The sequence below is a fragment of the Raphanus sativus genome, chromosome 6 (assembly GCF_000801105.2).
Source record: "Raphanus sativus cultivar WK10039 chromosome 6, ASM80110v3, whole genome shotgun sequence".
Lineage (NCBI taxonomy): Eukaryota > Viridiplantae > Streptophyta > Magnoliopsida > Brassicales > Brassicaceae > Raphanus > Raphanus sativus.
The window spans coordinates 24,361,346-24,433,434 of record NC_079516.1 but is presented as its reverse complement, the minus strand read 5'-3'; the positions used below and the strand labels follow the sequence as shown (position 1 = coordinate 24,433,434).

Below are 72,089 nucleotides of genomic sequence, written 5' to 3'. Positions count from 1 at the left end.
AGTTTAATTAGGATTTTCTGCTTTTTCTCAGAATGGAGTCTGCTTATAGATTGTGGATTAGAGAGAAGAAAGATGACATCTTTAAGGAGCTTCAAGCAGCTTTGGGTACTGCTAAATGGCAGGTATTGTTTTGGGAACCTCTCTCTGCACAAAAGTCTTTCTTGAATAACGTTTAGTGTCTGTGTGTGTTCTTGCATTATTTTGGAGTCTCTGCACAATTTTGTTGTGAATAACTAGCGAATTAGACAAGAAAAACTTGATTGAATCAAACACTTAGATCCCTATTCATAAACCTCTACCCAATTTAAATTTAGAATAGGTTTTATAAACCAAATAGAATTTATCGGTCCAGCCAAACCGAATGTGGTCTTTTACTAGGCATAGCTTTCGGTTCAGTTTTGGTTTCATTTTTTTTTTGTTTTTAAGTTTTTTTTTTTTGTTTTAGCAAATAGGAAACTTCAGTTATATATGAAATTTGGTTCGTTTATTTGGTTTGGGTAACAATGTTAGAACCGGCTAATATCCGATAAAAGTTCGCTTCAAATTCGGTCCTGGTTTGGTTCCATTTTTTGATAATTTTGGATAATTCGGGTAAGAAATCAGTTTTCAGTTTTTTTTTTGGATTAAATATCGGATAATTCGGATAATTTTAAATATCTGGGATAAAAATATTATGGGGATAATATTAAATATTTTAGATAAAATTTATTTGGATAGTTTGTTTTTATTTTTTCTTGGGAATTCAATTTATAAATAGTATTTTAAAAAGATTTGCTAAATTTAAAACTAATTATAATTAATATTTTTATTTTCGATATGTAAACTGTATTTTAGATATTAGGGTACCCAGTTTGTTTCCCAAAAATATATGAACTGTTCGGTTATTTGTGAAATTGGTTCATTTTTTTGGTTCTGTTCCGGTTTGGTTTTGGTTCTTGGTTTATATGTCTTTGTCTTACTAGCACCCTCAGATTTAAGTCATTGTTAAAGTTAACAAATTTCTTGAATCATGCTCCCTGGTTTAGTGTGTGTGTAGTGTTGAATTTTGAAGAATGGTGTTGTTTGTTTGTTTTTTTTGCCTCATTTCTTCAAGATATTTGAGTAATTTTTTTTCTGGTTATTGCAAAATTTTATTATAAATCAGGAGTTCCATGATATGTTCTTTGAGTAGTCTCATGTTTATTGTGATGTTATCTTGGGGAGGTTTCAAGAAAGTGTTGTTTTGTTTTTCCCTTTAGTTCAAGATAATTGTGTTTTCTATATGTTAACTGCAAAATTTGAAACTATGATTTTCAGTTAGAGGAGTTTGAGAAAGCAGTAAGATTGAGCCATAGACAGTGTGGGGATGATTCTACATCCACCACACGGCACAAACAGTTTGTTGCCGCTATAGAAAACCAGATTCATCGCGTTGAAACCTCTGTCCAAGAAACTTACAGTGAGAATGGAAAAGAACCTCTCCGTTGGGTTAATCTCAGTGAAGAAGAGCGAGACGACTTGGCCATGTTTCTCTCTGGATCTTCTTTAGCCTCACATAGCTTTAGTAGTGAGAGCAGCGTCAAGTCGAGTATAGCTGAAGTTACAGGTAACGGTAATGGCTCTGAATGTGTCATAGACATTCAAGAAAGCATAAAACCAAGAAATGCAGAGAAAACAGCTGGGACAAGAAGGACATGGAGCTCACCAGATTTCAGTTCCTTGAGGATTATAGTTCCTGGTGATAATGAACAAGAAGAGGAGAAACTAGTGACACAAATCGAAGCCACTCCTAAAGTGAAAGGAACTAAGTCCATATTGTGGATGCAGAGACTTCCTGATCATACTCAGGTGAGTTCTCACAATCACCTTTGATCTAATACCTTTCTTTACTCATGATTAGGAAAGACTAACATACCTTTTATGCTCTTCTCAGCTTGGTTGCTTCCAAAATCCGATACGCTTATCATTTAATCATCCCATCAAGCTCACTGTTTCCTTAATGCTAATAGTGTTTCTTCTATGTGAGTCAATCTTCACTTGTTTTTTTCTTCCTTAAATGATTTTGATCTTGTGAGTGTTGAGTTTTTAATGAGCATTGGTGTTTTAAACGATGCAGTACCCTTCGTAGTGTATTCATCTTGAGAATTCAACCATTGTTCTCAAGAAGCTTATCATCATTCCCCAAGATCAAGTAGAGATTAAAGAGTGATTTACATTTAATTACTTTGTATTTGTTGCTTTGCTGTTCTTCAGGAAACATATAGAAAATCATAAACTTGTGACATTGATTAGAGTTTACACTTTGGTTTTGGCTCTCGCTTATGAAGAATGTAAATGTAAAATACGACGCTACATAGTTTTCAAGTATTTGTTGTCTCTGCTCTTTTCTTTTTCTTTCCTTTTCCAGTTACTAAGTGTTAACCAACAATAGTATAGGTAAGTAAGTTGATGTAGAATATGTCGCTTTTCTTTTATCAACTTAGAATATCTGGCTAAAAGACATCTGGATAGTTTTTTTTTTGTGGTTTCAGGCATTTTAGCAGTAGATGTATATGATTAGGAACTATTCAAGTATTTCTAAATTTTGCATCAATTTTAGTTTGATTTTTGGGTCAATCTGGATAATAAAACGCTGAAGTAGCTAATAATGTTTGATTTTCAAATAATATTTGGATAATACGGCTATACATAATAATCCAGGTAGTTTAAGTAAAATAAAATTAAGAACGAGAAAAAGTTTTATGATAGAAATTTTTTTAAATAACGGTAAAAATATTTTTAAAAATCTAAGAATGATAAGTTTGCTTAATTAGTTCAATTTTTTATCAAGTAAGTCAATAGTATTTAAAATTTTAAATACTCAAAAACTATATTTAATATTTTGTTTTCAACTCATCATCGATAAAATTATCACTCTTTTAGTATTTACTATGTATACTGAAAATACAAACTACAAAAATTTGATTTAAATCACAGTCACATTTTGGTTTATCCATCATACTGATAACTGTAACCTAGAAAAGTGAATTTGTTTTTAGATGTGATTCAACATACTGAAAATAGTATTTGTTGACTCTATTTTCTAATATTGATAAAAATATACATACAACAATAATTTTTTTCTGTTTATTTTTAAAGCGATAAATAGATATACTTCTAAGATTTTATTAACTATTGTCTATTTACAGTTATAAATAGAAGTTTAATTGTAATATATTAAAATAATGAAAACACAAAAAAAAACTATATGCAAAATCTATTTATCAGTTCGCTGTATTTTTTTAAATATGTGTCCCTAACTCACTAGAAATGTCACATGTGATTTCTCACTCTACATAAACTACATGTGTAATATCTCTTTCATCTGAGTTAATCAACATCATCTTTCACATTATTGATTTTGGGTTAGAGTATCTCGGAAAAGACTTTTTATTTTTAGAATTTTTAAAATTCTATATTTGAAGTTTTAAGTTGTTTTTCTCCAAAAGTAAAACTTCAAACTAACTTCAAAATTATTTGTAATTTACTCTATAATCCTTATATTTTTATATTTAATATAGATCTATAAAACTTTTATAAACAACTATAACATATATAAAGCACATTACAACAATATTAATTAATAAAATATTATACTACCATATAAATACATAATTAAATATTAAAATACAAAAAATACCGCATTATTGTTTAAAATTATTTCCTTAATGCTTCATCTTCTGTTTCAAAAAATTGTTTGGACAATATTTTAAAGATTTTAGAGATTCCCGAACAATTTTATCAGACCATTAATGTATAATAATTTTTGTCTTCATGTATCTTTTAAAAACATTGTTTTATTAAGTTTTTTTTTGTAATATTTTTGTTGTCTAATTCTAGTTTTAAAATAATATAAATTTTATTCAACTTTTTGTTTAGTTAATTTTATCAGTAAATCTTGAATTTATTAAAACATATCTGAAACAATTTTGAGATAAAAAAATTGAAAGATCAAAAAAACAAACAAAGAAAAACTTAAGAGTCATAAATATGATGTGTGATTAATTGTAAGGACCAAAATACAAAAAAAAAGATGAAACTTCAAATTTGAAGTTTTTTGAAGTTTCAATTCTCAAAACTCTAAATTTGAAATTTTAAAGTTTCTTTTGGAGAGCACAAAATTCTGTATTTGAAGTTAAAGAATTTATTTTTGGAGATGCTTTTAAGTTGGTAAATTCTATTAAAAAAAAAACATTGCAATCCTTTTAATATGATGGCAATGTCTTTTTGAAATTTTTTTCTTTCAAAAAACTGCATTTATATATAAAAACCACAATGAATCTTTATGAAATAGAAATAAGTTTTATTTTAAAACTAATTTTACGGGACTATCTTTGTATAATGGTTTACTAGTAGATGGTTTCGAACAGGGGCAGATGGACATTGTGGGGTATGGGGTCACATGCCCTCTACTGTTTTGAAAATTTTATCAAGTACTTTCAATTAATTTGGTTAAATTCTTCATAGTTTAGTGAAGAAATATGTAAAGTTAGGGTTGGGCACAAATACATGTCATCTGCGTTAAACTCATTATCTGCCCTGTATTTTCCCCGTACGCACAAGTACTTATCATAATGAAGGCAAGTAACAAGGCTGAACATTTAATTACTTGCAAGTCAAACCAAATAACAAGTCTTGAATTTATTTTAGCTATTTGGCTCATTTTGGCTCGTTACTAGACTTTCACAATATTATATAAACATTTACATTGTTATTTCAGCTAGTTTAATAATTATATATAACATATCAAACATATGGAATCAAATAATTATCTATTTGCTTTCATAAAAATTTACCCTATAATATCTCACATCGGTTGTAACATAAAAACAAAAAGATGTTTTACTATAAATAAAGACAATCACTTAATTTTAAATCATTGAAATGGAAATTTTAATTTAAAGGTTCAAATACAAAAAAAAATTACTTTAAATAAGCAATTAAAAGTACAACAAGTTACTTGCAAGTACTGTATCTCCTATACGAACGAGTACTTGATTAATCAAGTAATTGGTATTAGCAAGTACAAATACAAGACAAATTTTTTAATACTCGAATGGGGCAAGTCGGGTTACAAGTATAGAAAAAATCCCGGGTACTTGCCCCATGCCCAGCCCTAAGTAAAGTGTCTCCAGTTCAAAATTTATTTTGTTATTTTTAGCCGTATGCCCCCCAATTAAAAATGTTTCTAGATCTGCCCCTAGTTTTGAATCCTACCATGCAAAAATTTACTTCAAGAAAAAAGATTTTCTAAATGGGTTTAATTTTTTTGTTTACTTTAAATTCAATATTATGAAATTAAAATTTAGTTAATAGAATCATATTATGAAATTAACATTTAGTTAATAAAATCATATTATGAAATTAACATTTAGTTAATGTATGATTTATACCATTGAAAATCAGTGTGTTTTAGAGTTTTGTTAAATGTCATAAAGTCAAATAAATTTTAATTAAACTAATTCTTTTTTTAATTAAAATAATTCATAAATTAATTAAAATACATTTTTAATCACACACACACACACACACACACACACACACACACACACACACACACACACACACACACACACACACACACACACACACACACACACACACACACACACACATTTTACATTTTATAATATTATAAAATATTTTCAAAATTTTCTTACTTTATACAACGTTTTCTAAATAAGTAATTAGCTTTGAACCTAAAATTTTGAATTTAGTTATACATTAATATTTAATTATTATACTATTTAAAGTAATAAATAAAATATATATTCTAATATATAATTAATTAATTAAGTATAAATATAAGAACTTTAGACACTAAATATTTTATAAATAATCGTGAATGTGGATATATCCATCAAACATACATGATATTTTGATGAAAAATTAAAAAAAAGATAATCTCATTTTTATAACAAAAATATTAAAATAAAATTTTCAATATTCGAATGGGTTAAAAATACAAATTAATATTTTGTGAAAATAATTTTACTTTTAAGAGCATGATTAAAATCTAGTATCATATTAAGCTTGTTGTTTATAATCATCGAGAGTTAAGACAAGGAAACTTTAAACATTAAATTTTGATAAATAATTAAAAAATATACAATCATTAAAGTATCTATCTATATATATAAAGAAGAGTTGTTTCTCTCATGTTGACACGTCAGACGCCACGTCATAAATAGGAGCTCTCCCGCGCTGCCACGTCATAAACGCACTGTTTCACTTAAAGGGGTGTTTTCTCGAGATGGACTTCGCTTGGGCTTCTACACTCGGTACTCAACTGCTCTTCGACATGAGGCCCATCGACACCTTCCTCTGCGAAACCTAATCAACAATTTTCTTCGTATTCTTCGTCTATTCTCGATCGTCGCAACGATTGTTAAGATTCCGTAACGGTGATTGTGTCTTAAATAGTCTTTAATCCCCATTCCACTACGAATCAACCTCTTGCGTCGTTCGTCTGCCAGATCATGTATAAATACGCTTTTCTAATCTCACATTGGGAAAATCTGTGGTCGTTCGTTCAACTGCAAAGAAGAATTCGATGTGGATGATTGTGAGGAGGATGATGTCTTCGCCGATGTTAAGCCCTTTGTTTTCACCGCAGGTACAACCAAGCCCGTAGCTTCTTCCCCTCCCACTGGTATTGATTCAAATCTCAAATCTTTTGAATTGGGGGTTTGTGTTTTTATGCGTAAAATGTTTAAAGTTCAAATTTTCTTTTTGTTTCGTCTCAGTAGGAAAGATGATTGATTTGTTATAGGTTCATCTCCGTATTTTTTTTTGTCCTTTGGATTGTTATTGCTAATAGACAAAAGTTAAGATCTGAATTGCTTTTGAAGGTTTCTGGGGAAAGAGACGAGAGATATAACCTTTCTAGCTTTCTTATGTTACATGATCACTGGACTTTGTTTGTTTCTAGACATGTTGAAAGTTTGTCAAATAGTAAAAGGGTTTGACTTTTCTGTTTTTATGTGTGATCGTTTTATAAGTTCTTGAAATGAGTTAGATCTTCTGGATATTGTTTTTCAGCGTCAGTTATTGTGAAAATATGTGGAAAGGGTTGATATTGTTGGTTTTGTTACCACGTTGTTGTTGGTGAAGAGATGATGCAGTTTTGTTTGTGTGTGTATCGACCGTGCTTTATGAGTTATCATCTGATTGATTGATATTGTGTGTAAATGACTTCATTAGGTCCAGTTTCTTCTGGCAAGAAAACCATATAGTCTGGTGGACAAGCTGAGAAGTCCGCTAAGAGAAAGAGGAATAATCAGTACAGGGGGATTAGGCAGCGTCCTTGGGGGAAACGGACCGCTGCAATCCGTGATCCGAGAAAAGGCTCCCGAGAATGGCTTGGAACATTCGACACCGCCGAGGACGCAGCTAGAGCTTACGATGCAGCTGAACGCAAGATCCGTGGCAATAAAGCTAAAGTGAACTTATCAGAGGAGATGGTCCCTAGCGTCTCCCAGGAACGCCCTGCTGGTAAGACCAGTAGTCTGAAGAAGCCAGTGGCTAAACAAAACCAAAGTCCAGCTTTGGTTCAGCAGCCAACACATGTGAGTCAGTACTGCAACAACTCCTTTAGTGATGTGAGTTTTATGGAAGCGAAACTTCAGATGTACAATAATCAGTTCTTTGATGTTGGAGGTAACAGTGGATACCAGTATTTCAGTTCTGACCAGGGCAGTAACTCATTGTACTGCTATGAGTTTGGGTGGAGTGACCACGGCCGAAAGACACCTGAGATCTCTTCAAGCATTCATTATGTTTCATGTCTACACGCTATGATTCATAAATTTTAATAAATATTTTTGAGTTTTTTTTTATGAGTAATCTTCTCAGAAGAGGCACAAAAAATGATTCGACCTTATGATTTAAGAGCTTTTTTTCTTTAAAATGCAAGAGCTTTTGCACATATACGATCTCGGCAGAATCTAATATGAGTACAAAAGACAAATCAAGCTGAGCTTTACGAGATAGTTAGGGCTAAGCAGATGAAGAAGATTTTGGAGTTTTATACGGTAATAATAATGATGATGAAGACGTTAGAAAGAAGTCCACGTAAAGATTTGAGGAATGAACATTAAAAAACTAGAAAAATTGTGGGCACATATTAGTTCAGGTTTCTTAATTTACAACACAAAAAAAACTAAAAAAAAATATAAAACAGAGAAGAATTACGCAGACATAAAAATAAAAAGTAATTGAAAATATTGTTAACACGAAATGTAAGGTCACTGTATCCAATAAAAATATAAAATATTATGTACACAAATAAAAATTGAAACCATAATTTTAATATTGATATAAAAAAAAATTTGCATAGTCTAACAATATAAAATAGTCTGACAATAAACAAAGAAATCATAAGTGAAACAAAATATTTTTTACTAAATAAGCTAAAATATATATATCGACATAAGCAAAAATATAATACTTCATTACTAATCAAAAAACTATTTTTTCACAACAAAGAAACTATTCTACTCACAAGAACTATTTCAAAAAGCTTATTCAACAGTACAAAACTAATGTTAACTTTTAACAACAAACGAGTTCAACGAAAAAAGGATGACAATTTAAATTTCTTCAATAAAAAAATCTTAAATTTCATTTACTTATAGACGTATAACAAAACTCAAACAATATATCAAACTCACATGCATGCCTCCCTCTAACCAATGTAAGACCATGAAACATATGAACAAGCAATGATTTTTTTTTAAACACAGAACAAGCAATGTTTATTATATGTATACTTTAGCTTCAAAATTATTTTTATAATTCACATCCCGCCCGTAGGGCGAGCCGACCTAGTATATACAATAACAAAATATATAAACACGAAGGAACTAATCAGACATGCCCATAATGAATGTAATGCCTAGTTCGAAGTGGACTCAAAGGCAAGTGATGATGTAGATCTACCATGCTAGACTGGGGATAAAAAAGCCTTAATCTTAGAAAGTATCTGTCTGGTTGATGGTTTTTGAATTGTGGATTCGCATTATGGTGGACTTGGATGGGTACAGCCGGATGGAACTGTAAAGGAACAATTCTTATGTGATGAATAATGAAAGAAGAATGTCTCCTTTACATTCTGAATTAGAGACTCTTATTTGGTAATGGAAAAAATGAGTCAATATACATCTTGTTAGAATTTTGGAATAAACTGTATGGATATAATTTCGATGATCAAGGACCCAAGAGCATGATCGAATCTTTTTAAGGAAGTATTAGAGGTAGCAGCTATCCAATGACGTTTACAAGACTTCAAAATGATCCATGTACCAAAGATTCAGAACAGAACATGAGATGCCTTTGCCAATACCGTCAAGCTTTTCTAGGAATCTAATTTTTGTTGGTTGTTCTATTATAATCTAGATTGGCAGAACACCTTTAATTTGAATGATAAGATAGCCTTTTGATACAAAAAATAATAATTATTAAAAAAAATGTATATATAAACACTAGTGATTAACAACAACCTTGCAAGTGTGCAGGAGTCGTTCCTAATAGGCTAATGCGATATAATAACATTGAATTCGTCCATGAATAAGGTTTAAACATCAATGAACCATGGAATCTCATTCTTCTCTATGAAAACATGCATTAATATTTATTTATAGTGATGTGTTCAAAAAATATATATTTATTTATAGTGAATTTGATGCATGTCAGGTAATCTACAATTACAGTTGGTCATTTACAAAATAGGCTTACATTTCCGAATAAATGTTAGTTTATACTTTTTGTTTTTATATTAGATACCATTTCATGATTTTATTAAATTAAATGATAATACATATTTGTTGAAGCCTATTTGGTCAACTGGTTTGACTAAGGGTTCATTAATACTCCTACACCCGGATGTTTAGGGTTCAAACCCCAGAAAATACAAAATTATATCTATTATGGAGAAATAAGTTACAAGAGATCTTCAGCTTGGTGCATACCGTACCATCGAACATGGATATCATATGACGGTTCAGAGCGGTGTAGTCAGGCGTGAATTCTTATAAAGGTGATAGAATTGTCGACTGTAGAATAGTCTGTGTAATATTCTCATCGTTGTAATAACATAATTATTCAAGACATTAAAAAATGATAGTACATATTTTGTTGAAATTTTCAAAAATATTTTTTTTTAAACGCTCTTAAGTAGTAGAAAATTATGTGGCGTACCAACGAAAATATAATATATATTTTAAACAAATGATTTTAAACATGTATGTAATTTTCAGTGACATTTAAAATGCAAAGGAAGTAACTATAATTTTATTTCTATAAACTGAAATTAGAGGACTAATAGAAGATTTTCCCAGAAATATAAAACTACCTAAGATGATTTTAGTTGTGGAAACCCCTTACTCCACTGGTTTAGCTAAGAATTCATTAATGCTTCTACATCAAGAGGTCTGAGGTTCAAACTCCAGAAAACGCAAATTATGCAGATTACGGAAAAAGAGTTAAAAGAGGTTATCAGCATGATGCAGCGTATCATCGAACATGTCTCATAGGACGTCTCGGAGTGACGCAGTGAGACGTGTATTATCATATGGTAGTAGAATTGTAGATTGTAGAATCTTCTATGTAATATATTAATTAACATAAACGATCAATAATCTTATCTTTTAATGAATGGTCATCATCTATCCTTCTAGAGTTTTAAGGGTAGGCGATGATTTTTAATATAAATATATATGTTATTTTTAATTTAGTGAAAAGTGGTACATACAAAAGAAAAACATTTGAGATATAGTTTGACGTCGTGTGGAGTATTCCATAGGTACGGGCAATTTGTTTTTATAGTTATAACAAATCAGTTTAATATCAGTCAGACGTATATTCTCATATGGTGGTAGAATTATCGGCTGTAGAATCGTCTATGTAATATTTATCAGCGTTGTAATAGCATAATTAATCAGACGTTAAAAAAATGATTTTAGCTATCAAACCGGTAATACATAAAGTCATATTAGAAGACCAGTGTAAGTCTTTCAAACAAATCTAAAACTACCTAAAATGATTTAGGTAGTCAAAATGAAAATAATTAATTGACATAAACGATCGATAATCTTATCTTTTAATGAATGGTCATCATCGATCCTTCTAGAGTTTTAAGGGTCGGCGATGATTTTTAATATAAATATTGATCTTATTTTTTTAATTTAGTTTAAAGTGGTACATACAAAAGAAAAACGTTTGAGATCTAGTTTGACGTCGTGTGGAGTATTCCGTAGGTATGTGCAATTTGTTTATATAGTTATAACAAATCAATTTAATATCACGTAGGTTACGCTATTATATTCGATTATATCAATGGTTAGATTTTATTCTGTTCTAATCTCATAAGTAAATGCAATATGCAATTTTCTTGTAAAAGTTCTAATCGATCATCTTGATATCGTGTAGATTTACACTATTCCTTTCAATCATATTAGTGTTTATATTTTATTTCGTTCTAATATCGATGGTACATGAAATTTGTTTTCAAATTTTTAATAGAATAATTTCATGTCATGTGGATTTAGGCAATTCCATTTGGATCGGTAAACATAACAACATTTTGAAGCGTGATTTGTATAAACTTTTACAAATAAATGTTTAGTTTTATGCCGTATTTTGAAAAAGAATAATGTCTTAATATCGTATACATGATGGCCTTAACCTTATTAAATTTTATGTTGAGTGTTCTACAATTTTGATTTGGCTTAAGTGTTTTACCATTAGTGTGTTTGTAAAAAAATTGAAATGCTTAAGTGTTCTATCCATTAATGGAAGTCTCATGAAAATCTATGTGATTCTAAGAGTAAGAAAAGGCACTGCGGTTTCTTTTAATAATTGGTTAAATTATTAATTTTAATATATATCGATACATATATACTATTATTTGTGAAGTTAGTTTTCGCATTCGAACACTCAAGTTAAAAGTTAGATGGGTTAAAGTCAATGATGATTTTAAAAATCGTATTTATTTATGTTTTCTCACTTCGTTAATTTTTTTGAATAAATTCCTTGATAAAAATAAATAGTTATTTTTTCATGTTATAAATGTTTTATATAAATAAGAAGTTAATTAGCTCAAACTAATATCAAGCTCATAAAAGATGATACAAAAAGGATAACAGGAATATCAAAGAAGACGAACGTTTCGATTTTGTAGTATTGCTCTTCTTCATTCTTGGTTTCTTTTTCACGAACGATCTCTCTCACTATAATCTATCTTCTCTGTTTTTAATGTTATTTTCTTTCTTTCTTTCATTGCAGGTTTTGCGAATTCTTGTTTGATCATGCCCTCAGTTGCCTCTGTCTTGGACAAATGTCCTTACGGTAACTATTCTTTAGGTTTCATAGTTTTTAAGATGATTGAGAATCGTTGGAGCTTCTACTTTAGTTTTATAGCTCAAATGGGATTAGAAGTTTGAGACGTTTTGATTGTTTTGCATCCTAATTCTTTTTCTTTTGCAAGTTTTAATGATTGTGAACGTAATTCTGTTGGTGGTTCTTTCACTGTTATTGGAACTTAGTAGTGACCGTGGACCCTTTTTGTATTCTTGGAACGTAGTAATGAATTTGTCGTTGCATACTGTGTTTAGTTTTCGGAATTATTCTAGTAGCTTCTATGTTTGTTTCCTAGAGCAGTTTTTGACCCTTTTATGTGTGTTTTATCCTGAAGAATCAGTGTTGTAATACATTGTTCTTCTAGGAGCAGGTGACTCCAAGAAGAACACAAGAAAATGTAAATTTACGTCCATTTTTTATGCATGAATGTATTAGCTGCAGGTGAATCATTGAAACGCAAGAATATTGATGAAAAGAGACAGCTTGTTCATGAACTGTCCAATGATTCTGATTCCGCCTTTGACGTCTTGATGAAGTGGGGTCGTGCGGAGCTTCTACAAGTCTTGTGCGCAGAGTTAGGAGAGAGAAAAAACAAGACTAGGTTGAAGAAAGATCAGATCATCAACAAGCTCTTGAAAGTTGTATCAGAGAAGAAAGATTCATCAACAACAACTGAGAGGAACTCAAAAAGACAGAGGAAGAACGTTAGCTCAGTTAAAACCACTAAAGGTAACATACAAACAACACATGTTTCTTTTTCATAAGTAGTCAGGATCGGATCTGAAATTTTGAGAGACATTTATTTCGTAAGAACTAAAATATATATATTTTTTAAACAAATTTTTGGAGATTAAGACCACTGTTTTGTTGGGCTGTGCCTAGACCCGGTCTTGTAACTAGCATTGTTCTGTTTAATCAATGCTAATTTGAAAATAGAAAATGATTCAGGTAAAGATACTTTATACTGTACGAACCTGGCTTGTCAAGATAAGGTGAGCCGGGAGGACATCTTCTGCAGAAGATGTTCCTGTTGTATCTGCGGTGATTACGATAGCAACAAGGATCCAAGTATATGGTTAGCCTGCGACTATGATCCTCCTTTTACTTGTGGTTTCTCATGCCATCTTGAGTGTGCATTAAAGAGTGAGAAGTCTGGTATCAAGGAAGATGAGCCAAGTCATGCTGTTGATGGATGCTACTACTGTGTCTCTTGTGGCAGAACAAACAGCTTGCTTGAGTAAGAATCTTACTGACTTCAGTTTATACACATTTTAGATGGATATTTATTCTCTCTTTCTTTCTTTGTCAGATGTTGGGAGAAGCAACTGACGATTGCTACGGAAACCACACGCGTAGATGTACTTTGTTCCCGTCTTGTCTTGGCTCAAAAGCTACTTAAGGGTACGGAGAAGTACACAAAGCTGTCTGAACCAGTTGGGAAGGCTGTCAAGTGTTTAGAAACTGAACTGGGTGGTCCTCTTAATGATCTTCCATCAATGAAGCGTAGAGGAAACGTAACCAGACTTGCCTCAGCGCCAAACGTGAAGGATCTTTGCTCTTCCGCTTTGACACTCTTTGATGCATTGACCAAGATCAGATTCGAGGATGTTGATGCGACTTCACTCACTCTGATTCTTGGTTCAGAAAAAGGAACGTCCTCAAAGGGATACATCATTCATTACCGTGTATGGCATCGTAAGGCCTCAGAGAAAGATTACACAGAGAAACTGACTTGTGCATTGGTGTCTCCAAAGACAAGGTATGTTGTCTCTGGACTAACTCCCGCTACAGAGTATTGCTTCAAAGTCGTTTCCTTTAGAGGCCTCAAAGAAACGAGCGTAGTAGAAACCAAAGTCTCTACAAAAACATCTCAAGAAGAGGAAACAACTTCAAGCGAAAAAGAAAAACAGTTGGCCTTAAAAGAAACTGTTATTGAGAAGGCTGTCGGTGTCAGCAACGGTGAGAGTTCATCGGACCGAGGTCTTGAGTTTGAGGACTGCGTCGGGGTTTTAAGACAGCTTGAGTTGGGAGGTAATGTCGATACGGAGTTCAGACTGAAGTTTCTGACTTGGTATGGCTTACACGCCAATTCTGATAAGAAAAACCTTGTGAAGGGCTTCGTTAACCAGTTGGTCAAAGATCCAAAAGCTTTGGCTGACCAGCTCATTCGTACATTCTCTGATCTCATATAGAGAAAGCCTTCTGCGGTTGGTGGTTGAAATGCCTTTTTGTTTTTGTTTGTGTTTTTGCTTTACTTTATGTTTGTGTTTTTGCATTTATTGGTGGAACATATTTCATGGAACAATAGAGTTTGATGGTTGATTTGAAAAAAAAAAAATAGAGACTTCAATGGAACCCTATAGAGAGTCTCCCTTATCCTGTGTAACAAACAAGACGTGGGATTTGAGTAATCAAGTCAGAATATATAAAAACAGAAAATAATTTCTAAGAGCATTGTCATAATCTGATAGTTTTTTTTTGTTAAATGTAATAATCCAATCCCTTATATACTAAAGTGCAAGTCGCCTCTTCAATAAAAAGATGACAAGTGGAAATTCTTTTATTTTAAAACTGCAAAATACAAAAAACAAATGCAATTGGTTTGATCATAAATTAACGTAAATAAATTCTACAGTTCATGTCATTAAAGAAAACAGTTTATGTCTTTGTAATACAAAAGAAGAACCAAACTTAATGTTTCAGTCTTAACCGTTACGTACATCCATGATCTCCACTACATCAACATTAAATAAATGACTTCTACAAAAATCTTACTTACAAAATTACTGTAACTTATTTAGTTCTTCCACGAGTACATAGATGTTTTCAACTCTCCTGTTCTTTTGATTAATCGACAACATCCAGATATTCTTTTCTCTTTTCTTCTCTATAAAGACCCATCATTTAGTCGATGGAGGATATAAAGCTTTTGAAGTTAAGGAAACAATCCAAATTGTGTACAAATGATTTTGTAAGAGATTAAACGAAACTTACAAACGGCTTACAGAAATTCGCCGGTATACATTGGTAGGTGGCGCATACAAGACGAGTTCATGGAATCATGCATATTATAGTTGTTTAGCAAATGAGTTAGCGCTAAAGTTTTATGTCTCAGAATTTTATTATTTTGTGTCGTGCAGTTTTGAATTCATTTTAGCTTTGTTTTGCAGAAGAACCAATGTTACCACATCTTCACGCAACCATGACTTTCTTTCTCGAACCAAAGCTGTTCCACTAAAATCGAAGGACAATAAACATTTTAAGTAAAAATGAGATTAAAGTTGCCACAGTTGAAGAAGAATGGAAGAGAATGGAGACTCTCAACCCACATAGCGCTCATGTTCTGATAAATAGGTAAGATGCAAAACCTTTTAACCACTGAAAAGGGCATTAGACAAAACTTTTGCCAATAAACTATTCTTCTCTCTTTAAACATTGTTAAACCTTACAAACTTTTATGCTTGAACGAGCTTCTGCTATGTTTTCTATCTTTCCTAAAAAAACTGTATGACAACTTGGTCATAGTTTGTATGTTTATCTTAATTAATAGAAAACCCTTTTGTCAAAAGAAACAAATATTTTATGCTTGAAAATTCTTACATATCGAAATTTAAATGACTATTTTGAACAGTATTTTATATAATAAACATCGATAAATATCATGTGCTTAACATATACATTGTACAACCTTTAGCATACTATCTCAAAATTTGGTCTTACAAGTAAAATATATAAAATTATGCAATATTCTTTTTACTATACTTCACTAATAATTATATTAAAATTTCACTTTATCATTAATTATTTTTCATAATTATTTAAACTTTTATTTATGTAAAATAAATATATTTTCTGGTCAAGAAACTTTTAAATTAAATTAAAAGAAGAGGTTTTCATTATTTATGAAAAATCAAAATAACATTTTCAATTTTATTAAAAACAGTGAAAGAATATCCGTATATGAAAAATCAAAATTACATTTTCAATTTTGTTAAAATCAATGAAAGATATCCGTGCGTAGCACGGGTGAAACATACTAGTCTATTCTATTAATTCTACAGTTTGACCTATTGATAAATGTTGTGTCCACTCTATAACTCCTTTTTAATACATTTTATTTAGTTACTTATAACCGTCTGTGATTATTAATCAAAACAATAATTGCCCTTTCTACCTCGAATAATAACTGCCCTTACACTTTATTTTTCGGCCGCTTGATTCTATTAAATCAGGTCCATTAATACAATTTCACTATCCAATAATAATTATGAAACCAAACTCAACAACCAAACTATCCAATAATAATTATGAAACCACACTATCAATATAAAGGCCCAAACTATGTTTCGATTGTGTTTTACCTGTTGTGTCCATATAAATATAATTGTTTATATGAATACAACCTAAAATTGTTTCCATATAAATATAACTACTTAACCTTATTGTAACTGCTTTTATTGCTGATCATAGCTTGAATTTTATAAAAGGTACGGGTTATGAGTATTTTATGCAGAGTGAGTGTGAGTTGGTGGATTTTGGGTCGCGGTTACCCGTCGACCAGTAAATTATTAAAAAAATAAAATTTAAAAAGTAAATATTTTTTAGAAAATACAGAAATTTAAAAATAATAATTTAAATTTTAAATCATGTATAATTTTTAATATAAATATATTTTTATAATCATTAAATTAGATAATAATTTTAAAAATATATATAACCCACAGATAACCACTAAGCGGAGCGGGTGTGGATACAAAATTATTTGTTTGCGGGTTGTGTGGGTCATACTTTTTAACCAAAACAAAATTGAAAATCCACGGGTTGGCGGGTCAGTGGGGCGAGTTCGACCTGCAATCTAGCCTTAACCGTGCGTATACCGGATCAATTTGTAATAAAATATATTTTGAATGAAATTTATACACCTATATGATTATAAAAAATACAAACATAATAAAAAAAAACTATCAAAAATTAAATTTAAAACAAAAAATACCCGTCCTTTTAAGGGCGGGTCAAAATCTAGTAGTTCTTAAAACAAAAGTAAATGACTGTATCGGTAACTTATATGTCACCTGAATTTGTAACTGTACAATTTTTTATAACTATACAATTTATATTCAAAATGAAGGTTTTAAAATAAAACAAAATATTTGTTTTATTTTACTTCACAGTAATATTTGGGGTTAATTTGCTGAAAATATTAGTTTTTAGTAAGAGAATAGAAAGAGAGAGTAGGAATAGAAAGGATGAAATGGGGTGATATTGTTAGTTGGTGAAATATAGTTTCCTTAATATTTGATACATATGATATTATTCCTAAAATATGGATACACTATATAAATATCATATATTTTAATAAAACTATAATAATCTAAATGAATAAAAGTAATTATACGTGTATGAAGAATATTCTAATTTTATTACTTAATATTGGGAATTAAAAAAAAGAGATAATGGTATATGGATTCATTATAGTATTGTGTTGACGAATATTATTGAGAAGTAGCAGAATGTGGAGCACCCTTATCCAACTTCATAAGATCATATTATTCATGAAAATGTCGTATTTTTTTTTTCTTTCGAAAATGACATTTTTACTTTTTCAACCTCATCATCTTCAAATATTTAGAAGATTGTCATTTCCATCAATACACCAACAACCATAAACAACCAATTAGAAGCTCTTAATGCACCTCAAATCGATTTACACTCATTTTTTCTTAATTTTTATGAATTAAAAACAACATCTCTTTCACTTTCTCTCCATATTCATCAAAAAATCAAAAAAACTCAAGATTTTGATTCTAAAATTTTTATGGTTTAATAGGCGTTGAAGCTTACGATTCTTGGTAGGTCACTTTTGTTTGAGATTTTGGATGCTTGGAGAAAACTTATATTTTCTAAACAAGTTATCTCACTAGCTGAAACTATGAAATCATTTTTTTCAGATCTGTTCGTCCAGACGATTTCCGAGTAAGTCTTCAGGCTATAGACGACTTGCATGGAAGTCTTCTGGTCAATGCAGAGGTTAGTTTTTGTAATTGACTTTTAAATGTGGTTTTATAGACTACTTACATAGAAGTCGTCCATCTTTGTTTGTTAAAAATAAATCTCAGACGACTTCCATGTAAGTTGTCAAGGATAAACATGTTAGTTTTGCATTTGAATGGATTGTATCAGAAATTTGACTTTTCTTGGACGACTTATACATAATTCGCCCAGTAGAAAATTAAAAAAAAATTCAATATTTTGTTATGCCTAGACGATTTCCATGTCAGTCGTCTCAGATTAGTTTTGCAATTGAAAAATAAAACTTAAAAATATATTTTTTTCTAGACGACTTACAAGAAAGTCGTCCGTGATTTTATTCAAGAGATTCTGGTGACGGATGACATCCGTGTAAGTCGTCTGGAAAAAAGTTTTCAATTGTAAAACTAACCTGAGATAACTTACATGGAAGTTATCTAGGTATAAAAATATTGATTTTTAATTTTTTACTGGACAACTTATGTGTAAGTTGTCCTGGAAAAGTCAAATTTCTGACACAATCCGGTTAAATGCAAAACTACCATGTTTACCATAGACGATTTACATGGAAGTCGTCTCGAGTTTTTATTTAACAAAAAAATATGGACGACTTCCAGGTAAGTCGTCTAGGTTAAAAATAAAATGCAAAACTAACCTAAATGGACAACTTCCTAGATGTCTACCAGACGACCATTGTGGAAGTCGTATGCGTTAATGTTTTAATAAACTTTCATTTTTTCTAAAACTATAGAGACTTTTTAATATTAGGGCTACTGAATAAAATTTATAATTTAATTGGTGATATTTATGAGGTTACCAACATTCATGTATATTAATGTTTTCAGAAGATTTCCATGGAAGTTTTCAACGTTAGTTTTTGTAAATTTGATAAGTAATTTTAAGATATGTTTATTTAATTTTTAAAAGTGTTAAGTAACTTCAAGAATATCAAGTAACATGGTTTAATGAGTCTTCTTAGATCATAAGATGTACTTTTTAACTTTCAGTAAATTTAAAATTTCAATTTTCACTTAAAATTTTGAGTTTTCCGCTTAAATTTTAATTTTCCGCTTATATTTCAATTTCCCGCTTTCAATTTAAGTATTCCGAGAAGACTTCTAATGAAAGTGTTCTATCTTTGAACTTATGTAATGTTTTATCTTTTGTGAATTTGACTAAGTTTAATTTTTTTTTAGAATTTTTTCCCTTAGTAGTAATAAATTTGATTAGTTTTTTGTGTTATTGTGTTTTGCTATTGAAGTTGTATCAAAAACTTCAATTATGTCAAGTAATTTTGGCAAAAAATATTAAGGAAAATGAACATATTTACCAATTTTTTCATTAATATCTCTTCAAATTCACAAAAAATCACAATTAATGGAGTACACTTGCAAATCACAAGACATACCACAAACAAAGCTATTATAGATCATTTCTCCACAAAGACAAGCTTGGACTCCACTTACCATGGAAGAAAACTCTGCTAGAAGATTTTCAGAAGACTTCCAAGAAGTCGTCTACTGCATTTAATGTTAGAAATCTTCCAAGAAATTTTCTAAGTCTGTCTCAGATCTGAAAAACCTGCATATCCAAAAACATTCAAATGGTTTTAAAATATCGAAAATAAGGCAAGAGCTTAAACAACCAAAAGACTTTTTAAAATGTAAGAGTTTTAAGGAACAAAAGGTAACAACTAATCGCCAGACGACTTCTCTGCAAGTCTTATAGTGCATTAAATGTTAAAAGACTTCTGGGAAGTCTTCCAAATGATTTACATGGAAGTTTTCTAGAAGACTTATAGAGAAGTCTTCCAAGTCTGTCTCAGATCTGGAAAAACATGTATATCCAAAAGCATTAGAATGACTTTAAAACATAGAAAACTTCAAAAATAAGGTAATAACTTAAAACAACCAAAAGAGTTTTCAAAAGGTAAGAGATTTAAGCAAAAAGGTTAATATGATTTATAGATCCACCTTTACAGAAGTGGAAGATGATAACCATGTAATGATAAACCTGCAAAAACAAAATAAATCAGTGAGAAGACATGAAATAACAATTTGATATATAATCTGGTGTTTTTAAGTTGAAAGAGATTAGAGAGAGGTTGAAGAGTTTTAGAATGAGGAACATTATATTTTTGTTGCAGCCATTTGAAAGAAAGAGAGATAATGTGTAAATTTTATTTTTATAGGAAGACAAAAATTCCAATAAGGTTAAATATTTTCGAGTTAGAAGACTTTTAAGTAAGTCTTCTAGACGACTTACTTGAAAGTCTTCTTGAAATTTACTGTTTGCCCAGAAAAAAATTGATATTTTTAGCGAGAAACTAAAATATATTTAGCAGGAGTTAGAAGACTTTCAAAGAAGTCTTCTAACCGATAATACTAATCGCCAGACGACTTCCATATAAGTCGTCTAGACCCAAAACATAACCCCTAAACTAATTTAACTAACTAAACACTTCATAAAATCTAATTAAACTTAAAATTAATTACTATACACCAAAATAAACACATATAGGTAAAAAAATTATTTCAAAAAAACATTTAAATTTTCCAAAATATAACCCTAAGAATACATACAATACTACAACATATATTACCAAACCTTAAACCAAAAAATATCATGATTCACTACTTTCACTCATCTATGTTGAAAAAATTCAATTTTACTATATTTTAATTTATATCACTTAAAACTATTTATAATTACATTATTTTATTTTTTCACTTATCAAAATATTTTGTACAAAATTTATGAATTATTTTTAAGATCAACTATACCAGACGACTTCCTTCGATGCTGTCTAAACGATTTACACTATCTTAGAAGACTCAGAAGACTTCAGAGGTTATATTCGTAAAAATGAGTGTTGATTTTTTGTTTGGTCACAAATGGCTGGTTGTAATTTCACAAGGCTTTTATGTTAGTTTTGTATTTGATTAAAGTTTGGGTATAGTTTTACATTTAAATCAAGTTTTGCATTTAAATCAAGTTTTGAATCATATTTGGCAAATTTCCCATAATATTTGGGGTTAATTTGCTGAAAATATCAGTTTTGTAGTAAGAGAGTAGAAAGAGATAGGGAGAGAAAGCAAGAGATGGGGGTGATATTGTTAGATGGTGAAATATAGGGAGGTGTATTCAACCGAGAGTTTCAGGTGATTTATATTAAAATGATAAATCCACTGTTATTCAAACATGAATTTTAAAAATTCATTTAAATTCCACTGTTATTGAACTTGACATTTCGTAAAATACTCTGAAATCCACTGTTATTGAAAATATTTTAAGTTGTGGAGTTTTAAAGTTTTAAGGTGATTTTAGGGTGTTTGGGTGGAGTTTCTTAGTTAAAAATATAAAAACTCAAATCCCACTGTTTTATGTTATATTCTTGAATAGTTTAACAAAAATCACCTAAATTTCTGCAACTTATTAAAATCATTTAAAATTCCATTAAAAATCAAATCACATCAAATGTTAAATTGAATACATCCCCCATAGTTTCCTCAATATTTGATACATATGATGATATTATTCCTAAAATATGGATACACTATATAAATATTATATATTTTTAATAAAACTATAATAATCTAAACGAATAAAAGTAATTATATGTGTGTAAAGAAGATTCTAATTTTAGTACTTAACATTGGGAATTAAAAAAAGCGGTAGTGGTATATGGATTCACTATAGTATTGTGTTGACAAGTATTATTGAGAAGTAGCAGAATGTGGAGCAGCATCTACACTTTTCTAAATCATATTCGCTACAGAGAAGCATCTATGCATATATTATCTATAGGCACACACGCTCATACATCTCTATAACATGCTTGAATTTGTGCACATATAAATATGTCTTATTTGTAAGTGATTCGGAATTTTTTTTTCTCGATTTAAATTTGATCGGTTATGGTAGAGTTTGTCCCATGTGAATTGATATAAATTTTTTGTTGTTGGGTTTATGGCTAAACTCTCTTGGGCCTCGTCTATTGGGCCATCCACTATTAGAACTAGATTGGCTCAAGCTTCGTGGGCTGAAGGCGTGCGATCACGTGTTGCGCCGTCACCTTCTTAACCTGAAACGGGAAGAAGAAGTCGTTAAGCTTTCTGTTACAAACTGAAACAGAGCGATCATCGAGCTAGAGTAGATCAGAGACGAAGAAGCTTGGTTACCTCGTCGTGTGGAGTCAGAGTGCGCCAGAGAAGCTTCACGGATCTTTCCGTTCTTTTAATCTCTATCTTCTACCTTCTATCTCTATTGTAACCTGTAACGCATAAGAGATAGGAAGATTAGTAGATTGTAACCACATTGGAGGTTGATTCCCGGTGATCTGATAGTGGATTGGGAGCGAGCCTATCCCCTAGACGTAGTGGTAGATCTACGAACTAGGCAAACAAATCTCATTTTCTTTCTTTACTTAGAAATACACATCGAAAGGACGCAAGACGATATAATTGAGTTTTTTAGAAACGCAGCGTTTTGCTAAGAGTGCGATGAGGCGATTTTGAAAGCGACTGCGATCTGGTTACTCGTGATATGATGGATGCGGCCAATCCGCCGGGGTCTCTTGACTCGCCGGAGGGGGGATCGGTGAAATCGAATGTTGGGAAGGTGGTTTCTATGGTTGGTAAGCAAGAGGAATCTGCGATTGAGATGGGGGCGAAGAGCTGGATAACGGCGGCGCAGAATAAGAAGAGTTTGAAGAAGTTTGATGTTGCGATTTCAACGCAGGATGGAAAGCATAAGGTGGTGATTCCTGATGAGGTTCTTGCGGATCCGACACCGCTATGGGATGATTTTCTCGTCGGGAAATTTCTGGATCTGGCTCCTCATATGGCGAAGGTCCACATGGTGGTGAATAAAATTTGGAAATATGGTGAGCTTGATTCGAAGGTGGATGTCTATGAAGTGAATGCGACGATGATGCGTTTTAGGATCTCCAATCCTAAAGCTCGTGAAAAGATCCTGAAGCGTGGTATGTGGAATATTGCGGGTGTACCTATGGTGGTGACGAAATGGTCTCCGAAGACTGAGGAAGAGAAGCAAGAAGAGAATGAGATTCCAATGTGGGTGCATCTCCGAAAGGTCCCATTGCACATGTACTCCTGGGAGGGCATCAGTTTCATGTCTAGCACGGTGGGATTTCCAGATAGACTGCACCCGGAGACGATAGCGTGTACGAATCTGGAGATTGCAAAGGTGTTTGTAAACGTTGATATCTCAAAGCAGTTACCTAAGGAGATTGATTTCACTAAAGATGGGAAGGAGTTTACGGTGGAGTTCCATTACCCTTGGCTACCAGCGAAGTGTAATATGTGTGGGAAGTGGGGTCATACAGAAAGAGTGTGTGTGCAGAATGGGAAAGAGAAGAGAAAGAAGGTTGAAAATAATGAAAGGAGTGAAGGGAGTAGAGTTAAGGAAGTAAGCGCTTCAAATAATGTTCAAGAAGAGCAGGAGATTGTTGTAGAGGAGAAGGATCTTCAAGAAGGGCAGGAAAAGAAAACATAAGGCAGTTTAAAGGCTTCAAACCGGTCTCTGGTCTCTCCTACAAAGGTTGGGAGGTTACAAGTGACACAAGATCAGGATCCTGGAATTCAGATTTCAGCTTCTAAATTCTCAGTTCTTGTAAATGAGAAATAGGAGGTTGAAGAGGAGAAGTATTTGAGGAAGATTTTGAGAATAATGAAGAGGATGATTTGGATGTTAGTGTGAAAGGAAGTGAGCTAGAAGGTGATCACTTGGAAGATGTTATCTTAGCTCAGAATACAAAAGAGAAGGATAAGTCGGGTGTGAAGAAAGGGGCGAGAAGAGGTCAGAGGTCCAAAGCTCAGGATGCAAATCCTAAGAGCACAAGGCCTTCTCGTAAAAAAAACTGATATGGCGAGCTTCTTCTGGAATGTGAGAGGTTTTAACAAATATTTGAAATATTCAGTAGTTAAGCAGTGGATAGGTAACAAAGATATGAAGTTTGGTTGTTTGATAGAGACGAGGGTTAAAGAAAAAAGGCAGAGAGAATTGTGAAGGAGGAATTTAAGGATTGGTCGATGATGAGTAATTATGATAGTAGTCAGGGAGGAAGAATATGGGTTCTTTGGAGGGATTTTGTCTGTATGACACCAGTTTATAAGTCTGACCAATTGATCACTTGTTCAGTTGGTGTTAAGAAGCAGGAAGAGTTTTTGTGCACATTTGTCTATGCACGAAATCATGTGGAGGAGAGAAAAGAATTGTGGGAGGACCTTTGTCATCATCACGATTCTGCTATGTTTAAACATAAGAAGTGGGTTATCATGGGTGACTTTAATGAGATACTTGATGGAGAGGAGAATTCGAGATTCTCAAGTTTGGAGAGGCTACCCAGTGGCATGAGGGACTTTCAGAGGGTGATTCTACACTGTCGTCTCTCTGATTTGGGTTATCAAGGACCGTTATTTACATGGAGTAATAAGCATGAAGAGGGTATTATCTGCAAAAAGCTTGATAGGGTTTTGATGAATGAAGCTGCATTACAGAGATTTTCTTCAGCTTACTCTGTGTTTGAGCCAGGTGGGTGTTCGGATCACATGCGGTGTAAGACTCAGTTCTGGCCTCCCCAAGAGAAGATTAGGCGTCCTTTTAAATATGTAAGTGCTCTTGCAAGGTTACCAAGTTTTATGCCAATGGTGGAGGAGTATTGGAACTCAACGGATATTCTGTTTCCCTCTACTTCAGCCATGTATCGGTTTTCTAAGAGGTTAAAGAACTTGAAGCCTTTATTAAGGGAGTTGGGTAGAGAGGGTCTTGGTCATCTATCTAGAAGAGCTAAAGAGGCACATGAGCAGTTATGTCAAAAGCAGAAAAGCACACTACAAAATCCGTGTGAGGAAGCAGTTCAGGAAGAGGCAGTTGCGTATGAGAAGTGGTTGCATATAGCTAATCTTGAAGAGGACTTTCTCAAGCAAAGATCGAAGTTACACTGGTTGGATATTGGTGATCAGAATAATAAAAGCTTCTATAATGCCATTAGGATGCGTCAGGCTCAGCATATGATCAGAGAGTTAAGATGTTCAGATGGCAGGGTTGTTATCAAGCATCAAGATATTAAGTTGGAGGCAGAGAGATTCTTCTCAGAGCTACTAAATCATTGTCCAGAGGAGTATGAAGGAGTAACGGAGGAGGAATTAAGAGAGATGCTGGATTTTAGATGTAATGAGGAAGACTGTATGATGCTTGAGGCAGAGGTGACTGGAGAGGAAATTCAGAAGGTATTATTTGCTATGCCTAATAGTAAATCTCCCGGGCCGGATGGATTTCCATGCGAGTTTTTCAAAGCTACTTGGTCGATAGTGAGGCATGATTTCATTGTGGCGATTCAGTCGGTTTTCAAGTATGGTTTTCTCCCGAAAGGTGTGAACTCTACGATATTAGCGTTGATCCCAAAGAAGACTGATTCTATGGAGATGAAGGACTATAGGCCGATTGCTTGTTGCAATGTCCTATACAAAGTCGTTTCTAAGATCTTGGCTAATAGATTGAAGGAGCTGCTACCGAGGATTGTTAGTGAGAATCAATCAGCTTTTATCAAGGGGAGATTGCTTATGGAAAATGTTCTGTTGGCCTCAGAGATGGTGAAGGATTATCATAAGGATTCGGTCTCACCAAGATGTCTTTTAAAGATAGATATATCCAAGGCCTTCGATTCTGTCCAGTGGGAGTTTGTGTTGAAGGGGTTGGAGGTTCTTGGATTCCCTTCCAAGTTCATACATTGGATTCGTTTGTGCATCACAAGTCCATCTTTCTCGCCTCAAGTTAATGGGGACCTTGCTGGATACTTTCAGAGTACTAGGTGGCTGAGACAGGGATGCTCTCTCTCTCCCTACCTCTTTGTGCTATGTATGGATATTCTGTCCAAGATTATTGATAAGGCTGTTGCGCAAGGGAAGTTCAAGTTTCATCCTCATTGTCAAGCGCTCTCTCTTACCCATCTGTGCTTTGCAGATGATTTGATGGTGTTTGTGGAGGGTTCGAAAGCTTCTATTGAAGGTGCACTGGCAGTGTTTGATGATTTTGCAGTCTGGTCGGGTTTGAAGATTAGCATTAAAAAATCTACAATATACATGGCAGGCATTTCAGAAGTGGAGAAGAGCAGTATCTTAACAAACCTTCCGCTAGCTGTTGGGACTCTTCCTGTAAGGTATCTTGGATTGCCTCTTATGACTCAAGCGATGAAGAAACAGGATTATCAGCCGCTTGTGGAGAAACTAAGAAACAAGATCAGTACATGGACGAGCAGATTTCTATCTTATGCAGGGAGGCTGCAGTCGATTAAAGCTGTCCTAATGAGCATTGTAAACTTTTGGTCTGCTGCTTTTAGATTGCCGAGTCAATGCATCAAAGAAGTTGAGCAAATATGCTCTGCGTTTCTTTGGTCGGGTCCAGCTCTAAAGAATACAGGAGCTAAAGTTGCCTGGTTGGATGTTTGTAGAGGCAAAGATGAAGGGGGTCTGGGGTTGAGAAGTCTTAAGGATGTTAACAAGGTGTGTGGCCTGAAGCTTATATGGAGGTTATTGTCTGGTGATTCTTTGTAGAGTAAATGGATCAGAGTCAATTTATTAAAAAAGAAGAGTTTTTGGGAATTGAAGAAGGATATGCAGAGTGGATCGTGGATGTGGAGAAAACTGCTTAAGCTAAGAGAAGTAGCAAAGCTGTTTTATCGGAAGGAAGTTGGTAATGGTCGACACACCTCTTTCTGGTATGATAACTGGTCAGATAAAGGGATTCTGTTTGACTTACTAGGTGCAAGAGGGTTTATTGATATGGGTATCCGAAGGGAAGCTTCAGTTGAGGAAGTTATTCTCTGCTTTCGGAGGAGGAGAAAGCATAGAGTAATGGTGCTGAATGAAATTGAAGTGGAGTTGGATAGACTAAGAGAAAATATTGGAGAAGCGAGGGAGGATGTTTGTCAATGGAAGAGAGAGCCGGGATTCAAAGCAGAATTCTCAACAAGTGAGACTTGGAGTCTGATTCGAACAGTGCAGGAGAAGCGTGCGTGGACGAAGTGTGTGTGGTTCTCTCAGATTACTCCAAAGTATGCATTTATGATGTGGCTCGCATGTTTAGATCGGCTGTCTACTATGGATAGGATTGCGAGATGGAGTCGTGGAGTAGATGTAACTTGTGTTCTGTGTAAGAATGCTCAGGAAAACAGAGATCATTTGTTTTTTGAGTGTTCTTATTCACTGCAATTATGGGAGAGTCTGGTTAGAGGGATTATGGGCAGCTCATTCTCAAATTCATGGTCTGATATTGTGTTTATTGCCACTGCGGGAACTATGGAGAAAAGGAAGAGATTCTGTTTCCGTTACGCATTTCATGCTGCCATGTATGCTCTGTGGAGGGAGAGAAACAGAGTAAAGCATGGAGAGAGATTGGTACCGATTGCAGTTTAGAAGAAGTTGGTTGATAAGGGGATTAGGAACAAGTTGAGTTGTTGAGACAGAAGGGTGTGAAGGGAATGCATGATACCATTCAGATTTGGTTTGGTACTCGTGTGTGAATCTCTTTTCTTTTGGAGGTTATAGGTTTTATTTGAAGAAGAGAAGCATTATGTATCTTTAGATTGAAAAGATAGCATGTTTATGTAAAAAAGCTTTTTTGGTGAATAAAATTTAATATTCATTCAAAAAAAAAAGGACGCAAGATACAACGATCAAAACATAACAAGTGGTATCAGAGCGCTGGTTATTGTATCAAGGTCATCGTCTCAAGTTCTCATTCGGATCAGTGCGCAGAAGCAAGATCGTTCATTAGAGGTTCAAGCAAGCAAGAAGAAAGATCAGGTCAAGGTTCAAAACTTATCTGGTTAATCTGCGTGTTGATTCCGTTGTGTCTATCTGCAAGAGAGATTGGTTTTCTCGCCATCCGGTTGTGTGTGGTTCTGGATCTACACAGAGTTCTTCAGCTTTCAGCCTGTATCCTGCAAGTTGAAGATCAAGGTACAGAAGGTTAGAGATGGAGCTAACACAAGGGAGAGTTGAGGTCGAAAAGTTTGATGGTCAAGGAGACTTTGGCACTTGGAAGCACAAGATGCTGTGTGCTCTCGAGATCCTCGGTTTGGATTCAGTTCTTGAAGAAGAAGAAATTAAAGCTGGCGACTCTCTTAAAGATGAAGATGATGCGAAGTCAGAAGTTGATCCCAAGAGAGCTGTCAAAGATAAGCGCGTGAGAAGCCTTATCAAGAAGAGCTTGAGCGATCAAATAATAAGGAAAGTGATGAAGGAAGATACCGCGCTTGGAATTTTGAGGGCCCTGGAGAAGGAATATCAGACGAAGTCTATCCCAAACAGAATCTACCTGAAACAAAGATTCGCAAGCTATAAGATAGATTAGCGCAAGTCTATAGAGCAGAAATTTGATGCATTCCTAAAGCTAGTGAATGATTTGGAGAGCCTAAAAATCAACATCTCAGACGAAGATCAGGAAATTCAGATTCTCACTGGCCTGCCACCAAAATTCGAACCTTTGGTTCACACTTTGAAATAAAAAGAGAAAATGATTTAAGTAATCAAGTCAGAATATATAAAAAGAGAAAATAATTTCTAAGAGCATTGTAATAATCTGATAGTTTTTTTTTTGCTAAATGTAATAATCTAATAGTTCTTAAAACGAAAGTAAATGATTGTATTGGTGACTTCTATGTCACCTGAATTTGTAACTGTATAATTTTTTATAACTATACAATTTATATTCAAAATGAAGGTTTAAAAAAAAAAAAAATATTTGTTTTGTTTTACTTCACAATAATATTTTGGGTTAATTTGCTGAAAATATCAGTTTTGTCATAAGAGAGTGAAGAGAGAGATAGGAAGAGAAATGAATAGATGTGAGCGATATTATTAGTTGGTGAAATATATTTTCCTTAATATTTGATACATATGATATTATTCCTAAAATATGGATATACTATATAAATATTATATATTTTAATAAAACTCTAATAATCTAAATGAATAAAAGTAATTATATGTGTGTAAAGAAGATTCTAATTTTATTACTTAACATTGAGAATTAAAAAAGCGATAATGGTATATGGATTCACTATAGTATTTTGTTACGAATATTATTGAGAAGTAGCAGAATGTGGAGCACCCCTATTCACCCCACAAAGAAGACGTGAGTTTTGAGTAATCAGTACGCAACTCAGTATGCGTGCGTCTCAAACTTATGGTACGCTTTGGAAAGATGGGTTTATGTGATCTGAAATTAACATTCTGGTTCGAAATTTGGGTCAAAAGTAGGATCCGAGAATTTGTGGGCAATAAATATTGAGTAAGAAATTTGATATTTAAAATTTAAAAAAATGAGAGCTTATATCTAAGTATATAATTTCAAAAGTTTTGGGGATCAAAACAAAATATTTCAACGGCATGGCATGTGCTCAGCTCCGGCCCTTATAGTACTATATACATTAAGGGTTTGATTGAAAGAGCATTAACATAAGTATAATGCTCGTAATTATCCAATCAATATTTATGATATAACCATTTAGAAAATCATTTGCATGATGATAATGCTCTCCAAATGCTTTTTGATCAATGCTTTTATATGAAACTTTTGGTAGAATGTTTTCAGTTAGAATATATAAAAAATTAAAAAATTATATATAATTAATTTAATTTAATTTAATTTAATCATATTAAAATTATGTTTATAATAATAAAAATATTTTAAATCGTACATTTACTTGACATACAAAATCTTTATTCAGTATATATATATTATATATATATATATATATATATGTGTGTCTATACCAAACAAATCTTCTTTTCAAGAAGAATTAGAACTACTAGACATACCCCATAGCCCGAGCTTGTCCATCCCTATAAATTGCCGGTTTTGGACTTAATTATATAATTTCCCCCATATTTGGACTTTTCAAGCTTAGCTTATTTAGGCTTTAATTATTATATATTTAAATCTGTTTGGGTTCTGAAAACCCGGAACTTATATTTTAATTTATTTAATTATTTAAAATAGTTTTCATAATTTAGATTATTCTCGTAATTTTTATTTTTTATATATTTCATATTATATCTATATATATATTTCATATTAATTTACTATATTTAATATTTTAAATTTGATTTAATTTTGATTTGTTTCAGGGTATAAATATTATCCCGATGTCCACCCAAGATTAAGCATTTTTTATTCCTATTTGTATCAAGATGTCTACTGGTAAGGAAAAAGTTACAGGAAAAAAAAACAAGGAGATTACAAGTATGAACAATGTGGATGAAAAGAAGAATCAATAAATCATATATTTTTTTGTCTCCCCTTGCTGTACAAATATGGGCTCTCTTAAAGATTCCATTGAACATCTATCTTTCCTTCACAATCCGTTATCGCAAATATGGATTATTTTTTTTGTAGGGTCAAACATCCAAAGGATGACCATCAGTTTGCATAGTTTTTGCAGTGCATTTGAAAATGAAGAAACAATAAAATATTCAGTAATACTGATACCGATCCTAGGGTTATCCTTCAATTAGCAAAAACGTAATCAACACTTTGGAATTAAGCACCAGCAGCAATAACACAAAGGGTTCCACCAGTCATAGAGGCAGATTCGACACCATAACACATCTCAAAGCCGGTTCAAAATGGTTCCAGTTCAGAGTATCAATTGACGAGATAACCGGTTTACTATACGAGATCGTGATCCAAGCGGTTATGAGGAATGGAGAAAGATATGAAAAGAAGATTTTGAAGAATCTTCACACGCCGTGGTATATAAGGAGGGTGGTAACCTAAGTTAAGGTTGCGCTTTCTGAAGAGAAGATATCAAGACATTAGGGTTTTCAGGGAGAGAGTGACAACAAGAGATCTATAAGGGTAGCAACTAGGGTTGTGATTCTCACGGTTTGGGTAGTTAAGAATTGGTCAGTCTTGATACACGTTTGTGTGTAGTCACTGATACATGATTAAATAGGAATGTTGATTATGTTTAAACGATTCTTAATAAGAGTATTGTTGAGGAAAGTTCTGTTTGTTCAAGCTTCTCATATTGTCTCTGTTCTAGGTATTACATTTGGTATCAGAGCAAGTCAACTTCTTCAATATCAAACATCGTCTACAGGTTAAAATTTTGGGAAGAACATGGATCATATGAAGGAGCTAATTGCTGTGCAAAAGCCAATCATGCCGAATGGGTCAAATTTTGGACATTGGAAAGTTAAATAAGGTATGTCATTCGGACAAACACACATGAATTAATAAGAAAATCTTAAAAATTCATATTGATTTGAAAACAATACAATTTTATTTAAATTAGCGTGGAAAACTTCACTTAAAGTCTTTTAGAGGAGTCTTATCAGGAAGTATTTTCAGGTAGACTTTAGCTGAAGTCTTTTAGATGAGACTTATTGAGAAGTCTCCTTTTAGTTTATTTTTCAGTTGACGATAAACGAATGAATACTTTTAGCGATATCTGCTCAATGGAACTCTTCAGAAGTTTTTCTTTGTCAATTATCAAATTATTTTTGTATTTGACTATTTTTCGAGTTTCTCAGATGAGAATTTTCCAGAATCCTGCTCTAGTAATCAGACTATTTTATAATTAACAGAATTCTTTCAGAAATTGTTTCTTTTTCATAAAAGAATTTTGGAGAAATTTTCTGAAAGTCTCCTTACTATCACATGACGTGTCTGAAGTGTTGCAAAAAATCTGCTCCTGTTAGTTTTGCAGTTGCCCATGTCTAACTTTTCACCAGGAAGCTTTACAGAGGTTTGCTAATTAATAAATTTTTAAATTAAATATTTTATTAAACATGTATATTGCAAAACTGACATGGGCACATTTTTTGTGACACCTCAAAGATTTCTTGTGATATGTAAAGAGACTTTTGCTATGAAAATTCAAATTCCTATATAATTTCAATTGCAAAATTAACCTCGTTTCTACAAAAAACCTTAATTTTACAGAAATATTTTGGGAAGTCTGCTTAATTAATTTTTTTGTTACAAATAAAATTCAACAAAATTTTTGAGAAGTATTATATGAAAAATTCACAAAATAGTCAATTGCAAAACTAAACTACGAATTGACCGATAGAGTTCTCTAGAAGTCTTTTCGATGGAATAGACTTCTGGAAAGGTTTTATATGCACAATAGATATGAAAATTTCAAATATCGTACTTAGATTAGGTTATAATCCGTGCTTAGTTTCTCCAAACACACATAAATTCTTAATAAAAGACACCCACTTTTTATTGACCAAGAATCATCAAATTGAATAATTTTGATGAAAAAATAATCTTGAATTCCAAAATTTAAAATTTAAAAATTTAAGATGAAATGAGAGGAAATGTAAGATATATTATTTGTGTGTGTAAGAAATGAGGTAAAAATTATAGATCTATTTCTACTGCATTTAGAGCTTTGTTTTGGTTGTTAGTGGTGGTTGGTGATATTGATGACAATATAAATTTCGTAATAAGCAATAAAAATAAGGATGTTTGAGTAAAAATTACGTTTTTTCAAAAAGTAATGATATTTTGTGAATTATGTGAGCTTCATGAATTGTCCAAAGATTCAGATAAGACTTTGACACATTAAAGAAATGGGGTCGTGAGGTCTTGTGCGCATATATAGGAGAGAAAGGAAACTACAGTAAGTTAAGGAAATATCAGATCATCAACAAGCTCTTGAAAGTTGTATCAGAGAATAAAGATTCATCAACAACTTTTGAGAGGAACTCAAAAAGATTGATGATGAACGTTAGTCCTACTCACTATGTGTCTACTTCCAGCTTTGTTTCCTCTGCGAGCACTAGCTTAGTCAAAACTGAAGGAAACATACAAACAATACATGTTTTTCACAAGTAGTCTGGGTCAGATTAGATTTTGAGAGGTATATACATTTTGTAAAAACTTCTTATTTTTTTGGTAATTAGAAGAGATATAGACTCCGATCCTCCATTTTCGGGTGATTCTTGTGGCTTTTCAAAAAAAGAGTGAGATGTCTGATATCTGCGATGTTTCGCAATCATAAAAACATCTTTTTTTACAACAATAAAACTAAACATCTAATTTAGTTCTTTCAACAAGACTTGCAACTTAAATTTTAGTCTCCATTTTTGATATCTTCATAGTTTGGTCTTGATGCTTTAGATCATTCATATTTGGAATTATTGTGATCCTTACCATTTTATGACTATGTAAAAAATGTGCTTCTTTTCGGCTTGTGTAAAACTTTAATGTTTTTAATATACTTCAATAGATGGCAAAAAGGATTAATTCATTAGAATTTTGACATTCATAGTTATGCACATGAGTACTTGTATTTAAGAACTGAGTAGTTTAAACGTAATGGTTGTAGGTGTGACCGCGGGTGTTTGCGTATGCAGGTGACTGTGGTTTTTAACGCTATCAACTGATTTATACGACTGACACAACAATTATAAACTTATAACTGGTTTATTACCAGATGCATCAATGGTTTAATAATAAATTAACATTAATAAATTATATAATTATAAAAATATGGGCAATTCTCTCAAATAGTCCTTTTAAGTTTTTATCACAAAATAACTTCAAAAATAAAATGACCAAAATAGCTCCTTTTTATTTTGAAAAGCTTATTTTTTAAAAAAAATTGAAACTCCATTCCTAAACCCCACCCCTTAACTCTGAATTCTAAGTTTAGATTAGTTAATCATAGGGATATAAGTGCATACTAACCTATAATAAAACCTCTTTTGATCATTTTTCTCCTTGAGAGCTATTTCTGTGACAATAAACTAAAAAAGGCTATCTAAGGGAATTTCTCTAAAAAAATTATATATTTCATTTTCTAGTATAACAAGATCTTATCAAATTTTTCTTAATATACACAGTATTTTCTAAATAAATATTAAATTCGAATCTAAATTTGAAATATAATTATACATTAATATTTTAATATTTACTATATTTTAATTAAAAATTGAAGCATGATCATATATATTCTAATAAATATCTAACTTAATAAATTAACTACTAATTATAGTTAAATAAATTTAAAAACTGGATATGTTATAGATAATTTTGATTGTGGGTATTTCCATCAAACATACACGATATTTAGATGATGAAGAAGTAAAGGCAGATCATCTCATTTTGATAATAAAATACTAAAGATATATTTTGATAAATATGAAGAGAGTAAAAAAAAAGAGATCAATATTTGTCAAAATAATTACACTTTTAAAAGCACAGTTAAAAATCTAGTATCATTTTAAGGTGGTTCTTTATAACCATTGTGAGATAACACAAGAAATCTATCAATATTAACTTTTTGTTGAAGAATTTAATAGAAAAATTATCAAAACAAAATATATAAACACCAATGACCATAGATGACAAGAGTGGAATTATATTTTGTTAATCATTACATCTTAGTTTGTGATGGGATAATTATGTGTTTTGAACTTTGATTTACCTTTGGTGGTTAATTCAAACCATAGATGACAAAAGAAAACAACAATGACCAACAAAAATCAAGTGGTTTGCCTGAAATCGGTTGCTCCCTTGGAATCTACCGTCAAGCCAATATCTCTGTCCGTCGGCGTGAAGGGGAAAGTTTCTGCATCGTCTCATCCATGGTTTCTCGTCACTGGCATCGACACCCAGCAGCTATGTTATCTATTATCGTGCTATCCAACACCAAAATCTGAAAAACATGCTGTGTATATGGGGTTCCTGGTGCAGTCTATGAAGTTCATTCAGAAACTTCAAACAAAGTTCATCAACAACGTTCAACTCTGACAAGAAAAAGTATAGAATCACTGTTATTTGATCAGAGTCTATTATATATTCAAGATTGTAGTCCCTCTGCCACTTTCCTTACAACAATGGCTAACCAAATTTTCCTCATGCCGGGGCCATGAGATATCAATTGCTCCCATTCTCATATTTGTAGGAGGGAATATTTACATCAAAACTCTTCTCTATGAGAGTTACCTTTATATTGGCGTCAAAGCTAATGAGTATTTTTCGTTTTCCTAACCGCTTCTTATCTTGTGTCATGGTTCGTTTGGAACCGGAATATACAACGAGACTCATCCTGGTGAGACTTGAGGTTGTGGAGCGCTCAATGTCATGATATCCTCTATTATCAACATATGTATTACTGGTTTGACTAGCTATATCACTTTTAACCTTTTATGTTTTGTTTTTAGTTTTTATTGTTCCTCTAATATAAGTTCATAAAAACATTAATAGTTACTTTGATTTTCATTTTAAATTTAATTTAAAATTATATAACATATTTAAAAACCTTCAGTTTAAAGTATATATTATATTCTTGGTATTACACCACATAATTTACTTTCTTTAGTAAGAGTATTAAATTTTAATTTCTGTTTTTGAAAATTGCATTAGAATCTAAACAACTAATCATTAATTTAAAAATAAATTTAGAATCATCGACAAAGAATATAAAACAACAAAAAATATTTACCAAATCAAACAGGTACTACATAAACTGATACTAGATGATCAGTATAGGCTCTGTACAAAAAAATATAGAACTACCCAAAATGATCTAGGTAGTCAAAATTAAAAATACATATTTAAAGCAAAGAATTTTTTTCTTATCTTTGTTTGATGCGTTATCGTCTGTCCTTCTAGGGTTTTAAGGGGGTGTTGGAATTTTAATACAAATATGGATCTTAAGTTTATTTTAGTGAAAACCAGCAAATAAAAATAAAAATACTGACATCCAGTTTGATGTCGTGTGGATTTACGCTATTCCATTCAGTCGTACCAGTGATTTGATTTTATACCAAATCAGGTAAAAATGTTTAATTTGTTTTTCTAGTTCAAATAGATCACTTTGATGTCTTCTGGATTTACGCTATTCCATTCAATTAATTTAGTATTTTGATTTTATTTAGTTCTTATCTAATAGGAACATGCAATTTTTTTATATTTGCAATATGAGAGAAAGCCATAATAAAATATAGTCACCTATAAGATTAAATTGAATATCGTAAATCCACACAACATCAAACTTATATATTACAACAATAAAAATTTCCCGCACCTAGAAGTTTCAGAATAAATCTATTCATTGATACGTGTGAATGAAATAGCGTAAATCCACACTACATCAAACTAGATATACAAATAAAATTCAATTGTATGTGCTGATTTTTCACTAAAACAAAACTAAGATCCGTATTTATATGAAAACTACCAAGCCCCTTAAAATCCTATGAGGATAGGCGATACATGTTATTCAAGATAAGACTATTTAATTATCTCTTTAAGTTAAATATCTATTTTTTGTTTGACTAATTACTTTTTAAGGTAGTTTTATATTGGTTGGAAATATATTAGTCTGGTCCTCTATTATCAACATATGTACTACCGGTTTGACTAGCTATATTGCTTTTAACCATTTTGTTTTTTTCATTTTTATTGTTCGTCTAATATAAATTCATGAAAAACATTAATAGATACTTTGTTTTCATTTTAAATGTAATTGAAAAATTTATAACATATTTAAAAACCTTCAGTTAGAAATATATATTATATTCTTGGTTGTACACCACATACTTTACTTTCTTCAGTAAGAGTATTAATTTTTTTTGTTTTTGAAAATTGCATTAGTATCTAAACAACTAACCCTTACTTTCAAAATAAATTTAGAGTGATCGACAAAGAACACAAAACAACAAAAACTATTTAGCAAATCAAACAGGTACTACATAAACTGATATTAGATGATCAGTATAGGCTCTTTCCAAAAATATAAAACTACCCAAACGATCTAGTTAATAAAATTAAAAATACATATTTAAAATAAAGAAATTAATTTTCTTATCTTTGTTTGATGCGTTATCGTTTGTCCTTGTAGGGTTTTAAGAGGTGTTGGAATTTTTGATAAAAATATGGATCCAAGGTTTATTTTAGTGAAAACCAGCAAATATAAATGAAAAACTACTGACATGTCTTGTGGAGTTACGCTATTCCATTCAATCGTATCAGTAATTTGATTTTATACCGAATCAGGTAAACATTTTCAATTTGTTTTTATAGTTCTAATAGATCAGTTTGGTGTCGATTTTATTTAGTTCTTATCTCATAGGAACATGCAATTTGTTTATATTTGCAATACGTGAGAAATCCATAATAAAATATAATCACCAATAAGATTAAATTGAATATCTTAAATCCACACAACATCAAACTTATCTATTAAAACTATAAAAATTTCACGCACCTACGAGATCCGGAATACAACCTATTCATTGATAAGTGTGAATGAAATAGCGTAAATCAACACTACATCAAACTAGATTTCAAAATTTATTCAATTGTAAGTGCTGCTTTTTCACAAAATAAACCTAAGATTCATATTTATATAGAAAATCCATAGCCCCTTTAAACCCTATAAGAACATACAAGACATGTCATACAAAGATAAGACTATTTATCTGTTTATGTTAAATATCTATTTTCTGTTTGACTACTTAAATTGTTTTAGGTAGTTTTATATTTGTTGGAAAGATCCTATTCTAATCCTCTATTATCAATATATGTATTACCGGATTGACTAGGTATATCGCTTTGACCTTTTATATTTATTTTTGGAAAATGTTTTTATTGTTCCTCTAATATAAATTCATGAAAAATTGAATAATTACTCCCTTTTTATTTAAATGTAATTTAAAATTTATATAACATATCTATAAACAATCAGTTTAATATATATTTTTATATTCTTGGTTATACACCACATAATTTACTTTCTCTTAATAAGAGTGTTAAACATTAATTTTTTCCCGAAAATTTTAATAAAATCTAACCTAACCCTTAATTTAAATAAATGGAATGATCGAAAAAGAATATAAAATAACCAAAACTATTTAGCAAGTCAAACATGTTCTACATAAACTGATATTAGATGATAAGTATAGGTTCTTTCCAACAAATATAAACTACACAAAATAATCTAGGTAGCAAAATGAAAATATATATACTTGAAATAAAAAATATTAATTGCCTAATCTTTGAATGACGTGTTTTTGCCTGTTCTTCTAGGTTTTTAAGGGGTGTTGTTTTTGACAAATATGGATCTTACATTTTTTTAGTGAAAACCAGCACATATAAATGAAAAACTATTGACATACTGTTTGATGTTGTGTGGATTTACATTATTCCATTGAATCATATTAGTGATTATATTTTATTCTGAATCACGTAATAATGTGCAATTTGTTTTTAGTTCTAATAGAATGTACCTACGAGAATCAGAATAAAACTTAATCCCTGATAAGTTTGAATGGAATAGGAAAAAACACTATATCAATCTGGATCTAAAAAAAAATGATTTGTATGTGCTGTTTTTTCACTAAAATAAACCTATGATCCGTATTTATATAAAAACTACCACAGCCCCTTTAAACCTAATAAGGACAGACAAGGCATGTCATTCAAAGATAAGTCTATTGATCTCTTTATGTTAAGTATATATTTTCTGTTTGACTACTTCAATCTTTTTAGGCAGTTCTATATTTGTTGGAAATATCCTATTTTGGCCCTCTACTACCAAAATATGTATAACCGGTTTGATTAGCTATATCGCTGTTGACCTTTTATATTTTTTTGGAACATGTTTTTATTGGTTTTCTAATACTAATTCATGAAAAACATTAATAGTTACCCCCTTCTCATCTTCAATGTAATTGAAACTTTATATAACAGATTTAAAATCTTTAGTTTAAAATATCTATTATAGGCCTGTTCTTTTTCTTGACGCGGTGCGGCAGCGTCAGCGGCTTAAAAACAGGAAGAAAATATTATAGTTAACACCATCGCCTTTTCTTATTTGTGTGGCTGCGGTTATTTTGCGGAGTGTCGCCGGTGATATTATTGACGCAGAGAAAATCAGCGTTTATCGGGTTTGCCTGCGTTCATCGGAATTGCCTTCGTAATCAAACACAGATGTCGCTGCAATTTATTCTCCACGTCCTTAAGCCTCAAGAAACTTAATTAGGCATTATTTTGATACGCTTGACGCTGCCGCACCGCGTCAAGAAAAAGAACAGGGCTTATATTCTTGTTAGTACACCACATAATCTACTTTCTCTTAGTAAGAGTATTTTTTTAAAATTGCATTAAAAGCCTAAAATAACCTTTGATTTAAAAACAAATATGAAATGACTATTTATAAAGTCAAACAGGTAATACATTATTTGATATTAGATGATCTTACATGCTCTTTCTAACAAACACAAAACTACACAAATCGTTTTAGGCAGTCAGAATGAAAAATATGTGCTTAACATAAAGAAATCAACTTAGTTATCTTTTAATGATGCGTTATAGTCCATCCTTCTAGGTTTTTATGGTGTGTTGGAAAATTTTATACAAATATGGACTTATGTTTATTTTAGTGAAAACCAGCACTATAAATAAATAACTATTGGCATCCTGTTTGATGTCGTGTACGCAATTTTATCCAATTATATCAATGATTAGATTTCATACCAAATCACGTAGTAATGTGTAATTTTTTTATAGTTATAATATATCTGTTTGATGTCATGTGGCTTTACGCTATTCCATTCAATCATTTCAGCGATTAGATTTTATTCTGTTTTCTAATCTCATAAGAACATGTAATTTTTTATTTTGTTCAAAAACGAGAGTATAACAGAATAAAATATAACATCAATACACTTAAACGAAATATCATTAAACCCTAAAACATCAAACTTATCTATTATAACTATAAAAAAACGCAAGTACCTACGAGATTCAGAATAAAATATAGCCCTGATAACTTTGAATAAATAGCAATAAACACACTATATCAAGTTGGGTCTCAATTTTGTCTCATTTGTATGCGCTGCTTTTTCACTAAAATAACCTAAGCTCCATATTTATATAAAAATACCACAACGCCTTTAAACCATATAAGGAAAGACGATGCATGTCATTCTGTAGTTTTAGGTAGTTTTATATTTTCTGAATGATCCTATTCTGGTCCTCTATTATCAATATGTGTACTACCAGTTGACTAGCTATATCCAGGAGCGAATCCAGCAGTGATTATTACTGGGTGCACTAGTGTATAAAATTACAAATTTTAGTTGACACATATAAAAATTAGTGAAGAAATACACTGACTTTTCAATAAACTTATGGGTGCATGTGCACCCTCAATCTTCTTTCTGGCTTCGCCCCTGGCTATATCACTCTTAAACTTTTTATATATTTTTTTGGAAAATATTTTCTATTTGTCCTCTAATATCAATTCATGAAAAAGATTAATAGTTACTTTGTTTTCATTTTAAATGTAATTGAAAATTTATATAACATATTTAAAAACCTTCAATTTAAAATACATTTTATATCCTTGTTGGTACACCACATAAATTACTTTCTTTTAGTAAGAGTATTTATTTATATTTTTTGAAATTTCTTTAAAATCTAAACTAACCTTTAATTTAAAGACAAATTTGGAATAATCAAAACAAAAAATAATTATCGAGTCAAATAGGTAATACATAAACTGATATTAGATGTTCGTATATGCTCTTTGTAATAGATATAAACTACTCAAAACAATTTAGGTAGTCAAAACGAAAAATAAGACTTAACATAAAGAAATTAAAAACAAAAAGAAATTAATTTTCTTAACTTTTAATGACGCCTTCTCGTCCGTCCTTCTAAGATTTTAAGGGGTGTTGGAAAATTTTATACAAATATGGATCTTATGTTTATTTTAGTGAAAACCAGCACATATAAATGAAAAACGATTGACATCCAGTTCGATGTCTTGTGGATATGCTATTCTATTCAATCTTATCAATGATGAGCTTTCATACTGAATCACGTAGTAGTGTGCATTTTGTTTTTATATTTATAATCGATCAGTTTGATATCGTTTGGATTTATGCTATTCCATTCAATCTTTTTAGTGATTAGATTTTATTCTGTTCTAATCTCATAAGAACAAGCAATTACTTTTTTAGTTCCAATATGAGAGTATAACAGAATAAAATATAATCACCAATAAAATTAAATAGAATATTATAAACCCCCAAAACATCAAACTTATATATTACAACTATAAAAAAGCATATGTACCTACGAGATTCATAATAAAATTTAATCCCTGATAATTTTGATGGAATAGGAAAAACACAATACATAAAACAAGATCTCAAAAGTTTTTCACTTGCATGTGCTGGTTTTTAACTAAAATAAACCTAAGCTCCATATTTATATAAGAAATACCACAGCCCCTTAAAACCCTATAAGAACAGATGAGACATGTCATTCAAAGATAAGACTATTGATCTCTTTATGTTAAGTATGTGGCTGTTTGTTTCTCCATCTGTTTATCTCCATTCAAATGATCCATTTGTATAGTCTATTCACATGATCCATTCAGATTTTATTAGATGTTTGTTTGTTCATCCAAGTGATTCATCTAAATGAATCATTTAAATGGATCTTACGTTTGTTTGTCCATCCAAATGATTCATTTAGATGAATTATCTAAACAAATTACTAAAATATCCTTTTTGATTTAACCCTATAATTTGATATTAATTTCAACTATATTAATTTCATTATTTAATCTATTATATTTAGAACAGAATTATTTTAAATTAGCATTTTGGCGACCGTGGTTTGCGGTTTTGGGTTTTGACCAGAAACCGCATTTTTGTTGTTTTGGTGGGAAACCACATTTTTGTTGTTTTGGCGGGAAATCACGTTTTTTGCGAAAAACCGTAATTTTGTGGTTTTGGCGGAAAACCGCATTTTGCGGTTTTGGTGGGAAAATGTGTGTTTTGCGGTTTTGGCGGGAAAACACGTTTTTACGGTTTTGGCGGGAAACCGTGTTTTTGCGGTTTTGGCGGGAAACCATGTTTTTTGCTGTTTTGGTGGGAAACCGCGTTTATGCGGTTTTGGCGGGAAATCGCGTTTTGCGGTTTTGGCGGAAAATGCATTTTTCACGATTTTGGCGGGAAAATGTGTTTTTGCGGTTTTGGCGGGAAATCGCGTTTTTGCGGAAAACCACATTTTTGCGATTTTGCGGAAAACAACATTTTGCAGTTTTGGCGGGAAAACGCGTTTTTGCGGAAAACCACATTTTGCGGTTTTGGCGGGAAATCGTGTTTTGCGGTTTTGGCGGAAAACATGTTTTTGCGGTTTTGGCGGGAAAACGTATTTTTACGGTTTTGGCGGAAAACAACATTTTTGTGGTTTTGGCAGAAAAACGTGTTTTGCGGTTTTGGCGAGAAATCGCGTTTTTGCAATTTTTGCGGGAAAACGAGATATTTCGGTTTTTGCGGGAAAACAAGATTTTGTGGTTTTGGTGGGAAAACGAGTTTTTGCGGTTTTGGCGGGGAAACGAGATTTTTCGGTTCAGGCGGGAAAACACATTTTTGCGGGAAAATGATTTTTTGGTGGAAAACACGTTTTTGCGAGAAAACGAGATTTTTCAGTTTTGGCGGAAAATGAATTTTTCGGTTTTGACGGAAAAAAATGTTTTTGTGCTTTTGTCAATTTTTACGTGGGACAAAATGATGTTATGTTTAGGTTAATAATTTGTGAATTATATTAGGGGCATAATAGACATTATACCATTTTGAATGAACCATCTCCATTCAAATGATCCAAATTGGTTCATTTGAATGGACTTTAAAATTAGGAAAAATGATTGCCGGCTACACGAAGTATTAGCCATCACATGGCTAACCATGCAGAGTATACAAATGTATACCTAGCTACACGAAGTATATGTTATGCATGACTACATCCCTCAACTTAATGATGTTATGTAATTAACATCACGAGTTTAGTTTCATTAATTCAAAAATTTAAATAGATGTCAGAACCCGTTTAAATCTATTGTTTCATCAATTAGAATATGGTGTGATTGACGGTAATTTAACAAAATTTAGATTTAAATCCGCATTTTAAAAGCGTTAAAATATTTTTAACAAAATCTAATTTGTAAAATAAATATGTTTTATAAAATTTTGATAAGTAGTGTTTTGACATTTTTATTTAAGTGTATTTGAAAACTATACAATTATATCATTTTATTTATATTAAATATGAAAGTTATATAAGATATTATTTAATTTTGTTTTTAATTAGTTTAGTCTGTTTTGTTGTTAAATTGTAATAAAACATATGTATTCATTTGATTAATTGTGTGATATATATATATATATATTTATATATTTGATCTATTTTTTATTATAAAAATTATTTGATCTCGATTTACTAACTCTAATATCTTATTTGTTTAATATAAAAATAATTAAATTACTTAAATTAATGAATTATTTTATTTATATTTTCATAAAAAAAATTGTATTCATTTAACTTACTAAACCATATTATATTCTTATATTATTTTATTTTTATAATTCAATAATTATAATTATACACGAGAGATTATTTTTAGTTTAAATGACATCAGATAAGTTTTAAACAAATAAAATGTTAGAGGTCAATGAATTGACGTCAAATAAGTTTTGTAATTAAAATTTATCAAATAAGTATATATCATACAATTCATCAAACAAATTACAGAAATTATGAAAATTGCATAAAAAATATTAAGATAATTAGAAAACAAAATTGCACAATATCTTATATTAATTTCATATCTAATATAATTAAAATAATATAAATATATAGTTTTCAAATACACTAAAAATAAAAATGTTAAAACACTACATATCAAAAACGTCAAAACATATTGATTTTGTATGTTGGATATGTATAAAAAAATTCTTACGCTTTTAATACATTGGGTTAAAATCTAATTTTAGTTAAATTATTGTCGGATTGGTCATATTTTTATTAATGAAACGAGATATTTGAACGGATCTACATTAGTTTTTCGATGAATAAAATTAAATTTGTGATGTTAGCTACATAACATCATTAAGTTGAGGGATGTTGTCATGCATAACATATACTTCGTGTAGCTAAGTATACATTAGTATACTTTGCATGGTTAGCCATGTGATGGCCAATACTTCAAGTAGCCGGCAATCATTTTTCCTTAAAATTAAGCTTAGATTTTCAAAAGTCATCCGAATGATCCATCTGAATGAATTGTATTTTTAGTGTCTAAACAAATAAAACTCTCATTTTCATCCAAATGGCTCATCCAGATGGAGAAACAAACAGGCCCTATATATTTTCTGTTTGACTACATAAATTGTTAGAGTAATTTTATATTTGTTGAAATGATCCTATTCTGGTCCTCTTTTTTTTGGCATCGTTCTGGTCCTCTATTATCATTAAATGTATTACCGGTTGACCAGTGATATCTCTCTTGACCTTTTTTTAATATTTTTTGGAATTTTTTTTATTTATCCTCTAATATCAATTCATGAAAAATATTAATAGTTACCTTTTTTCATTTTAAATGTAATTGAAAATTTATATAACATAGTTAAAAACTTTCAGTTTAAAATTCATTTTATATTCTTGTTGGTACACCACATAATTTACTTTCTCTTAGTAAGAGTATTTAATTATAATTTTTTAAAAATTGCATAAAAATCTAAACTAACCTTTAATTTTAAAAAATTGGAATAATCAACACCAAAACAGGTAATACATAAAATGATATTAGATGTTTGTATATGCTCTTTGTAACATATAAAAACTACCCAAAACAATTTAAGTACTCAAGATAAAAAATAAGACTTAACATAAAGAAATTAATTGTCTTATCTTTGAATGACACCTTATCGTCCATCCTTCTAAGGTTCTAAGGGGTGTTGGAAATTTTTATACAAATATGGATCTTATGTTTATTTTAGTGAAAACCTGCACAATAAATGAAAAACGATTGACATCAAGTTTTATGTCATGTGGATATACGCTATTCTATTCAATCGTATCAATGATTAGATTTCATACTGAATCACGTAGTTATGTGCAATTTGTTTTTATATTTCTAATTGATCAGTTTAATATTGTTTGGATTTTTGCTATTCCATTCAATCTTTTTAGTGATTAGATTTTATTATGTTCTAATCTCATAAGAACAAGCAATTTGTTTTTTTAGTTCCAATATGAGAGTATAACAGAATAAAATATAATCACCAATAAAATTAAATAGAATATTGTAAACCCCCAAAACATTAAACTTATCAATTAAAACTATAAAAAGCATATGTACCTATGAGATTCATAATAAAATATAATACCTGATAGGTTTGACGGAATAGGAAAAAAACACAATACATAAAACTAGATCTCAAACGTTTTTCACTTCCATGTGCTGCTTTTTAACTAAAAAAAATCTAAGCTCCATATTTATATAAGAATTACCTCAGCCCCTTAAAACCCTATAAGAACAGATGAGACATGTCATTCAAAGATAGGACTATTGATCTCTTTATGTTAAGTATATATTTTCTGTTGACTACTTAAATTGTTTTAGGTAGTTTTATAATTTTTGATATGATCCTATTCTGGTCCTCTATTATCAATAAATGTATTACCGATTGACTAGCTATATCGCTCTTGACTTTTTTTTTACATTTTTGGAATTTTTTTTATTTGTCATCTAATATCAATTCATGAAAAATATTAATAATTACTTTTTCATTTTAAATGTAATTTAGAATTTATATAAATTATATAAAAACCTTCAGTTTAAAATACATTTTATATTCTTGTTGGTACACCACATAATTAACATTCTCTTAGTAAGAGTATTTAATTATATATTTTTTTAATTGCATTAAAATATATACTAACCTTTAATTTAAAAAAAAATTGGAATAATCAACACCAAAATACTTATTGAGTCAAATAGGTAATACATAAACTGATATTAGATGTTCATATATGCTTTTTGTAACAGATATAAACTACCCCAAAAAATTTAGGTAGTCAAAATAAAAAATAAGTCTTAACATAAAGAAATTAAAAACATAAAGAAATTAATTGTCTTAACTTTGAATGACGCCTTATGTCCGTCCTTCTAAGATTTTAAGGGGTGTTAGTAAAGTTTATACAAATATGGATCTTATGTTTATTTTAGTAAACCAGCACATATAAATGAAAAACGATTGACATCCAGTTCGATGTCTTGTGAATATATGCTATTCTATTCAATCTTATCAATGATTAGATTTCATACTGAATCATGTAGTAATGTGCAATTTGTTTTTATATTTCTAATCGATCAGTTTGATATCGTGTGGATTTATGCTATTCCATTCAATCTTTTAAGTGATCAGATTTTATTCTGTTCTAATATCATAGGAACAAGCAATTTGTTTTTTAGTTCCAATATGAGAGTATAACATTATAAAATATAATCACCAATAAAATTAAATAGAATTGTGTAAAACCCAAAAACATCAAACTTATCTATTACAACTATAAAAAGCATATGTACCTACGAGATTCATAATAAAATCTAATCTCTGATAAGTTTGATGGAATAGAAAAAACACAATACATAAAACTAGATCTCAAAAGCTTTTCACTTGTATGTGCTGCTTTTTAACTAAAATAAACCTAAGCTCCATATTTATATAAGAAATACCACAGCCCCTTAAAACCCTATAAGAACAGATGACACATGTCATTCAAAGATAAGACTATTAATCTTTTATGTTAAGTATAAATTTTCTGTTTGACTAGTTTAATTGTTTTAGGTAGTTTTATATTTGTTGGAATGATCCTATTCTTGTCCTCTATTATCAATATATGTATTACCGGTTTGATTAGATATATCGCTTTTGACATTTTTTATATTTTTAGAAAATGTTTTATTGGTCCTCTAATATCTATTCATTAAAAACATTAATAGTTACTCTCTTTTCATTGAAAATTTATATAAATAATTATGATTGTGGGTATTTCCTTTTTTTTTACACCCAACTCTGAGTATTTTCATCAAATATACACGGGAAATTGAAAGCAGATCATCGTTTCTGAACTAAAACATTGTTTAAAATAAATTTTGATCAATATGAAGAGGTTAAATTATTGACTAATGTTTTTTAATATTTTCTTGTAGTGATTTTCTTCTTTGTTGTTCTCTTCTACCTACCTTTTGTTATCTTCATTAAAATTTAGGGTTTGAAATTTATGAATCTTAGAACCAAAAAGAACACGATCAAGTTTCCAGTCTCTTTCTCCACCTCATCCTCTAATTACAGTGCTGCAAGAATTTTCATATATAAGCTAGGATAAAAAAAATATTATACTCCACATGCTATATAATAGAACATCCAAAAATGGTTTTACATATTCCAACCTTAGACCATCTCCAATAGTATTCTATAAATTTTTATATATTTTATATTATAGATTTAAATTTGCTCCAATGGTTTACTCTATAATAGAGTAAAATATAGAAGAATATTGGTTTTGTACTCAAACATAGATTAAAATGATAACATTCCTCTATATTGCACTATATTATATAGTAACCCTATCATAGACTAACAATTGGAGCAAATTCAACTTTATAATAGATGTAATCTTTTTTACAGTGGAATATAAAGAAAATTATAGTGTACCATTGGAGATGTCATTACATTATAGATAATGTGTATCACACTATGACTTATATTAAAGGAGAAAATTGTCCTTCCTTATGGATGTAGTATATATACTGATATTAAATGATCAGTATGGAGTCTTTCCAACAAATATAAAACTACCCAGAACAATCTAGGTAGTCAAAATGAAAAACACATACTTAACATAGAGAAATTAATTTTCTTATCTTTTATGACGCGTTTTCCGTCTAAGGTTTAAAGGGGTGCTGGAATTCTTTTATGAAAATATAGATCTAATTAGGTTTATTTCATAGAAAGCCAAAACATATATATGAAAAACTATTGACATCCAGTTTATTTCCTTTTGGATTTACGCTATTCCATTCCATCGTATTAGTGATCAGGGTTTTAGTTAGTTACTAGATCTTGACCCGCGCTTTGGAAGCGCGGAATATTTTACGATGAAAAATTTCATTAATAACTTAACAAATATTTTGGTAATTTTTAAAAGTGTGTATTTAAAATATTTTTGCATTTAAATCAGCATTTTTAAATTCAACTCGATTGTGATTATACCGGTTAATTCGGAGATCTGACAATTCAATTTAGGTTTTTAAAATATTCATATTAAAAAAATTACTAAACCCCGAGATTAACCGATTGAACTGTTGGATGACCGATATGTAATCTAATTTGATTTAAATTGTAATAATTTCATAATTTGTAATCTTATACTCCAAGTTTTAAAGTTCATTATTTTACAATTTATGAAATTATGATGTTTCTACAAAATTTTAAAAAGAAAATGATAGATATAACATAACTAAGATTAATTATTGTATTGTTTGGAAACATTGATAGTAATATAAAAAATATATTGTTTGGAAACATTGATAGTAGTATAAAGAAATAAATATATTGTTTGGAAACATAGATAGTAGTATAAAGAAAGAAACATTAATGATTTAATGTAAGTTTAACTATAAAGTATAAAGGTGTATTTAATTTAAAAACTTACAAAATAAATGTTAGGTCCAATAGAATGTTTCTGTTTTAATAAGATAGATTCTAGAACACAAGCAATAAGCACAATCCTATGATGAATATCTCTAGAAACTTAGCAATTCTATATTTGGGGCTAATCCTTCATAACCTAAGATCAGAATTCTAGTTAGCTACTCTAGAACACAAAAAATAAGCACAGTCTTATGATGAATATTTCTAGAAACTTAGCAATTCTATATTTGGGACTAATTTGTTCTTATAGTTCTAATATACTCCCTCTGTTTCATAATAAATGTCACTCTAAGCTCATTTTCTTGTTACACAAAGAGTGTCACTTTACAATTCCAATGTAAACTATACTAACTTTCAGCTGAAAATTAATTGCAAACTGCATTGATTTTATAAATAATTTTATTTATCTAAAATACTATTGGTCAAAGAGGTATAATTAAATACAATTTACATATATTTCAACAACTTTCTTAATATGTGTCAAAAATGTCACAACGACACTCTTTAAGAAACGGAGGGAGTATCAGTTTTATTTCTTGTGGATTTACGCTATTCCATTCTAATTTTTTAGTAGGTAGATTTTATTTAGTTCTTATCTCATAGGAACATGCAATTTGTTTTATATTTGCAATACTAGAGAAACCCATGATAAAATATAATCACTCATAATATTAAATTGAATATTGTAAATCCACACAACATCAAACTTATCTATTACAACTATAAAAATTTCACGTACCTAAGAGATTCAGAATAAAATCTATTAACTGAGAAGTAGGAATGAAATAGCGTAAATCCACACTCCATCAAACTAGATTTCAAAAAAAAATTCAATTGTAAGTGCTGCTTTTACGGAAAAATAAAACTAAGATCCACTTTTATATAAAAACTATCATAGCCGCATAAAACCCTACAAAGACATACAAGACATGTCATACAAAGAAAGACTATTTATCTGTTTAGTTTAAATATATATTTTCTGTTTGACTACTTAAATTGTTCTATGTAGTTTTATATTTGTTGGAAAGATCCTAAGGCTATTTGCAAATTCAACTCAAAACTCAAAGTCAACCCTAAAACTAACCTCTTTTGGATTTTTCTTTTGCTCTATTCACCCTACAAGTTCACATTATTCAAGAAAATATCATTAGTTTCGTTTTTCGAAAATGGCATTTTAACTCTCTCAACCTCATCATCTTCAAGTATTTACAAGATTGTCATTGTCATCAATACACCAACCACCATAAACAAACAATTTTATCTTAATGCACCTCAAATCGATTTACACTCATTCTTTCCCAATTCTTATGAACTAAAAACAACATCTCTTTCACTTTCTCTCCATATTCATCCAAACAAACTCAAGATTTTGATTCTCAATTTTTATGGTTTAATGAGGCGTTGAAGCTTACGATTCTTGGTAGGTCACTTTTGTTTGAGATTCTGGGTGTTTGGAGAAGACTTATGTGTACTAAATAAGTTATTTTCACTGCTTGAAACTATGAAATCAGTTTTTTTTTTCTGATTTGTTCGCCAAGACGACTTTTGGGTAAGTCTTCTGGATGTAGACGACTTACATGGAAGTCTTCTGATCAATGCAAAAGTTAGTTTTTCAACTGACTTTTAAATGTATTTTTATAGATGACTTACATGGAAGTCGTCCATCTTTGTTTGTTAAAAAAAGTCTCGAGATGATTTCCATGTAAGTCATCTACGGTAAACGAGTTAGTTTTGCATTTGACCGGATTGTGTCAACAATTTGACTTTTTCTGGACGACTTACACATAATTCATCGAGTAGAAAATTTAAAAAATCAATATTTTGTTATATCTAGATGATTTCCATGTAAGTCGTCTTCGGTTAGTTTTGCAAATGAAAAATAAAACTTAAAATTTTATTTTTTTTCTAGACGATTTACACGACTTACATGAAAGTCGTCACTACAAGAAAAATGAGATATTGTGACTACATCTTGAGACCACCTGTTTTCGTCACAATTTAGTTACGATTTTAATACGTTGTTGTGACTATGTTTCTTCGTCTTAATTCTGTAGTTATTTTGTCACAATATTGTGACGATATAAGTCGTTGCAAGGTTTCGTCACAACTAAATACGTAATTGTTACTATAGTATTAAACGTAACAGTCGTGACAGAATGGTGACTATATGTAGCGTCACAAAGTGGATACGAAACTGCGACAGAAATATGAGTCTCTGTTTGTAACTTAACTGTGACTCAAATTTAGTTGCTAATTAACACCAAATAAAACAATTTATCGTTGCAAGCATTACATGATTGGTTACAAGTTTAGTTTATAACAAATATTTACATAATAACAAAAACCATTTAAAAAGGAAAAATTCTTTTACAAACATATGCTAATGTTACGTATATAACAATCTTTAAGAACTATATTCCTTATCTGATATAGAATATACTTTACTATTTCCTGTTTATATTATTAATTAAAATCATGATATCAGAAAAAATCATAATATATAGAAAACATACGACCATTAAAAACATATCAGAAAGAATCCAATTACAATAACGATAGAAATAAGAAAATGTTGATCCAGTGCACGTTGAAACACTAACACATGTACATGGTCAACAAAAATTTAGACTTTGCTGCAATGCAATATGAAAACGTTGATCCAGCGCACGTTGAGACACTAACACATGTACATGGTCAAGCAGAAGATTTTGAGTATATGGAAAAGGAAGTAGAACTTAGATCAGAGGCCGAAGATGGAAATCATGATATCGAACTAAGTGATAAAGACTCTGATTAGTTTATTAGAAAATTACGTACGAAAAATTTAATACTTTTCAAAGACAAAATTTGGGTTCACCCACTTTTAAATTCACCTCTATTAAATTTATTTTTAAATTGATAAAAAAAAGAATAACGCTAATTTTAACGATACTGACGCCGCCAACTAAACCGTAAATTTTATATTATAAAGTATAAACCTTATATCCTAAACCTAAACCCTATACCATAAATCCAAATTCTAAACCCAAATTCTAAACTCTAAATACCCAAACCTATACCTTGAACCCAAATCGTAGACCCTAAACCTAAACCGTAAATCTTAAATCCAAATTCTATATCCTAAACTCAAATACTAGATCCTAAACCTAATCGTAAACCCTAAACCTAAAGTATAGACCCTAAACCCATACCGTAAATCATAAACACAAACCCTAAAGCTTGACACTATAAAATTTGGGTTTAGGGTTTACAATTTGGGTTTAGGATTTAAAATTTGGATTTAGGATAAAATGTTTGGATTTAAGATTTAAGGTTTGGGTTTAGGGTCTTCAATTTGAATTTAAGGTATAGAGTTTGAGTTTAAGGTTTATGGTTTAGAATTTAAAATTTACGGTTTAGTTGGTGGCGTCAATATTGTTAAAATTGGTGTTATTTTTTTAGTTATTTTAAAATAAATTTAATATTTTTTATTTAATTATCTATGTGGTACTTTGATTAGTCATGGAAAAATATGTGAATTTAAAGGTTCATCTTAAAAGGTGAACGTTTTGTTCTTTTTTTAATACAGTAGTACTTATTTTATTAGAAAACTACATACGAAAATTTTACTTTGGAACTTTGGTCATTAAAGGCGGGATTCTGAAACTCTAAAGATACACCGCTATAAATTTTGCCAAAAAAACCTTAAATATTAAGGCTTTTTTAGTGATTAAATATCATTAAGCCGTCAAAAACCCTAATGTTTTTCTCAATATATAAACAGCTTCACAATTCACTGTCAAAATTATAACCCTAAAGTACTTTCTCTTTTCTCTTGAAACTTTTTCTCTAGCCGAATCTAGTGGTGTTCCAAGGTTTGTATTATGTCACCGTTAATCCTTGTTATTTATCGTTTACATGTATGCAATATATCATCAAAATCGAATAGGTTGAAAGATTGCTGAGTCTTTATCAATGGTTGCTTTGATTCTTGTGCTTCACCAATTTCTTAATTAACTTTATAATCTTTGGATCTAATTAATTAAGGTTCTTTAGAATTGTGCCGTTAGATAACTATAATAGACCACTTCTGAAACAATTTCGATAACTATTAATTATTAAAAGAGAAGTTGATTGTTTTATATTCTTGTCATTTAGGTAGGACTAAGATATGTATACTGAGTGCACCGCTTGAGAATAATGAGAAGCACTTTTAATAATTTATGATGTTGAGAGTCCGAATAATTGCAGAGAAATGTGATGAATATGTTCAAGAACGCTTGTCAGAAATTGAATCTTCTAATGGAGAGGATTTGACGAAAGAAAATCTCACCCATAATGAGGAAAATGAAATCTATTCTAAGGTAAGATCTCAAACTTTTGTGTTACTTTTAATTTGTTTGCGCTTAAATCTGTGTGTTTACATGGTAGTATAGTTTCTTAGTTCTGAACATTGTTTTTATTGCTTTTATATGTGACTATAATATCTAAGTTGTAAAATGTGACTTTTGTAGATTGTAAGGAACATCAAAACAAGGTCGTATATTTTGACTTGGATCACTCCAAAGAGCTGTGCCTTTAGAGTCTTCGACGGCAGCTTGAAGCTGATCTGCTTCAACACAAATTAGTTTGGTTTATGGTGCTATTTCTGGTTTTGGTTTTTTTGGTGTTTTTCTTTTTGGTTTCTAGTTCTTTTATTTATGATAATTACTAGGATTTATTTTCAGTTTTCATTGTTGTTGAAATTAAAATATATTATGAGTATTTCATGTTATGGAATTTTTATTTTTAATAATTTTTTGCTTTCTCAATTTTTTTTTGATAAAATAAATATCAAAAGCACATTGTAATATAGCTAACAACAGTCATTTAAAAGATTAAAAATATAAAAATCGTGACTAATTTAATAAAAGTAATCACTACAAATTTTACATCTAAATTAGTAGCTGATTAACACCGATTTGTGATGGTCGTTTAGTGAAGAACTGTGACGAATCGGAGACAAAATATAAATATATAATTAAAAGAAAATTAGGATGAACATTCAGTGATAATAAATAACATATTTGAGACTGCCAGTTAGTAGTAAATTTAGACTGTTTAGTGACGACCTATTAGTCCTCAATTGTGACTATTGGAGACTAATCATTCGTCAGACCGAGTGACGAAACTGAGACGGTGTAATGGTCACATAAAATGACGGTTTTGTGACTTGATTATTAGTTGGTAATTGTGGCTGTTTTGTCACCTTCTTGTATCGTCACGAATTGTGTCGGAATTGTTACGATCTTAATAAGTCACAATACTGTTACGTTTTTGATACCAAAAAAAATTGTGACGATTGTATTGCAACCGTGTACAAACGGTTACAATTACGTCACAATATCGATATTGTGACGAAATTGTTTCTATTGTGACGAAAGAATTCGTAACAATATAGCTTTTTTCTTGTAGTGCGTCCATGATTTTATTATGATATTCTGGTCGAATCTTGCTTATCTTGGACAATTTCCATGTAATTCGTCGGACGAACGACTTCCGTGTAAGTCATCTAGAAAAAAAATAAAATTTTAAGTTTCCAGATTGATGAAAGTCTTCTACATTAGTTTTTGTAAATTTGTTAAGTAACTTTTTTAAGATATGTTTATTTAATTTTCAAATGTGTTAAGTAAATTCAATAATATCAAGTAACTTTAAGATATCTTTTGAATTTGTGTAATATTTGATCTTTTATGATTTTTACTAAATTTTACTAAGTTTTTTTGATTAGGTAGAGTAGTAAAACAATTTCTTGGTATGAGTATAGATTTTTGATGAGTTGAATCAAAACAAAGAATGTCTTTCAGCCCAAATAACTATCGTTACCATGCAAATGAAAATGAAATGAATTTGTTAACTTAAACTGAAAAGATATCATCTTGACTTGTTACAATCAGGCAAAAGCATTTGACCATAAACAAAGTTAAATTATCATTTGATTTCACTTCTTCTCAGGTTCCTTAAACCTCTCAACATCAAATTGTATCTACATCAGCTCAATAAAAGATCTTATGCTCATGTACTAGGGCTGGGCAAAAAATCCGAACCCGAAAAACCGAACCGAACCCGATCCGAAAAAGTAGCACCGAACCTGAACCGAAATTGATTAAATATCCGAACGGGTTCAAAATTTCGGTATTTAAAGAACCGAAACCGAACCCTATCCGAACCGAAATATTTTGGGTACCCGAATGTATCCGAAATAAATTTATATACTTAAATATATACATTGTTTTTATATATAATGTATATTAAAAATATTAAAAATATATAAGATACCTTTAAGTTTTCCAAAATACTTGGAAAATATATGCAAATAGTCAAAAGTGAATGTTTAAAATAGCTAAAGTATACTGAAAACACCAAAATAGTTAAATATCTATTGATTTTTTATCCAAATATTCAAAGAAAACCAATTTATATGTTAAATTAAGGTATTTTGACATATATGTTATGAAAATTTATATGTAATATATTATCTTTCTTATAGATTTTGAAAATTTAAAGTATATAATGAATTATGAAAATTTAAAAACATTTTAAATGAGTTATCCGAACCCGAACCGAACCCGCAAAGATCCGAACCGAACCCGAACCAAAATTTTAGAAATATCCGAATGGGGCTGAAATCTTTGACCCCGAAAACCCGAAAACCGAATGGACTAAACCGAAACCCGAATGGGTACCCGAACGCCCAGCCCTATCATGTACAATGATTTATAACATTTGATTTCACTTCATATCATTTCTACTTGTCTCTAAACGGCTTTTTCTTTGTGGCGTATAGTATTATCAGCAAGTCACCATGAAAGAGCTTCTGACCGCAACTCTCACTGCACCCACCACACTCAGTTGCCCTGTCTCCAGTCTCAGCTCTTTACTTTCACTATCTCTGCAATTTGCTTCCATCTGAAGCCAGCAAAATATACTGTCTGAAACCCAACATGGATAAAAGAAAAACAGAGCAATATCAGATCACTGGAACTCTCAAAATCCATTCCTTTATCTAAACCAACAAAAAAAGAACACTGCCAAGATTTACAAGATACTCAAATAAATAAGAACACTGCCAAGATTTAGAAGAGGGTTAGGTGCTCATAAAATTAAAACAAGCAAATCAATGAACTTTAATGGAAACTAATAAAGTAACAGTAACCAGGCACCAACTAAGAACAGGAGGAGAAACCCTAACTGAGAGAGACTTACTACTCGGTGAAATCCTCAAGGACCATGTTGACGTAAACGTCGAAGCCTTTGAGAACACATACGAGCACCAGCTGACCTTTGTTCCTGAGAAAATCATGGCGTAAAACAATGACGCTTTTCGAAAGTATCACAGAGTCTAACCTCTCCTTCCACAGACTATTCAAGCGACAGCTCACTAAATGCCTACTCGCCATAGATAAGTGAATCTGCCATGAGAGAGAGGCACATGAGAGAGAACGAAATGGAGGTCGCAGGAGATGCCGTGTTCTCTTCTTCTTTCTTTAATTCTAAGAACCGATGCTGCACACAAAAGGAAAACTTAGCTACAGACAACATAAACCCTAACATAATTGAGACCAAATCAGAACCAAACCCCAGATCCGACATTGAGCGCAGCTTAAAGCCGATTCAAACCAGAGCTCTTCTGGGCCAGACTCATCTTATGTCTCTCCATTTCGGTCTGGTCTTTTCGCTTCTTAAATACCTGAACCGTTCCATACGTGCTATGTACCCACCAATTATATATTGTACATGTATTTGAATTATGAATCCAAACCTACCCGGACATTAGTTATAGGAATCAACCCAAACCCAAACAAAAAAAATTCAAATATCTAATTGGGTTCTAACGTTTAGGACCCAAATAACCCATCGTGTACCCTATCTGATATGTTTTCGGTGTTACATATTTACTTTAAGTTTTGGGTTCGGGTTTTTGGTCATAGTTTTGGATTTCAAGTAAAATTTTAAATTTAAAAATATATTTCATGTATTCAGAAAAAAAAGTTTGGATATTTTTTGGTTCCTCGGATTAAATTCTGAGAAACATTTTCGGTCTTTTCCAATATTTGATTATATTTTGGGTATTTGTTGGGGTTGGTTGATTTTTTAAATTTTGAGATCTGAAAGGCTATGTTCTTCTTTGATTAATTATTTGCTTTTTGTTAATGATGTGGGGAGAAGAAGTAAAGAACCAAAAGTTATAAATATTTGGCTGGAACAGAAGTCATTGCTTAAGTTCATGACATTATGATAATGAATATGTACCATCATTATTATTTTATTTTGTAAAAAAAAAGTAAAAAAAAAAGATAATGATGGTATGTACCATCATTATTTTATTTGATATATAGTTATGTAGTATAACTGTTAAAATGATATTATTTGACAAAATCTTGCGATGAATATGAATCATCATTATTTTATTTGATATATATAGTCGTGTAATATAGCTGCTAACATACATATGAATCATACTAATAGTATCATATAGTTAGAGAAATTTAAAGAAGGACCATAAATAACAAATAGTTAATGAATAGGTGCAACAACTTGTATAAGTAGATTTATTTAGAATGATTCTCTTTTAATAGTATAGATTATTGTTATAATTTACAATTAATGTTTTCTAACAAAAATTGAATATTAATTTAATGTTTAACCACTGTGACAAAAAAATGTTTAACCGGAAATTTAAAAATTTCAGTAAAATTTGAGTGGAAAATAATACAATTTTAGGCGAAAATATTATATACGGTTTGAAGTCGTCTAAAAGATTTTCATGTATGAAATATCTCCCTGTAAGTCGTCTAGTTTAAATTATTCACCAGATGACTTCCCTATAAGTTGTCTCGTGTAAATTATTCACCAGATAAGTCGTCTAGTTTAAATTATTCTCTAGACAACTTCTCTGTAAGTCGTCTAGACCCTAAATATAACCCATAAACTAATTTAACTAACTAAACACTTCATAATATCAAATTAAACTTAAAAAGTGTTTCCTATACACAAAATAAACACATATAAGTAAAAGATTTATTTTTCAAAAAAATATTTAAGCTTTCCAAAATGAGTATGTGGTCATTTTAAGTTTAAGCTTTTCAAAAAAACATTTAAGTTTAAGAGTATATACAATACTACATCATATGTGGTCAAAGCCTAAACCAAAGAATATCATGATTCACTACTTTCACTCATCTATGTTGAAAACAATTCAATTTTATTATATCTTAATTTATATCACTTAAAACTGTTAATAATTACATGATTTTAATTTTTACACTTATCAAATTATTTTTTACAAAATTTATAAATTATCAACTATACCAGACGACTTCTCTGGACATCGCCTAGACAATGTACAATATCACAGAAGATTCAGAAGATTTCCGGGGCTATATTCATAAAAATAAATTCTGGTTTTTCGTTTGGAAACAAGGAGCTGACTGTAATTTCACAAGGTTTCTAGTTACTTTTGCATTTGATTTAAAATCAAGTTTTGAGTCATATTTGGAAAATCCCCCAAGATCCTATTCTAGTACTCTATTATTAATATATGTATTACTGGTATGACTAGCTATATCTCTTTTGACGTTTTATATTTTTTGGGAAAAATTTATTGTTCCTCTGATATAAATTCATGAAAAACATTAATAATTACTCCATTTTCTTTTAAATTTAATTTAATATTTATATAACATATCTAAAAACAATCAGTTTAAATATATATTATATTCTTGGATGTACACCACATAATTTACTTTCTCTTAATAAGAGTACTAAAAACTAATTCCCTTTTCCGAAAATTTCAATAAAATCTAAACTAACCCTTAATTCAGAAAAATGGAATAATCGAAAAAAGAATAGAAAATAACCAAAGCTATTTAGCAAATCAAACATGTACTACATAAACTGATATTAGATGATAAGTATAGGTTATTTCCAAATATATAAATTACACAAAATGATCTAGGTAACAAAATGAAAAAAAAATATACTTAAAAGAAAATATTAATTGTCTAATCTTGAATGACTGGTTACCGTCTGTCTTTCTAGAGTTTTAGGAGGTTTTTTTTTGAGAAATATGGATTTTAGGTTTATTTTAGTGAAAACCAGCCCATATAAATGAAAAACTATTAACAAACTGTTTGATGTTGTGCAGATTTACATTATTCCATTGAATCATATTAGTGATTATATTTTATTCCAAATCACGTAATATTATGCAATTTGTTTTAGTTCTAATAGATTAGTTTCATGTCGTCTGATTTACGATATTCCATTCTATTTTTCAGTATTTCCTTCATATCTCATAGAACATGCAATTTGTGTTTATAGTTTTAATACGAGATAACAACAATATAAAGTATAATAACCAATAAGATTAAATGGGATATCATAAAATCCGTACAATATCGACTTGTCTATTACAACTATAAAAAGTGCATGTACCTACGAGATTCAGAATAAAATTTAATACCTGATAAGTTTGAATGGAATAGCAAAAACACACTGTATCAAACTGGATCTCAAAAAAGTTTCATTTGTATGTGCTGTTTTTCACTAAAATAAACCTAGGATCCTTATTTACATGACAGACAAGGCATGTCATTCAAAGATATGTCTAATTATCTTTTTATGTTAAGTATATATTTTCTGTTTGACTACTTAAATTTTCTTAGGTGGTTTTATATTTTTTGGAAAGATCTTATTGGCCCTCTATTACCAATAAATGTATTACCACTATCGCTGTTGACCTTTTATATTTTTTTGGAACATATTTTTATTGGTCTTCTAATACTAATTCACGAAAACATTAATAGTTACCCTCTTTTCATTTTAATGTAATTGAAATTTTATATAACATATTTAAAATATTCAGTTTAAAATATCTTTATATTCTTGTTGGTACACCACATAATTTACTTTCTCTTAATAAGAGTTTTTTTCAAAAAAAAAATTGCATTAAAAATCTAAAATAACCTTTAATTTAAAAACAAATATGAAATTATTATTTTAGAAATTCAAACAGGTAATACATAATTTGATATTAGATGATATTACATGCTCTTTCTAACAAATATAAAACTACATAAATTGATTTAGGCACTCAGAATGAAAAATATGTACTTAACATAAAGAAATCAATTTACTTAACTTTGAAAGATGAACTAAACTCCATCCTTCTAGGGTTTTAAGGTGTGTTGGAAAATTTTATACAAATATGGATCTGATGTTTATTTTAGTGAAACCCAGCAGATATAAATGAAAAACTATTGACATCCAGTTTGATGTCGTGTACGCTATTTTATTCAATCGTATCAATGATTAGATTTCATACCGAATCGCGTAGTAATGTGGAATTTTTCTATAGTTAAATAAATCAGTGTGATGTCGTGTGGACTTACGCTATTTCATTCAATCATTTCAGTTGTTAGATTTTATTCTGTTCTGATCTCATAGGAACATGTAATTTGTTACTTTGTTCAAATACGAGAGTATAACAGAATGAAATATAATCACCAATACAATGAAATGAAATATCGTAAGACCCCACAATATCAAACTTATAACTATAAAAAGTGCTTGTACCTACGAGATTCAGAATAAAATATATCCCTGATAAGTTTAAATGAATAGTAATAAACACACAATATCAAGTTGGATCTCAATTTTTTTTCATTTGCCTGTGCTGCTTTTTCACTAAAATGAACCTAAGCTCCATATTTATATATAAAAAAAATACCACAGCCCTTTAAAACCCTATAAGAACAGATGAGACATGTCATTCAAAGATAAGATTATTGATCTCTTTATGCTAAGTATATATTTTATGTTTGACTTCTTAAATTGTTTTAGGTAGTTTTATATTTGTTGGAATGATTATATTCTCGTCTTCTGTTATCAATATATGTATTACCGGTTTGTTTAGCTATATCACTTTTGACATTTTATATATTTTAGAAAAAAATTTATTGCTCCACTAATATCAATTCATGAAAAACATTAATAGTTACTCCTTTTTCATTGATTTTTTTTATAAATAAGGGCTTCTTTTAAATATAAACGAAAATTTCAAGTCAGACACAAAAATAACTCATGGTTTTTAAAAAACTTTATTTTTCCCTATTCACCCTAGAAGTTATAGTTATTTACGCAAATGCCATTACTTTTTCTTTTTTCCTGAAAATGAATATTTTACATTATCATCCTCATCTTCACCAAGTATTTACAATATTGTCATCCCCATTAATACACCAACCACCATGAACAACCAATTTTAAGATCTTAATGCACCAAAGTTTCGAGTTTTACTCTTCACATTTTAATACTTATGCACACAAATTACATCTCTTTAAATTCATCCAAAAAACCAAACTTTTGATTTCAAACTTTGTAAGGTTCATAGACACATTGAAGCTCATGATTCTTGATCATTAACGAGTTGGTACCTCTAAAGTTTTGGGTTCTTAGAGAAGCTAAGCAAGTCATCTCACAGGTTCAAGATATGAAATCTTTTTTTTCAGATCTGGTCGCAAAGACATTCAGAAGATTTCAGGAAGAATTTCATAAAATTTCTCTAGATGTGTTCTCCATCGAGAAGACTTCCCCAGAAGTTTTCTAACTTTTCTTTGTTAACAAAAAAAAAATTGAAAATCCCAGAGAAGTTTTCTCGGATAAAAAAAATTAGTTTTACATTTGACAAAGTTTGTCAGAAATTTGACTTTTTATAGAATACTTCTCGGGATTTCTTCTCGGGGAAGACTTCTATAGAAGTTTTTTGAAAGTCTTCCCGAAGTCTTCTCATTGTCCTAAGAAGTCTGCATGTGTTACTTTTGCAATTAAAAAATAATAGTAAAACATTAATATTAATGAGAAGACTTCTTGAGAAGTCTCTTGGAAGAAATTGTATTCCGGGTTTTGGTCAAACATTTGGTTACGGGGAGAAGTCTTCCGACGGAAGACTTATAGGTAAGTCTTCTCTGGAAAATTCAAATATAGTCAATTGCAAAAATAATCCAGCAGACTTCATGCGACATTGAGAAGACCGATGTAATACTTTAGGAAGACCTATAGAGAAGTCTTCTCGAAGAAGACTTCTCTAGAAGTCTTCTCTAAAAAGTCAATTCTGACAAACTTCAGTCAATTACAAAACTAACATGTTTATCCGAGAAAACTTCTTGGGAAGTCTTCTATGGCATTTTCGAAAAAAAATTAAATTCAAAAGTTAGTCAATATTTACAAAGGAAGACTTCTCAATATGTCTTCTGTAGAGTATACTTCTTAAGAAGACTTCCTTAGTAAATTTGCAATTGCAAAATTGACATAAATGGAAGACTTCTTAAGAAGTATTTTCCTTTGAAGTCTTCTCCTGGAAGACTTCAAAAGAAGTCTTCCATGGATGACTTCTTTTGAAGTCTTCTATGTAAATCTTTATTAAACTTCAAATTTTCTCTAAATTTAAAATGAATTTTTAATATTTTCTAGCTATTTCATGTATATTAGTCAATATTGGAGTTCCTAGATGAAATTCATAACTTATTTGGTGATAATTATGAGATTTAAAGTATTCATGTTTACTAATGTTTCTAACTAATTTGACAAGACTTCTTGAGAAGTCTTCTATGTTAGATTTTCAAGAGAGTTAAGTAACTTCAAGTTATGTTTTTTTAACTTTACAAAAATGTTAAATAACTTCAAAAATTTCAAGTCATGTGGTTTAATGTGTCTTTTAAATCATAAGATAATTTGTGAATTTGACTAAGTTTTCTTGAAAGTTTTCTCTCTTAGTTTTAGTAAATTTGGCTAAGTTTTTGTGTTGTTGTGTTTTGTTATGAGTGGGTAGAATGGTTAAAAATGAAAATTTCCTGGTATGTTGTATCAATAACTTTAATAATATCAAGTGCTTTTGTCAAAACATGAACATATTTACTAAATTCTTTTGATTAACATCTCTTAAAGTTTACAAAATAATTCACAGCTACAATAGTACACATAAAAATCATAAAACAAACCATAAATAAAATTATTACACATTGAGTTAGATATTATTCCTCAACATAGATAAGCTTGGACTCCACTTGACATCATCCATTTGTACTACTTTGGACAGAAGACTTCGGAAGACTTCCTGAAGAATTTGGAAGACTTCCTGAAGACTACGAAATCTTCTAGCATAATATACATTAGAAGACGTTCCAAGAATTCTTCTGAGAGTTTTACCAAAGTTGTCTCAGAAGTCTTCCAAAGTCTGTCTCACATCTGAAAAATCTGCATATGCATTCAAATGGCTTCAAAACAGAGAAAAACTTCAAAAATGAAAATTTTATGCTACAAAATATACAAAGCAGTTACATTAGGTTAAATATATAGCTTTTTAGAATTAGCGTATAAAACAAACAAAAATGCATATCAAAATTTATAGATCTAGTTTTGAAAGAGTGAAAGGTGAGAGTCATGTAAGGAAAAACCTGCAAAAAGAAGATAAATTAGTGAGAAGACATAAGAAAAAAATGAGAAATGAATATAAATTTTGGTGTTTTGATGTTCAAAGAGATTAAAGAGAGGTTGAAGAGTTTTAGAATGTGATATATTACATTTTTGTTACAGCCATTTTAGAGAAAGAAAAAAAAAAGAAAATGTGTAAATTTTCTTTATATATGGAGAAAAAAATTTCAATTAGGTTGAATGTTTTCGAAATAGAAGTCTAAGAGAATACTTCTGGAAGACTTCGACTTAGGTGGGAAACCAACATTCTTCTAAAATTTATGTAGGAACCTTAAATTCTACTAAAATTTAGGCGGGATATGTCAGAAAACTTCCAAAAGACTTCTCTGGAAGACTTCTTTGAGTCTTCCAGACCTTATAATTAAATAACAAAGGAAAAATACTTCATTAAACTTAAAAGATACTTAGAAAGTATTTAAATCAAATTATTGGATAGTAACTAAACACATATAGGTCAAACTAAAAAAAAATATGATAAGATTTCAAAATCTTACCCTAAAAATACAAACAATACTACAAAACATGTTACCAAACCCTAAACCAAAGACTATCATGACTCAATCTATATTCACTCATTTATGTTAAAAAATAATTCAATTTTAGTAAAACTAAATTTACATCATTTAGAAATGTTTATTATCACATGATTTCAATTTTTCCCCCACCAAAATATTTTTTATAAAAATTTTAAATTATTTTAAAGATCTACTGTACAAGAAGACTTACAAATAAGCCTTCTCACGAGGAGGGTTATAACGGTTTCCATCTTTTAGAAATGTTTATTAATAGATTTTTTCGATTTTTTCTCTTTGAAAATATTTTTTTATAAAATTTATTAATTACTTTTAAGATCTAATCCATGAGAAGACTTCCTTTGTAAGACTTATAGAAGACTTTGATTTAGGCGGACAACCTAAATTCTTCTAAAAATTTTAGGCGGGAACCCTAACTTTTACTAAAATTTAGGCGGAATGTGCGAGAAGACTTCTTTTTAAGTCTTCTGCGAGTTTTCCAGACCCTGAAATCAAATATTATGAAAAAACACTTTCTTAAATTTAAAATAAACTTAGAAAGTATTTAAATCAAGTTATTAGATAGTTACTAAATATATAGGTCAATTTGAAAAAAAATGAAGATAAGATGTCAGAATCCAACCCTAAAGATACCAACATTACTATAACATATGTTACCAAACCCTAAACCAATGACTCATGGACCAATCTACATTCATTCATCTATGTTGAAAATAATTCAATTTTAGATTAACTGAGTTACATTATTGAGAAATATTTATTATTACATGGTTTCAATTTTTTACCCATCAAAATATTTTTTATAAAAAATTTAAATTATTTTTAAGATATAATGAACGAGAAGACTTACAAAGAAGTCTTCTCTTTGTATGTCTTTTCTAACCGAGGGTTATCATGGTTTAACTGAATACATGTTTTTGTTTGTTCCTAAGGGGGGTTGTTGTAATTTCACTAGACTTTTAGTTTTACATTTGCATTTGATTTAATTTAGGATACACTTTTGTATTCAAATCAAATTTTAAGTCATTTTGGCAAATCCCCCTATAAATAATTGTGATTATGAGTATTTCCTTTTTTGGCATCCAATTGTGGGTATTTCCATATTTCCATCAAATATACATGGGAAATTAAAACCGGATAATCTTACTTTAATTAAAAAAGTACGAAAAATTGTTTTGATCAATATGAAGATGGTTAAAATATAGACTAATATTTTAAAATAATTGTTCTTTTAAAAGAACTATTAAAAATCTGAAACCATTTTAAGCTGATTTTTTAATAATCATCGTGAGTTAACAGAAGAAAATTACAAAATTAAATTTTTATTTTAAAAATAATAAGATACTATCATTAAGTATAAAAAAAGAAAAAATATATAAACACCACTGACCAACAACAGCCAGTTTGCATGAGTCAATCTCTAATAGGATAATACGATATAAGCACATTAAATTTGTCCATTAATAAGGCTAAAACACCAATGAACCAGGAATCTTATTCTTTTCCATAAAAGTGTGCATTTAATATTTAGTTATATGAACTTTTTATTCACACGCCGGTAATCTACAATATAACTGGTCCTTTAAAATGAGATAAAAATAAAAATGCCAGTAAATATTTATTTATACTTCCTCTTTTTAGATTAAATTTCATTGTATGATTTTTTCAACTAAGTGTGAATTTTAAATTTTAGAGTATTTGGGCTGCATATACACAAAAAAAAACAATATTAGCTAACTTCCCTAACCATATTTCTAACACTATTAACATTTCTATGTCCAAACTATCTCCTTCCTTTTCTGTTCCTCTCGTAACTCCGTAACTTCTCCTCCTGTCCAAACAGTCTCTCTCTCTCTCTTCTCTCTCTCTCTCTCTCTCTCTTCTCTCTCTCTCTCTCTCTCTCTCTCTCTCTCTCTCTCTCTCTCTCTCTCTCTCTCTCTCTCTCTCTCTCTCTCTCTCTCTCTCTCTCTCTCTCTCTCTCTCTTCTCTCTCTCTCTCTCTCTCTCTCTCTCTCTTCTCTTCTCTCTCTCTCTCTCTCTCTCTCTCTCTCTCTCCTCTCTCTTCTCTCTCTCTCTCTCTCTCTTCTCTCTCTCTCTCTCTCTGAAGAGTTTATATTTTTTCAGCTGTACAAAATGAATTCTTCTTGTTTTCTTCTAATTGTATAGATGTAATTAGTTTACAGCTATGTGTAATTCATTTAATACAAAGCTTAGATCTAATGTGTACTATAAATTCATGAGTTCATCGTCAATTCACATGCTGGTCAAAAACACGTCTCTATGGATTGGCCGTATAGTCAGAAGAATAGGGTCTGCCCAACATCGATGAAAAAGACATAAATTAAAGCATTTCAATTTCGAGTACTTGTAGTCGCTCTTAGAAACTTAAGTGATAAATGTTTGATTAGATGCTTCAAATTCAGTAAATGTTTGCTTAGATGTTACAAAAATGTTGAAGCTTCTTAAAATAGCTTTTAAGATGTTTATAAATAGCTGATTTTGGTTGATACATAGTTTGTTAAAATGGTACAAAATTGGTTACCGGGTTTACCGAGTCATATAACATTGTGCTTCAAAAACTAGCAGTTACATTTTATATAATATGTTATCGTTAACCGATACATGTTCGATTAGCTTGCTACAAAACATGTTATCGCTTTTTTAATTAATTTGTAAGGTTTTTAAAAACAACTATCATTAACTGATATATATTATGTTTAGTGGTACAAAGTAGGTTACCGGTTAACTTAATCATTATCTATCCAACTGATAATTCTTAATGGTTACCGGTTAACTTAATCATTATCTCTCTCTCTCTCTGATATAGTTTATATTTTTCAGCAGTACAAATGAATTCTTCTTGTTTTCTTCTATTTGTATAGATGTAATTAGTTTACAGTTATGTGTAATTCATTTAATACAAAGCTTAGATCTAACGTGTACTATAAATTCATGAGTTCATCGTCAATTCACATGCTGGTCAAAAAACACGTCTATATGGATTGGCCGTATAGTCAGAAGAATAGGGTCTGCCCAACATCGATGAAAAAGACATAAATTAAGCATTTCAGTTTCGAGTACTTGTAGTCGCTCTTAGAAACTTAAATGCTAAATGTTTGATTAGATGCTTCAAATTCAGTATTGTGAGCAGATAAATGTTTGCTTAGATGTTACAAAAATGTTGAAGCTTCTTAAAATAGTTTTTAAGATGTTTATAAATAGCTGATTTTGGTTGATACATAGTTTGTTAAATGGTACAAAATTTGGTTACCGGTTTGCCGAGTCATATAAACATTGTGCTTCAAAAACTAGCAGGTACATTTTATATAGTATGTTATCGTTAACCCATACATGTTCTATTAGCTGCTACAAACATGTTATCGCTTTTTAAAATTAATTTGTAAGATGTTAAAAACAACTATCATTAACTGATATATATTATGTTTAGTGGTACAAAGTAGGTTACCGGTTAACTTAATCATTATCTATCCAACTGATAATTCTTAATGGTTAACAAAATTATTGTATTACAAATAAATCAAAAATTATATTTGACACTATGGTATATATGGTAAATAACATATTAGATTTGATGTCATTTTTTTGTTAATTGAAAAGCATGTTTTTCTATTAAACAAGTTATCTACTAATAATTCTTATAATATTTTATGATACATCATAGCATCAAACATCCATTGTTAACGTACTAATAAGTTACTTTGTCTCTTCTTTCCTCATGTACTGTATTTTCTCTCTCCTCTGAAATAGTTGCAGATAAATATTGAATTAGTAAAATCATGAAACCAATTGTATTCTTTGGAAGGTTTGGTGTTCTTTAAGTCAATGATTCATATGCATATATGGCGCATCTAGCATCAATGTAATTGCTGCCGGAAACATAATGAATAATTGGTGCAAGAAACATAGTAGGAAACATATAACAAATATGGTAACAAGATTGACTATGGATTTGAGGAGAAACTTTCTGTTCAATGAAAATTCATTATTGTGAGAGAATATATAGTCAGGAAAATTAAAAAAAATGAATGAAAGAGGATAAAGAAATCGGGAAAAGAGATAGAGAAATCTGGTAAGAAAGAGAAAGAGAAAGAAGATGAATGTTTTGGGCAGTGGCAAAGGCAAAGACAGAGGCAAGGGCAAGGAGAAAACAATCAGGTTATCCACTTTTTTCTACAACGATCTTTATTTTACAGCATGTTAGGGTAGTTACTTAATTATGGCTCTCATCATGTATATTAAGCAAATTCACTCAAAATTTTAATGGAATTTTCAAAAAAAGATATAAAATTTAACACTCTTAATAAAGAAAGAAAATAATGTGGTGTACCGAGAAGAATATATTATGTATTTAAAATAAATTTTCTTATATATGTTATACAATTTTCAATAACATTTAAAATGAAAAGGAAGTAACTATTAATTTATTTTCATAAATTGATAATAGAGGATAAATTGAAACTGTTTTCCAGTAAATATAAAATTATCTAAAGACGATATAGCTACTCAAAACGGTAATACATAAATCGATACCAGAGGACCATTATAGGCTCTTTTCAAAAAATATAAAACTATCTAAAATGATGTAGGTAATCAAATTTAGAATATATAGTTAGCATAAAGGAATCAATAACATATCTTTTAATTACACGTAATCGTGTGCCCTGCTAGGGTTCTAAGGTGGCGGTGGCAACTTTTTATATAAATATGCATATTAGGTTTAATTTAGTGAAAAACGGCACATACAAATGAAAAACATCTGAGATACAGTTTGGTATCATTGTGGAATTGTGCTATTACATTCAATTGTATCAGTGATTGGATTTTATTCTGAATATCATAGGTATGTGCAATTTGTTTTGATATTTCTAAAAGATTAGACTGATGTTGTGTAGATTTACGCTATTCCATTTAATAATATCAGAAATTAGATATAATTAAATTCTATATCATAGGTACTTGCAGTTTGTTTAATAATACTAATAATCCATTTGATTTCTTGTGGATTTACTTTATTCCTTTACTTTTAATCATATTAGTGATTAGATTTTATTCAGTTATAGATCCGTAGAACGTGCAATTTTTATCGTTTTACGCTATTTCATTCAACCGTATCAATGATTAGATTTGATTTTGTTCTAGTCTTGTAGATACATGCAATTTGTTTTAATAGTTCTAATATATCAGATTGATTTCATGTGGATTTATGTTATTCCCTTCAACTGTATTAGTGATTACATTATATTATGTTCTTATCTCAAAGATACGTGTAATTTTTATTTTGCTAATTCTTTTTTAAGCATATTTTTCATTGATTTCACCTAAAAGGTATTTAACAACAGTATTACAACTCAAATTTGAGTAAATTTGGTAAAACCAAACTTGACGGTTTTGAATCCAAAAGGCGACACAGTTGGGCTGTGGCTAGCAGCCCGGACTAGACATCAACTTCACCATTTCAGCCAGTTAATCCAGGTTTGGCGCTCACGCAACCAACCTCTCCTTCTTTTTGTACTGCTTTCATCATGAAGATCGCAATGAACAAAGGGGTGAGACGCATACCGGAGAAGCCGAATAACAGAGAAAAGTAAGGTTTCAATGGATGATGTCTTGATGAGATATATGAGTACATGCAATATAAAAGAAATGGAGACATCCTGTTGGAGCAGTCATCATACCGCTAAGCCACTGGGATGGGATGCCACCACTGAAGAGTTGATAGCTCTGACGAGGCAATAACTATAAGTCTTCTGAGAAGTCTTCAAGAAAAGACTTTGAAAACTATAAGTCTTGTGCAAAGTCTTTTCTGGAAACTTCTCAGAAAACTTAACTATAAGTCTTCTGCAAAGTCTTAGGGAGTGACGTTTAAAATACATGTCTGCTGATAGCCTCTTTAAAACATCTGCATCCTTTGCCACCCGTATAAGCCAGCAACGGTGGAGACGGTCTGTTTAGTATGGGTTTCCTATAATTAGCAGCCAATTCTGGCAGAGCATAGTAGACCCACACCTGGATAACTTGTATAAACCCATCAAGAGTATAAGTCTTTTTCGAATATTTTCCCCTCAGTGTCCATCAGCTCCTTAAACACCACTCTCCCCCACTGATAGTTCTCAAATTCTTCTAAATCTATAACTAGCCTTGCAAGACTAGCACGTGTAGCAGTTGAGTACCTTTTCCCTTCAATGAATCAATTGAAGATGCAAGATGCCTGAGCCGCATGGGATCTTCCCGAGACCACTCTTCGCATCTCTCACATGCTGCTAATATCTGTTCAGAAGTTGTACCAGCATCAAGATCAACACCCATCATCCCCCAGAAAGAAGCCATCTCCTTCTTAACCTCACACCTTGGATTTTCCAAGTCCTCGATGTAATCACATTTCAGACCAGAGGTGTTCAAACATCACCGGTTGTGGACCAACGAGACTTCAAAGCTCATACTTCTTCTTGATTTTAAGCTGGAAACTGATCATATAATGAACCAGTCTTGATGTCCAACCAAAATTCAAATCCTTGAACTTGATGAACACTTCCAACTTTGAGTCCTTAAGCTCCTCATATTAGTCATCATGTAAAGCTTGCCTTACATCAGTAAGCAACTTCGAGTATCAGTATGATACAAAAGGCTTTCGAGTGGAAAGGGCTATTTCCCCTAATGCATATATCTTCTGCATGAGTTTTGGTAAATCCATTTTCCGGTCTGCAAACACAAATAAAACATACTATTCTAAATTCCTATACTGGAAGACTTAAATGTAAGTTTTAGTGAGAATACTTCCAGGAAGTATTCTATGAAGTCTTACACTACAAATTCTTCCTCTCTGGAAGACTTTCAGGAAGTATTCTGAGTAGTCCTTCAGTAGAACACTACAAAAATCGTCACATCTATAGGCTTAACATGATTTTCAGATCTGTAAGAGATCGATTTAAGTAATGTTCAACTGGAAGACTTTCCCACGCCCTCTTCTGGGAAGTTTTCCATTAGAAGATTACTAAAACCGATCTCTTACAGATCTGAAAATCGTGTTAAGCCTGCAGATCTGAAGAGAAGACCTGAATAAATAGAAAAACCTATATAAATAGAAAAAATGGATGACTTACAGTCAGAGAAGTTATGGTCATCAACGACACCAGTGGTTACAGATATACAAAAATCAACTGGAAAGAAAAATCAAGACTACAATATTTAGGGTTTAACTGCAGCTAAACGCCTTAAGCCATAAAATTGAACTCGACAGCAAAGAGGAAAAACTTACCGGCGGTGGAGTTCAACGAAACATTGTTTCAGATCTGAAAAAAAAGACGCAGATGGTTAGTTTAATCTACTAAAATATTCTTCGCCATGAAGGAGAAATGACATTTTTCGTAAAAGGAGAGATTACCGGCGGTGAGAACGACAGAAAGAGAGATTCGATGGAAAATGGAGATTACCTTTGAAATCGCCTCAGAGAGAAACAGCGTTAGGCTTTCGTGAATTTCAATAGAAAGTGAAAAATAGTACTTATATGTCCGGTAAATTATCGGGTTAGGTTTAATGTACATTGGTAAAACTAAAGGTTATGTCCGGTATGGACGACTTCCAGGGTCCGGTAAATTATTGGGTTAGGGTCGAGACGACTTAAAAACCACGAAAGACTTCCAGGAAGTCTTCCATCACCCCGTAAATACTATTCACTGGACGACTTCCTTGAAGTCGTCTAAACCCTAAATATGAACCTTAAAATTAATTAGCTAACTAAACACCTCATTAAAATCAAATTCAAATGAAAGGTTTTTAATATACACAGAACTAAACACATATAGGTCAAATTTTAATTTTTCAAAAAAAAATTTAAGCTTTCCAAAAACTAACCCTAAGAATACAAACAATATTACAACATATGTTACCAAACCCTAAACCAAAGAATACCCTGATTTCCACTGGATTAACTCATCTATGTTGAAAACAATTCAATTTTACTATTTCTTAATTTATATCATTTACAAAAAATTATAGTTACATGATTTCAATTTTTCCCCCAGCAAAATATTTTTTTATAAAAAATTTAAGATCAA

General features: G+C 30.5%; 2 protein-coding genes, 2 long non-coding RNA genes and 1 pseudogene across 8 annotated transcripts in view; 4 read left to right on the top strand and 1 right to left on the bottom strand.

Annotated features, from left to right (window-relative positions):
* Positions 1-2,362, top strand: part of LOC108806634 (uncharacterized) — a 2,668-nt gene extending 306 nt beyond the window's left edge. Inside the window, exons 2-5 of the mRNA XM_018578796.2 lie at positions 32-122; positions 1,297-1,827; positions 1,913-2,000; positions 2,096-2,362. Of these exons, the coding sequence (XP_018434298.1) occupies positions 32-122; positions 1,297-1,827; positions 1,913-2,000; positions 2,096-2,121 (736 nt within the window). The 3' untranslated portion in view covers positions 2,122-2,362. The remainder of the gene's footprint in view (positions 1-31; positions 123-1,296; positions 1,828-1,912; positions 2,001-2,095) is intronic.
* A 4,157-nt stretch (positions 2,363-6,519) lies between these two features.
* Positions 6,520-7,856, top strand: LOC108810007 (ethylene-responsive transcription factor RAP2-2-like; annotated as a pseudogene).
* A 3,350-nt stretch (positions 7,857-11,206) lies between these two features.
* Positions 11,207-14,747, top strand: LOC108808152 (VIN3-like protein 2). Of its 4 annotated transcripts, none has more exons than XM_018580340.2 (5): positions 11,207-11,273; positions 12,301-12,363; positions 12,811-13,104; positions 13,324-13,612; positions 13,685-14,747. In XM_018580340.2, the coding sequence occupies exons 2-5, from the start codon at positions 12,324-12,326 to the stop codon at positions 14,565-14,567; spliced, it is 1,506 nt and encodes a 501-aa protein (XP_018435842.2). In that variant the 5' UTR covers positions 11,207-11,273; positions 12,301-12,323; the 3' UTR covers positions 14,568-14,747. The 4 variants fall into 4 exon arrangements, with proteins under 4 accessions (XP_018435842.2, XP_056844808.1, XP_056844806.1 ...); XM_056988828.1 differs by having other exon boundaries at positions 11,229-11,273; positions 12,817-13,104; XM_056988826.1 differs by lacking the exon at positions 11,207-11,273 and adding an exon at positions 12,108-12,195.
* Positions 14,748-52,699: 37,952 nt separating this feature from the next.
* LOC108838666 (uncharacterized) lies at positions 52,700-53,747 on the top strand. The gene is made up of 3 exons (XR_001947556.2): positions 52,700-52,825; positions 53,202-53,314; positions 53,465-53,747. It is a non-coding gene; the product is annotated as an uncharacterized LOC108838666 (long non-coding RNA).
* Positions 53,748-55,042: 1,295 nt separating this feature from the next.
* Positions 55,043-56,716, bottom strand: LOC130495471 (uncharacterized). 2 transcript variants are annotated; one of them, XR_008934744.1, is made up of 3 exons: positions 56,581-56,685; positions 56,196-56,495; positions 55,043-55,921 (listed from the first exon to the last, which is right to left on the bottom strand). It is a non-coding gene; the product is annotated as an uncharacterized LOC130495471 (long non-coding RNA). The 2 variants fall into 2 exon arrangements; XR_008934743.1 differs by having other exon boundaries at positions 55,044-55,921; positions 56,569-56,716.
* Positions 56,717-72,089: the final 15,373 nt, after the last annotated feature.

What these genes read in the sequence shown, in the direction of transcription:
- LOC108808152 (XM_018580340.2), top strand. Translation starts at nt 12,324, where the DNA reads ATGCCCTCAGTTGCCTCTGTCTTGGACAAATGTCCTTACG. An exon ending in CTTGGACAAATGTCCTTACG is followed by an intron (nt 12,364 to 12,810) that starts GTAACTATTCTT and finishes TGAATGTATTAG; the next exon opens with CTGCAGGTGAATCATTGAAA. An exon ending in AGAACAAACAGCTTGCTTGA is followed by an intron (nt 13,613 to 13,684) that starts GTAAGAATCTTA and finishes TTTCTTTGTCAG; the next exon opens with ATGTTGGGAGAAGCAACTGA.